This window comes from Polypterus senegalus, chromosome 9, assembly GCF_016835505.1.
Source record: "Polypterus senegalus isolate Bchr_013 chromosome 9, ASM1683550v1, whole genome shotgun sequence".
NCBI classification, from domain to species: Eukaryota; Metazoa; Chordata; class Cladistia; order Polypteriformes; family Polypteridae; genus Polypterus; species Polypterus senegalus.
The window spans coordinates 87,661,401-87,733,489 of NC_053162.1; the positions used below are offsets into that span (position 1 = coordinate 87,661,401).

The 72,089-nt window shown below is 37.9% G+C and overlaps 1 protein-coding gene across 1 annotated transcript; it reads right to left on the reverse strand.

Moving 5' to 3' along the window:
- Positions 1-20,884: 20,884 nt before the first annotated feature.
- LOC120535509 (tubulin beta-3 chain) lies at positions 20,885-44,783 on the reverse strand. The gene is made up of 4 exons (XM_039763406.1): positions 44,542-44,783; positions 26,687-26,795; positions 25,827-25,937; positions 20,885-22,318 (listed from the first exon to the last, which is right to left on the reverse strand). The coding sequence occupies exons 1-4, from the start codon at positions 44,596-44,598 to the stop codon at positions 21,243-21,245; spliced, it is 1,353 nt and encodes a 450-aa protein (XP_039619340.1). The 5' UTR covers positions 44,599-44,783; the 3' UTR covers positions 20,885-21,242.
- Positions 44,784-72,089: the final 27,306 nt, after the last annotated feature.

A 72,089-nucleotide genomic window follows, 5' to 3' on the forward strand; every position in this document is an offset into this window, starting at 1 on the left:
GTTCTATCTATCTATCTATCTATCTATCTATCTATCTATCTATCTATCTATCTATCTATCTTGCAAAATATTGCCACTCTTTGATGCCTGGTAAGTGAGTGAAACTTCCTTACCTTAAGCTAAACCTTATTTTAAAACTGCTCTCTTCCACACTGTACTGTATATGAAAAATTATAAATGTGTTTTTCATCATTTAAGATGTATTAAGCTCAAATCCTTGCCATATTTATGAGATCATTCCTTAACTTTCATAGATGTATAGCCATTTTTCTGCTGAAGAAGTACATACTCAGATCCCAGTTACTATGAACACATTTGAATATTGTTTCTATTTATATTAAAGAAACAGTGTCATATAAAATATGCATACAATATAATATACCCAGCACCAGCCTGAACAGGTAATTCCTGACAGTGTATATCTATGGATGTCTAGTCGCCTGGGACCAGAATTCTTGAGACCTGACATTCAGTGAATTTATCTGCTCGTTATTAACCTTGGTGGATATGCACAGAAACCTGATTTCTAAAATGCTATGTAAACCCTTATTCTGGTTAGAGAAACAGGGTTATTTGTGTCTGAGAAACCAGGTTAACATAAATAACCTGGTTATTTGACCATTTAAACCCATAACCTGGTTACAAGTTATGACTTTTGTAGTCTGCACATGTGTTTGTTTCACACACTTTGAGTTGCCACAGGTGGAAGCAGCCACAAGATAAATTTCCTGAGGCAAATTCTCAGGTGATCACATGATTCCTGCTCTTTGTTGAAATAGTCCATATCCATATATATTTTAGAAGTCGCTAACTTTATGGCAATGAGCTAAAAGTACAGTGCTAAGCTCAGCAGCACTCTATCAGGAGCAGTGTTGGGGGTGACACGTTAAAAGTAATTTGCTTTATGTAGTCTTATTACTTTTTAAAGTAATAAGTAACCTGACACTATACTCGTTTATTGAAGTAAAAATACCGGTATTATTATTATCCAAGCAGCACTGAGTGTAAGTCAAGAAGCATGTATCTATATGCCGCTGCTTTGCAAGTTTCCGTCGCAGAGCCAAGCAGAAAAGAGTGCCGCATGCAATCCAATAGTAGAAACATATTGTACATAAAGTGTCTTCTTTAGTTTTAATCTAGTTATTTGCTTTAGATATGCTGAAATTGTTACAGGTTTCATGTTTGTTTTTAGATTTACAACGGTAGATGATGACATTTAACTCTATCTTCCACAGTTGAATGATGTTGGAGCGTACTTGCACATGTAAACAGAAGTTTTTAAGAAACCAGGTTTCTACTTTAACCAGGTTACTCATCTTCTCCCAGTTTTGTGTGTGCATGTAAATGCATTACATGTTTATTAAATGTTCCAATGAAGATTGACTTTATATCTTGTGGCTGAGAAGTTCATGTCATATTAGTAACTTTACTGTCAAGTTCACCGGTCCATTGAAAATCATTGGACATTAAGCATGAGCAAGATATAAAGCAGGAGATTTGCAATAGTAAAATGATACACTATTCAAAGTTTATGCCATCCCACTTTTGTCATATTTCAGATCATATCTACAACATACAGTTTACCTCCATAAAACCTCTCACTATAACTGGAAAGTGACTGCAATTACTGTATCTGGCAGTCACCTAGAGCCATGTTTCCTGTCTTGTTATATATTTAAGCAGCTCCCAAGCTTCACTTTTGTATTCAGTTTAAGTGCCTATTTCAGTTTTTTAATTCACAATTTTTTATATCTGTGTTGCATTTTCACCTCTGCTTTGCTTAATGACAAAACTGTACATTTTCTCCAGCAATACTTAAAAGACAGGTTATGTTTAAAACAGCCATTTGCTCTTTTAATTTCTCATTGTGTTGTTTTTTATTTTGCTAGAAGCTGGGTTCTCTTTTCAAAAAATATATGACTATATTGAATATGCCTTCTTACAAGGCTGAACAAAAGTAATAGGTTGTTTTTATTCAAACCAGAGACAACACAGCCCCTCCGGATTGGTGTATTGTTGTCCTGGAGCATATCCCCTCAACTGGAAGGAAATGTTCTAATTAAATGTAATAGAATCTGCCTTGACACAGGGATATCAGGACACACTTCTGGAGCTAGGCCTGGTAGAGGCATTCACTAGTGATCACTTGCTGGCAGAATTACCCATATAGCCCAGTCTGGTTCAATCTGAAAAAGTTTTGTAGAGCTGTCATGTGGGATCAGTACCACTCAGGTGACAAATATGGACCGATACAGGCATACTCAACCTTGGCGATGAAAATTGGTACTTGGGACATGGACTATTACTCCTCCCAAGGTGGAAGGAACTGAAATATGTGTTGGAAGTTGAAAAGTACTGGCCCAATACATTTTGACTCATCTCTTAAACACATCACTGACTCTGGAATCAAAGTTCTAAATCAAGGGTGTTCTTTCTCTTACTCTGGTAATTTCCCACATGAGAGGGTCTAGGTGAATATAATAATAATAATACATTTTATTTATATAACGCCTTTCCCATGCTCAAGGCACCTACAGAATATAAGAAAGAATGGCAGGGTATACAGTATATAGCATAGTACAAACCAAATAAATAAAGAAGATTAAGGCAGTAAATTCAGAGAAAGCCTAACATACAACATAATTGATGGTCTAGCACACACATACAGGTTACATGAGCATCTTGACAGAGAGGTAAACTGATAGAAGGGGAATGAAGTCAAGTAGAGCTAAAAGCCTTCCTGAACAGATGAGTTTTGAGTTGTTTTTTAAAAGAATTCATGGAGTCAGCTGATCTGATTAATTTTGGTAGGTCATTCCAGAGTCTGGGCACTATACAGCTGAACAGCTGAAGGCCCTGTCACCATGGAGTGTAGAATATTGTGGGGCCCAACAAGATTGCCAGAATCAGAGGACCTTAGTGGGCGGGCAGGTACATAGTGATGGAGAAGGTCACTGATGTAGTTTGGCACAAGGTTATTTAAGGCTTTGTAGGTAATTAGTTGGATTTTATATTCGATTCTGTAAGACACAGGGAGCCAGTGAAGATGAACCAGGATGAGTGTGATGTGCTCGCTGCTGCTGGTTTGAGTAAGGACTCTTGCAGCTGAGTTTTGAATAAGCTGGAGCTGTGATATAAGATTAGAAGGGGCACCTGCCAGCAGCGAGTTACAATAATCTATGCGGGATGTGATAAAAGCATGGACAAGTTTCTCAGCATTAGAAAAGGAGAGGAAGGAGCGAACACGGGATATGTTACAGAGGTGAAAGTAAGAAAGTTTCTTAATGTGATTTATGTGGGCAGAGTAAGAAAGGGAGGAATCAAAAAAGACACCAAGATTCTTTGCAGTAGAGGCAGGTCTGATGAGATCACCGCCAAGATTGACTGGGAAGGAGCTCATTTTATTAAGTTGCATTTTAGTCCCAATTTGCAGGAGTTCAGTTTTGTTGCAATTTAATTTTAAAGAGTTCTGCTCCATCCAGGTTTTAATTTCACTAAGGCAGGTTGTGAGCTGAGAAAGCTCTGATGAAGTTCCACTTTTAACATTGAAGTAGAGTTGAGTATCATCTGCATAAAAATGATAGTCCAGTCCATAGCTACGAATAATATGGCCAAGGGGAAGCATATAAATACAGAAGAGAAGAGGGCCGAGGACAGAGCCCTGAGGAACTCCTTGTGTGACTGGCGCCGAGCTGGATCTGCTGTTGCCAAAACTAACAAACTCTTGCCTATCAGTCAGATAGGACTTAAACCACTGGAGGGCAGTGCCAGAGATACCCAGCATGTTCTCCAGTCAGCACAGTAGAATGTCATGTCTGACAGTGTCAAATGCTGCGCTGAGGTCTAACAGAATTAATATGCTGGTTTGTCCAGAGTCTGCTGCCATAAGCAAATCATTGGTTACCCATAGCAGAGCAGTTTCAGAGCTGTGCTGCACTCTTAAACAAGACTGAAAGGGTTCCATCAAGTTATTAGTGGTTAAGTAATTGGTGAGCTGAGCTACAACACGTTCAAGAGCTTTTGACAGGAAAGGTAAGTGGGAAATAGGCCGGAAATTGTTAAGATTGTCAGCATCAAGACCAGACTTTTGTAACATTGGGGTTAAAGAAGCGATTTTAAAAGTGTGCAGCACAGAGCCAATATCAAGCGTCCACTGCCAGATGCCATACAGTTGAGGTTTGTTCTGGTGGGCAAGGACATTGTATCTAATGTGACTATGACTTAAAGAGAAGAAAAATTTGGCTGTTATTTGTGTGAATGCACTAAACAGTTACACAGGTTATTAAACCTTTTTAGAGACAGTAGACTCCATCGATCCATCCATCCATCCATCCATTATCAAACCTGTTACATCCTAACTACAGGGTCATGGGGTTCTGCTGGAGCCAATCCCAGCCAACACAGGGCACAAGGCAGGAAACAAACCCCAGGTAGGATTGCCTGCCCACCACAGACAGTAGGCTCTATGCTCGAAACAGTACTATCTACTAATTCTGTAGTCCTACTGAGAGACCTCAGTGCCAATGCCCTATTCTGAATTTGAGCTAATAATGTTTTTTCTGCATTTCTATGCTAAAACTGGATTGTCTATGACAACAACAAGCGTATGTATCATTGGACTTATGGTCAGTGATTCAGTTTGAACCAAAGCTATATGATCTGAACCATGGGGTAAAGCGGAATGCTGAGCATTCAACTGATCACTGTATGGAAAACCCAAACACTTAATGACATTTTGCTGGAATGACTAGTATTTGCTCTGTTCAGAACAGTGACAGCTGTTTTCGTATACTTGATATTAAATCATGATCTTCCAGATTGTAAATGGACTGCACCAAATGTGTGTCTTGTCTCCTCACCAAACACTTAGAGACATTTTGCTGGAATGACTAGTATTTGCTCTATTCATAACAGCGACAGCTGTTTTCGTATACTTGATATTAAATCATGATCTTCCAGTGTTGGAAATGGACTGCACCAAATGTGTGTCTTGTCTCCTCATATGTTCATGATATTAAGGTGCAGCTTTGGAGTTTATCCTGTTTAGAAAGCTAAGGGGTTCATCTCTGCTGTCAGAATCTGATCTCTGCCTTCATCAGATTGTGATTTCCAGTGAGCACTGTTAAAAGTGAGTGTGAAAACTAGTACCTTTGAATCTGTGGTTGTGGTTTTCTCCCTAAAAAAAAAATAAAAGCAGCATGTTCCCTGCAGGTAAAGGTTGAGCAGCTGGTCAACCCAGCTCAGTGTATTTCTACCATGACTCTTAGTTGTCAGTTCAGACATATTGACTATTTGCACTTCATTAATTGTCTGCATTTTAAATGTAATTGTCAGTAAGAAAGCATGAATTTCTTAATTCCTTATTGTGTGTTTGTGTGTAAGTGTTTTCTCCCTACAGTAAACTGGTGCCTGTCCAGGGATTTTTCCTGACTTGCACCTGATAGGTTCAAGCTTTTCCAAAACCCTGCTTAGGATAAGCAGGTTAGAAATGGATAGATGGATATATTGTGAAATTAAAATTACATATGATAGGCTTTGTTTTCAACAAAGATGTAGCTACATCATTACTTGATTTTCTTTTGTCAGTGTGAAATGTACAAGGAGCTCTCAGGCATTCTTTAGCCTTAGGGCCAAGGAGGAGAAAATTAGTTTGTTTTTCTTTAAGGAAAATCAGGGGGAATGTAAAGTGCAATAAAAAAAAAAATAACAAATACCTGGTTGCCACATTATGTACTTGCAAACAACAAATCCCAAGTACTGCGTGGGGTGACGGGTCTGCTTATCCAGTACAAATCTGTCACTCCCTGCTCACCTTCTACCAGTACTTTATCTCCATCTCACCTTGACTTCCTCCACCAATTTGAATCATTATTTAATTTTTACTAGCTATATAGACAGAAGGGGCTTTTATGCCCTAGCACTGAAATACTTCTGAGCGTCTCTTACAAATTACTTACAGGGATCTTGGTTAGAAGGCTGCAGACCTGAAAGACCCTGTAGTGGCCCCTGGTACTCCCGACTTTCATAGATAATTATTGTTAAGTTCAGGGTAGGCCTCGTTAGTGTCCCTGAGAAGCCTAAACATAGAATAATTCTCCATGGTGCCCTCTAGTGAGTAAGAGGTTCTCCATTGCTTTTATTTGAAATAGTTCAAGGTCTCTCTCTATCTTGAACTGTCTCCTTCCTTCCCTCTCTACAACATCCAACAACTCCACATGCATCTTGTAAAAAAAGTAGTTCTGTAGTCTGAAACATAAATGCATTCCATCCATTTTTTGGAGGAGGGCTGAATCTAATTTGTAACTGTGAGGATAATAATATGCTTCTCTGCTCTTGTGATTTTTCATTGTGGTTACACTTACTTCTAGACAGGGAGGACAGAGTTGAATTTATATCATAATTAGTCTCCATATATTTGTGAAATGTTGTTCCTCGAGCTTTTTCATGTTTAGCTCAGTAATGTTTTACGCAGCACATGACTGAAATAAAATCTGAGCACGAAACTGAGATATTTCCTGGGAATGTCAAAGGTTGCAAATGTTGCAAACTACCCTGTAGACTGCGGTTACTCATAATAGTTTTTGGAGAAATCAAAAATATAGCCTGATAGATAATACTGTGTCTAAAAAGTAAATGCAAAATCTGAGACAAAAGGTCAGTCAAAACACAAAGCCAAAGTCTTGACACTACCTTGTACTTCTTGCCCCTAACTTACTCTCAAATTATTTCAGTTTGTTTTCTTTTATTTGATAAGATCCAACACTAAAATAACAGAATATATCAGTCACCGTATTATGTAAGTGTATTGCAATCACCTGCATGTCACATAATCTGTATCAGTCTTTCTGATCCTTTTTGGTGCCCTCTCTAAACGTCTTCCCCATGAAGAAGATGCCGATACCACACATGTCAAAACCCATGTTTAAGAGTTTGACAAAGAAAGTATCTCTCTTGTAAAATTTAAAGAGGAACTGAAATGTGTGATTTGTTCACACTTTTTCAAAAATAACAAAGTCTGTAACATTTTGGAATCCCAGCAATCTAAAGAAATCACTGTCTGAGCATTAATTATGCATCTTCTTCATTCTACATCTGCGTGACAAAAGGCTGCTCAGCAGTTGGTAGTTGATTTTTTTCTTGCTTCAGGCCTCTTCAGTGGGTTTAACTTAAATCTATGAGGTGATGAACTAATGTAGGCAGATCATCTGTGCTAATGTCTCCTCTTCTGCAATTGTTCAAACATCTGCTCTCAATTTAGCCACAAATGACATGTCTGTCTGCCTGCCATCTCATTAAAAATGTGCGCTAAAAATTTATGTATTGTTTATGTATTTTTTATATAAAACACCTGCTTTGCTGCTTCTATAATGCGATGACTGCTGTAAGAAGAGAATTAAAGTTATTTTCAATGAGAATGTCGACTTTAGTTTAATGTAATGTGAAGCCCCATTCTGAGCTATAAATTCAATATTCTAAACTATGAAAGATTATCATTTTAAATAATGGGTTATGTGGGATATTTGTGCTGTAAGAATATGTGTTAACATAAATAGGTAGGAGAGATACTTTAGGTAAAGCAGCAGCTCAATAAAGTGAATATGAATTTTTGTCCTCCTATGAGGTGTTATGATGCATTGTATAGTGCTTACATTCTATGATTGATTCATCTTTAATAACAGAAAAGGGAAAACATTGTGTGAAATCTTGGTGTAAAATGCTGGTCCACCAAAACCTAAGCTACACTTTCTCTCATTTCCCATATCTGGTATTACTTCCTCTTTGCAGGTCTTATATCTACAGAAAGTGTAATCTATAACATTATACTTTCTGTTTTTTGAGGTGTTAATGTGATACTGATGGCATTCTGCACCATCACTGAATCTTTTTTAGCAAATCCATTTAAGTCATCTTGCACAAAAGAAAATCAACTCTACCTACCTCCTAATTATACTAGCAAGAATCCAATGTATACTTCTCCTTAATTTTTTTTCTGTTATACTCAGGAATAAATAGAAACTTTGATTCCTCTAGAGTTTTATCCTCCTCCAGACCTCCTAGTGAGACAGCAGTGAAAACTATACCTACTCCATTTTCTACCCATTTTTATATGTGGTCACATCAGCTTCACAATGGAGTTTTCCTTCACCAATGTGGCCCTTACTCTGGCTTTAATCATTTGGGTGTTAAAGTGTTATGTGTATTGCTAGTAGTGACATCAGAGGTTTATTTTATTTGTATTTTATTATAGAATACAAAGTGTGTATAGGTTGTTATACTTTTCCCCAACTGTGGCTTTTCATGTAAAGCATGCTAATCCCAACCCAATTTATTGTTGTGTAAATTATGTACTATATAATGTTCAGTCAGTTAAAATAATGAAGTTATTGGGTTTTTCTCTAACTCAGATACAGTATCTGTGGACTTCAACTATTCCCTTAATAGGAGGCTGCAGTGCTTTAAACCTTAAACATCCTGTTTTCTTTTCTTCCTTTGCTTTCCTAATTTTCAACAACCTTGAAAATCTTTTTAAATCTGTTTACCTCCATCCTTTATCTTTTTTTATAATCTTTATTTTTCTTTGTTTCTGGTGCATGTATGAGATCTGTGACTTAGAGACTGTTGCTACCATATATAACTTCAATATTCAAAGCATAAGCATGCTGGTTTGGCAATGCAGTTGCTACAGATAATATGGCCATGACAACTGTGGTGTTGGAAACATTTTAAGAAAATGTTAAAATAAATCAGAATACACAAGCAAATTACACAAGCATGTCAGAGCGCTCATACACTGAAAGTGCACCATAAAAGCCACAAAACACGAAAAAAAAGCCAAGCATTGCAACCTAGTAAAATTATCAACATGAATTCTGACAGATTCCCACTTCTAAGCAGAGATCTCCAGACGTGCCCATCAAGTTTGTTGAAATAACACCAGTAAAACTGATGCGAGAGATACAGTAAGGAGCATAGACATCATTAGCTGATACATACGAGTGGTCTGCTCACAATATGAATTAGTATTATAATGTCTGTGAGACAGGGCATGTATCTTCATTTTCTAATGACCATTTTTGTAAGAAAATAGAAAAACAAACTGCTAGAAGATCAATGCACATTTCACCTGACAAAGGATTGGGCAGCCCCTTCACACCAGTGCTGCCATTCCTCTAGTGCTAGCTTAATACTGAGGCGTTTTCTATTTTCAACATCATAATTCTGCTTGGCCATTAGCAGTTTCCTAGTGTCTTTAAGTTTGCCTTTTATATATTCTAAGTTTTATTGATTTTATCTTTGTTTCTTTTTATGTAATATGATTTGATTAATATTTTCTTTCTTGGTAATTTTGTGTTTCTGAATAATTATTATTTTGTAGGAGTGATGTTTTCCATCCATACATACATGAGCTGTAATGTTTTGTGCTGTTGCCAGAGCTTTATATGTTTCTCAGGTTCCAAAATCAGAAAATACATTTGCCAAACATACGATTCATTCACAGAGACTCTCTAAATAGCGGACAATTCCCCCTGGCCATATATTGATCATCACTAAAGAGGGAGCACATGAGCACTTTTAATTGCCTGTCTGAGTTGCCTCCACTTGTCCCTTCCTATCTCTCTGTCAGTTTGCTTACATGGTAGTAATGTTTATGCTTTTCAGCTGGTTTGCATGGCTTCAGCTGTATTTATTTATGGCCTCAATTACCCATTTTAAATAAAACAATGCATATCGAATAAAGCTCATAGATCTCAATGGCACACTTCAAACCTTTGGCTACAGTGGCTTTTGAATCAGGAGTGCTGAACCTTGGAGTATGAAGCTACTTGTACAAAAGCAGGGGCTTGGTAATTTCCTGTTAGGTCATTCATGTGAGAGTGTCTTATAATCAAAGACCTACAACTCTGAGAATCAAGGTCCATCACTGACAATTTGTCTAAGCTGCACCATAAGGTTTATTACAAAATCTGTATCCTTAATAAATAATTAAACATTCAGTATATAGAATTTTCTTTTTGTTTTGGGTCATGTTTTTTAATGGGGTCCCTATTTCAGTTTTTTTGGACATTTTTGGTACCTGAGCCATAAAAGGCTTTATCAATTTTTTGAGATTGTGCAGGTAGTAAGCCTGCTTTTGAGTTTGGTGCCAGGCTACCTGAGGTGGTGAGGCCTACTCTTTTGGAGTTAGCCTTCAGCGAAGTTCAGATCTGGCTTTTGTTTTATGAGGTCTGCATCATTTTTGAGCTTATTAAGTTGCATGCTCACAAACAATCATTTAAAACAAGTAATGGCATCCTACATGTCCAAACAAAACTTTACATTATTCTTTTTGATGAGTTTGGTTATATGGGCAATCTCAGTGCTCCATATACAGTATAGTAATTAAGAAGGATTACACGCTGCCCGGACCTATAGTTGGGTTTCAAAGTTTGTGGACCCTTTAAAATTTTCTATATTTCTGCATAAATGTGACCTAAAACATCATCAGATTTTCACTCAAGTCCTAAAAGTAGATAAAGAGAAACCAGTTAAACAAATGAGACAAAATTATTATACTTTGTCATTTATTTATTAAGGAAAATGATCGAATATTACATATTTGTGAGTGGCAAAAGTATGTAAACCTTTGCTTTCAGTATCTGGTGTGACCCCCCTTTGCCGCAATAACTGCAACTAAATGTTTCCGGTAACTTTGGATCATTCCTGCACACCAGCTTGGAGGAATTTTAGCCCATTCCTCCGTACAGAACAGCTTCAACTCTGGGATGTTGGTGGGTTTCCTCACATTAACTGCTCGCTTCAGGTCCTTCCACAACATTTCGATTGGATTAAGGTCAGGACTTTGACTTGGCCATTCCAAAACATTAACTTTATTCATCTTTAACCATTCTTTGGTAGAACGACTTGTGTGCTTAGGGTCGTTGTCTTGCTGCATGGCCCACCTTCTTTTGAGATTCAGTTCATGGACAGATGTCCTGACATTTTCCTTTAGAATTCTCTGATATAATTCAGAATTCATTGTTCCATCAATGAAGGCAAACCGTCCTGGCCCAGATGCAGCAAAACAGGCCCAAACCATGATACTGCCACCACCATGTTTCATAGATGGGATAAGGTTCTTATGCTGGAATGCAGTGTTTTCCTTTCTCCAAACAAAATGCTTTTCATTTAAATCAAAAAGTGCTATTTTGGTCTCATCCATCCACAAAACATTCTTCCAATAGCCTTCTGGTTTGTCCACGTGATCTTTAACTAACTGCAGACGAGCAGCAATGTTTTTTCTTTTTGGAGAGCGGTGGCTTTCTCCTTGCAACCCTGCCATGCACACCATTGTTGTTCAGTGTTCTCCTGATGGTGGACTCATGAACATGAACATGAGCCAATGTTAGAGAGTCCTTCAGTTACTTAGAAGTTACTTTGTGACCTCGCTGACTATTACATGCCTTGCTCTTGGAGTGATCTTTGTTGGTCGGACACTCCTGGGGAGGGTATCAATGGTCTTGAATTTCCTCCATTTGTACACAATCTATCTGACTGTGGATTGGTGGAGTCCAAACTCTTTATAAATGGTTTTGTAACCTTTTCCAGCCTGATGAGCATCAACAACTCTTTTTCTGAGGTCCTCAGAAATCTCCTTTGTTCGTGCCATGATACACTTCCACAAACATGTGTTGTGAAGAGCAGACTTTGATAGATCCCTGTTCTTTAAATAACACAGGGTGCCCACTCACGCCAGATTGTCATCCCCTTGATTGAAAACACCTGACTCTAATTTCACCTTCAAACTGCTAATCCTAGAGGTTCACATATTTTTGCCACTCACAAATATGTAATATTCGATCATTTTCCTCAATAAATAAATGACCAAGTATAATATTTTTGTCTCATTTGTTTAACTGGTTTCTTTTTATCTACTTTTAGGACTTGAGTGAAAATCTGATGAAGTTTTAGGTCATATTTATGCAGAAATATAGAAAATTCTAAAGGGTTCACAAACTTTCAAGCACAACTGTACTTAATTGAGTGAGGTCCCTAATAATCAGTATCTTTGAATTGTCCATTGATAACCCTGCACTTTATATCTGTTGCCTCACGAAGAGTATCACATCTTTATGTAGTTTTCATTTTTGGTTTTTTGCAAAAAGATAGTTCTTCCAAGGGGTGCAGTGGCACCACTGCTGCCTCATAGTTAGGAGACCTGGGTTCGCTTCCCGGGTCCTCCCTGCATGGAGATTCCATGTTCTCCCCGTGTCTGCGTGGGTTTCCTCCGGGTACTCCGGTTTCCTCCCACAGTCCAAAAACATGCAGGTTAGGTACATTGGCAATTCTGAATTGACCCTAGTGTGTGCTTGGTGTGTATGTGTGCCCTGCGGTGGGCTGGCGCCCTGCCTGGGTTTTGTTTCCTGCCTTGCGCCCTGCGTCGGCTGGGACTAGCTCCAGCAGACCCCCGTGACCCTGTAGTTAGAATATAGCGGGTTGGATAATGGATGGATGGATAGCTCTTCCACAAATGTGACAGTACTTCACGCGTATGTTGTGGATTATTTTTAAATGTTGCCTATTTAGACAAGCACATAAATACCCATAAAAAGACACATACTGTACGAAAAAAAAAAGCCCTGTCATTAACCAGTGTGGTGGACGGCCGGGGCCCTTGCCTGGACGGGACGCCTCTTCTGCATATGGTCCGGGGGAACAGGCATGGGCATACCTCCTCCGGGACACTAGATGGCATCCCCCCTGGATGGCAGTGGTACTTCGGATACCAACAGGGCCCAATGGGAAACTGAGTTCTCTTCAGCCCTGTTGGTGTCTGGGGGTGCCAGAAGGGGGTGCTGCAGTGGCTCCTGGGCCTGTGTTGGCGGTTCTTCCGCCACACCTGAAACTGCAACCAGAAACAAGCAATCAAGCACCTGAAACACTTCTGGGTGGCTTATAAAGGGAGCCAGCAGCCACTAATCCGGACGCCAGAGTTGGGAGGAGGGAGACGAAGCTTGCCAGGAGGAGTGCTGGAGGAGAAAGAAAGAGAAAGAGAGAGAAGAGAAGAGAAAGAATTGTGTTTTGGTGTTGGGATTATGTTGTTGTGCTTGTGGGAATGGGGAAGACGTTTCCACAATGGGGGAAAAAAGAAAATAAAAGCCCTGTGTGCTTTGAACCTGTGTCATACGTCTATCTTTGTCAGGGTTCGCCTTTACACCAGTCACTTCCCATTTTTGTATTTCTGTGGTGGCCTTTTGTTTTTCATGGGTGCCACCATTTTGTGGATTATTTGTTTAAGGTTTCTATCACCTTATATTCCTAGGATAACTGCAAGTCCACATTGAATGATGTTACCCAGTGATATTTAAGTTCTTATATTAATTGCAGTTTTAGTTTTTATTTTATTTTATAAAATTAATTAGAATTTTTATTTTGTTCTAGTTTTCAGTGGAGTCAACAATTTTTATTTTTATTTAGTTCTGTTTTTAAAATTTTAGTTTTTATTTTATTTAGTTCTGGCCTTTTATATAATATTAGTGCCATTATAGTTTTTTTCTGTTGCAAGACCACAAATGCTGGCCTACACATATTTCAATGCAAGTTATGTTTCAGTCAACAACCTCACAGGTCATAATGCCATTAAAAATAGCTTAACTATCAATGATCAAACAGATTGTGTGGCCTAATGAGTATAGTCAGCAAGATCAAATGTGTCAACCCAAGAAACCAGTCTGTGCAAGCACATTGCTGTTAAGCTTTAAACAATCATGCATTTTAAGAGATTTGTTCTTGTTGTAATAACGTGCATTGCACAGATAGCTGTACAGTGAAAATATTCGCTTGACGAACACCTGTGATGCAGGTGCGCAGACAAGGTCCTTGGCCACTGACGCCAGCAGACTGTATGTTGCTTACTGTCTCTCTTTCTGTCTCAGCTTTAATCTTGTTTTCCACATCTAATGCACTTAAAATCTTTCGAGGACGTCGAGCTAAATGAGCCCTTCACATTTGCAGTATTCTTCCTACTAACTAACTACAAACCGCACTTTCTTCTTCTTGCACACTACATTTGCTTTTATTATCACGTGCACTGTAATCAAAGTATTTCCAAACATTACTTCTCGCTTTCTATCTGCAAACATCTGTGCAGAACTCACCATTGTCAACCACATGTGCTTACTGCTTCAACCCAACGAACCAAATGTGCTCAACAAACAAACAACAGTCCTTTACAGAAGTTGCGCCACATGACTATAGTAGGCCCAAGTTACAAGATCATCACATAGTGAACAGTACAACATGAATGAATGCTCAGGGCAACTTACCCCTGTGTACAACTGAACCGGATTAAATGAAAATGCTATTGCTGTTTTTTTTGATTTTACTACATTTTATTCTTATTTTGCTTCGTTCACATGTCGCTAATTTTTATTTTCATTTAGTTTTAGTTTCTCTGTTTGCCTTAATTTCAGTTCTCATGCTTATAAAATGAAAAATAATATTTTTAGTTCTAGTTCTTGTTTTCGTTATGAAAATATCACTGGTTACCACTATGATGTAATATGGTCAGCATCGCATACTTCTGGGATGTGCAAAATTGGAGATACTTTGTAAAACTTTCTTTAGTACTTTTCAAATTTAGTTTACCAGTTTTGAACCTTACCTTTGACCTTTTTGACAACAATCTAGTTTAGTGTTTTGTCTCTGACGTTCTGGTTTATTGATCCCTCTGTTCTGACCGACCCTTCATCTATTTCTTTGACTTTCCCTCCATGAGTGTACTACCAATGTAAGGGAATTTAGCAGCCAAAACAAAAGATGGACTAGGAATTAACTGTATATCCAAAATGTTATTCAAAACCAGAAAGACTCAACATCTGTTGCCAAAACAGAAATACTAACTTATACATTGAAGTCAAAGTAGGAATCACTAACATTTAGGCTTCAAACTACACCAAAATCATTACAGAAATTACCCGCTGAAATCTACAATCCTAAAATTACTGTCAGGAGATGAACAATTCCAAATGAGCAATTCCAATGGGGATGGGATTTTGGGGCCCCTACCCACCATCTGTAGCAAAATTGTATATTTCATTGGATGGAGTTTTATTCTGAATTATTTCATTACGATGGAACTAATGGAAACATTTGACCACTCCAGAGATGACCATGATAGGTAAAAGTGGGAAAAATGTGAATAGAAACCAATAGAGAAAAACTGTCACTATACATAGGTTGAAAGCTACTGTTCACCCTTTGAAACCCAGTACTGCAAGAACTCTTCAGTTAGTCTCTCTGGTGCTTCAGTTAGTCGCTCTGGTGCTGCCTCTAAGCCACAGACCTTCAGTTCAACAGGAGATTTTCCATTCTCCGTAAGAATTTCAGGTGCCTTGGAATCAGAGGGAGCTTTTTGCATTTTCACTGTGGAACTAGATGACTCTTTTCACTTTTCTTCTTAGCCAGGTATTGAGTATTCCCAGATTGAATAGAAAAGTAATCACATTCTCTGTGGTGTCTCAAATGTAATAGTTACACATGTCATTCTTTAAATCTTCTGACAAGCCATTACAAAATTGAAAAACAAGGCAGCATATCTCCCCTTGTGTCAGATGTTTGGGTCTTGATTGTGTGCATGTAGTCACCAATTTATTGAAAACCCTGCCTTAACTTATGGAGCTTATGTGTGGCTACAGACCTTTTCTCCAGGGCATCAAAAATTATCCTGGATTCCTGGAGGAATTGCTCCATGTGCTGAGATGTAACACCACCAGTTAATATGAGCACTCCATTATACGAACATTGCGTGATACAGTAGATATTTGATGCCCACCATGTTCTCAATCCCATTGTTAAAATCACCATTATTTTAAGAAGTAATAATTCAAAAACGATTCATCAGACATCAGCCTTGTAGATATGTTGGTTCTTGTATAAAACATCAGTTCAAAGTAGGATCACCCATTAACATTTGCCCCCAGAATGATTTCTTAAAAAACATATTTTTACATATTAGTGTGTTTTACGTAATCAAATGAAAAACATAAAATATACTGTAGTTTTCTAGGAATGAAAGGCACTGCGGTTTTGGAGTGGCACAATTAAAGCCTGGAGACAAAGGAGCTTGCATTCAAGGTATCTCACCCCTTCTGTCAGCTATTTACAATTCATGTTTGCCAGATAGCACGCAAAACTGTCATTCAAGTGGTACAACTAGTGGGTTGCTTTTTCCATCACAATCACTGTGGAGAAAACAGCAGGAGTTTCATTTAGTGAACTCTTACAAAAAATAAGAAAAGGTTCACATGCATATTAAAACATTATTAGCTGTTAGATGTTGTGTCTCCTGTGTTTGAAGAGTTTGTGGATACATCTCCAACAAAGTTAGAGATGTCCGAATCAAGATATGCCCACCTAATTGCTGCTTTCAACATTCAATACTAGCATATGGATGGGTGCCACTTTTAGACTTTTTCAAGGGATTGTACACATGTTTTTAATTGCATTTCTTTATCAGAGATACAGTTTTCAGACTTATCGATTCACATAATATTTGCCTTTGTACATGCATGTTTTAACCAAGCAATATCACATATCAGCTTTGGAGCAGTTTTACATTATGTACAGTGAAGTATTTTATTTTGCTCACAAGTTTCATTGTTGTTTATAGATATTTGGATAGTACTGCTGTAGTTGCAGTTAGGCTGCTACACATAAGAAACACAACCTTCTTTAATGTACACCAGTAAGGTTGGCACCAGCTCATTAACAAGCAACCAAATAGAAACAAATGATCCACCTTCTGGCTGGAATCTTGCATCCAATTCTAGTGTGTGTAGAGATTTTTATTTTCACGTTGTTTCTGCATGAGTTTTTCTGCCACATCCCTAACGATATGCAGGTTAGGGTGATTGGAAACAGTGTAGGTATGAGAATGTGCAGGGATGGATCCTGTAATGGACAGAGGCCCTGACCAGGGCTGTCTTTTGTTTTGTGCCTGGTGCTGCTGGGATAGTCTTTAGCATCTCCAAAAATGGATTAATTGGATTGAAAAATGTTATGCAAATGGTCGATGCCCTTTTATTCACTTCACACTATTGCTGTCTGTTTACTCCCATCTATTGGTCTACTCATGAGAAATACAAAAGCAGGTTGCCACATCCCTAACAGTGGTTTCCAAGTTTAGTCCTGGGGACCCATGCAGACTGCATGTTTTTCTTCCCATCAGTTTCACAATCAGTGAGACATTTTAACTGTAACTAACCATATTATTTAATTAGCTCACATTTTTCTTCTCTTAATCTGCATTTAGAAAGCAGTAGTAGTGTGAGTTACATTCATAAGAAATTTAGTAATATTTCTATTTGAATCATAGATAGATAGATAGATAGATAGATAGATAGATAGATAGATAGATAGATAGATAGATAGATAGATAGATAGATAGATAGATAGATAGATAGATAGATAGATAGAGGTCTGGTTACTTTTGTCATTCCTTAAAAAATACAAAAACAACCTGAATGAGAAAACAGTCTTAAGTTCTGTTTTTTCAGTTTTTCTATTATTTCACCTTTTTCTTTTACATTTTCTTGCTAAATTGTATTCTTATAATGACAATTAAAAATATTCAGAGTAGGGCTGCGGTGGGCTTGTGCTCTAACTCGGATTTGTTCCTGCCTTGCGCCCTGTTTTGGCTGGGATTGGCTCCAGCAGACCCCCGTGACCCTGTGTTAGGATATAGCGGGTTGGATAATGGATGGATGGATAGACGACAAGGCAAATGAATCTCAACAATAAAACACTGCAGCTACTATACCGTCACACTTGCTATTAAGGACACCACAATTAAAAAAACAACATAAAACACTCTATTAACTCGCAAGAATGCTTGCAATATTCCAGTGGAATTTAGGAAACAAAGATTTGAAACTTCAGGTGTCAAGCCTTTTTATAATTAAAAAAACTGAAATTACATCAGATATGGCGATCTGTACAACACTTCTCATATTACTTCAAAATACTCTAGTATCAGTTTACAGTATAGCCACTGTTTTAAGGCCCTTTAATTTACATTTGGTATTCAAATACAAATGTTTTTCATGCACATTATTTAATTTATTTCTATTTATCATAAAAAGAATGATCCAATAAACATGTAATGGTACTTACTGTAGCTAAGCACAGCGAGAAGAAGGTTCAATTACACATAAATGAACTGCCAGTATAGCTGATGTAGCTGATGACAAATAATTTCAAATCAACTCAAAACAAATTACTCTTTTGGAAAATTTTGTAACACTGAACTTTACAGATTTATGGAATACTCCAAAAACCCACTAGCCATACATTTAACCAAATTCAGAATTGTATGGGAACATTTCAGAAATGAAGCCATCACAAGGCACATTAACTCATGCCTACATTCAAGAACGAATTGATATATTAAGGCCAATCAACCTAATACATATCTCTATAGGATGTGGGTAGAAAACCATAGTATCCAATAAAAATATATAGAAAAAAATATGCAAAGTCACTGGGAGTCTACACAATTAGTGTCCAGGAATTCAGATAGCATAATAAATCATAGCATTCAAGTTAAAGCACAGCATTTAAGTTTAACTTTGGTAGGACAAATTTTGAGCAGATGCGGCAGTGTGTAAGGAGGATAGACTGAGATAAGTGTGGAGACACTCGAGGAGCAGTGGAACAGGTTTAAAAACGTTTTACATGTAATGCAAGACAGGTACACAACCTAAGTTAGCAATTAGTAGGAAGTTTATAAAAACTTAATAAAGACTTAAAAAAGAAGCTGCAAAGTAAAAATGGGATAAATATTGCTCAGAACTAATAGGCTGAAATTAAACAACTCCCCAGGACCAAATAATATTTGCCCTTGATCCTTAAGGGGTTAGCAATTACATATGTAAACCCTTGACGCACATTTTTAGGATGTTACTGTGCAGTGGGGAAATTCCAAAGGCCTGGAGAGTGACAAATATGATCCCATTTTATAAAAAGGGAGACTTGGCAGATCCAAGCAACTATAGGCCAGTAAGCTTAACATGCATCATATGAAAATTAATGGAAGGAATTATTAAGGATAAGATTGTGCAGCACATGGCAAATATAAAAGTTTTTCTGAACAGTCAGCGTGGGTTCAGAAGATGGAGGTCATGTTTTTCTAAACATCTGGAATTCTATGAGGAAGCAACAAAAGCATGTGATCAAAGTGTAGCACGTGATATTATTTATCTTGACTTTCAGAACGCATTTAATAAGGTATCACATGAGAGGTTGGCCATCAAAGTAAAAGAAGTGGGAGTCCAGGGTGACGTTTGTAGATGGGTGCAGAATTGGTTCAGACACAGAAAGCAGAAGGTAATGGTGTGAGGAGCCCTATTAGAATTGGCTGATGTCAAGAGTGGTGTTCCACAGGGGTTAGTATAAGGGCTGCTGCTATTTGTAATATATATATATATATATACAGAGAGAGAGAGAGAGAGAGAGAGAGAGAGAGAGATTGAGAGATTTGCATAGGAATTTAAGTAACAAGCTGGTTAAGTTGGCAGATGATACAACGATAGGTGGATTGGTAGATTATCTACAATCCATTAAATCATTACAGAAGGACCTGGACAGCAGGCTTGGGCGTATTTGTGGCAGATGAAATTTGATTTCAGTAAATGTAAGGTATTACATGTACGAAGTAAAAAAAATAGGTCTGAATACACAATGGGAGGTTTGAAAATTGAGAGTACACCTTTTGTGAGAAGAATTTAGGAGTCATAGTGGACTCCGTGCTATCAAATACCAGATAGTGTTCCGAAGCCATTAAGAAGGCTAAGAGAATGTTAGGTTATACTGCACGATGTGTAGAGTGCAAGTCCAAGAAAGTTATGCTCAAGCTTTATAATGCACTGATGGGGCCTCATCTGGAGTACTGCGAGAAGTTTTGGTCTCCAAGCTGCAAAAAGGATAAAGCAGAACTAGAAAACGTCCAGAGAAAAGCAACTGGGATGATTCCAGTGCTACAGGGTGAGAATTATGATGAACAGCCTTTTCAGTTTTAGCAAGAGAATATTAAGAGGTGACATGATGGAAGTGTTTAAAATTATGAATGGAATTAGTACAGTGGATTGTTTTTTAAAATGAGTTCACCAAGAACACAGGGACACAGTTGGAAGCTTCTTAAGGGCAAATTTCTCATAAACTTTAGGAAGTTTCTCTTTCACACAGAAACTTAGACAAATGGTTGCCAAGTAGTGTGGTAGACAGTAACACTTTAGAGACTTTCAAAACTTGACAATGTTTTTTTAGAAGAATTAAGAGGATATGATGGCTGAATGGCCTGTTCTAATCTAGATTGAACTAATGTTCTAATATTTTATTCTTAAACTAGGGTTGTAACATGCCTGGGCCTATCATGGCCCATTGCATGTATGGTGAGAAGTAGCCCTACTCTATCATTGGTCCTACTCACATATTTTACAAACACAGACTCACAAAGAAGCCAATCTGGAAAAACAAATTTGCTTAACCTGCACTTCTTTGGGGATGTTGAAGGAAAATCCATCATGAAACAAGAAGAAAGTACAAACCCCACACAATTACAGTTCGGGGCACTGAGTTGATAAGACAGTAGTACATCCCACTGTGCCATCATATCTTTTAAGGATGTTATACAAAATTATACAGTAATTTTGGCTTAAGTAACAAACTTCCATAATTCAATCTTATAAACAGAGTTAGTGGCCTGAAAGAAGCATTCAGTTACCTCAGTTAATGAAAGGCTAGACTAAGTGTAATAATAGATGGACAAAGACCCTCCCCTTTTGTAATAATAAATAATACTACAAAACAGTGCTCTTTATAAAATTCACAACAACAAACAACAAAAGAGCTCCTTTGACAGCAATAATTTTATTAAATATTGAAAAAAAATTGCAAACCAGTACAAAATAAAAATGAGGACCTTTACATTATCAAAATAAATGTGCTAAGAAGAGCTGCTAAATTTCTAAATTTGTCTGACCTGTTTGAAAACACTTGGATTTCCTTGGGGGTTATTTCTCTTACCAGCTTATGAAACTATATGAAGCCACATTAGTGCCAGTGATCTAGAACCAGCGCTACCAATTAGCAAATAAAGAGCAGGATAAGAACATAAAGAAGACATGAAAAAGCTTGACACTCATAGGGTTTGAAGAGATCATTAGAATGCTTGACCATTTTTTTTGTTGTGTCTGCTGCTGAAATGCTCACTTTTGCCCCTGGGCTTCAGATTCTTCATCGTCATCTTCATACATTTCCCCTTCTTCTTCAGCTGTGGCATCCTGGTACTGTTGGTATTCTGATACCAGATCATTCATATTGCTCTCCGCTTCAGTGAACTCCATCTCATCCATGCCTTCTCCAGTGTACCAATGAAGGAAAGCCTTGCGTCTGAACATGGCAGTAAACTGCTCTGAGATACGCTTGAATAACTCTTGAATAGCCGTGCTATTGCCAATGAAAGTAGAGGACATCTTAAGACCACGGGGTGGGATATCACAAACTGCCACTTTAACATTATTTGGGATCCATTCAACAAAATAACTGCTGTTCTTACTCTGAATGGCTAGCATCTGTTCATCTACTTCCTTCATTGACATGCGGCCTCTGAAAACAGTGGCCACTGTTAAGTAACGGCCGTGTCGGGGATCACAGGCTGCCATCATGTTCTTGGCATCAAACATCTGCTGAGTGAGCTCTGGAACAGTAAGGGCACGATACTGCTGGCTTCCTCGGGCGGTCAGTGGAGCAAAGCCAGGCATGAAGAAATGAAGGCGAGGGAATGGCACCATATTGACAGCAAGTTTTCGGAGATCAGCATTCAGTTGTCCAGGAAACCTAAGGGAAGTTGTTACCCCACTCATTGTTGCTGATACAAGGTGGTTCAAGTCTCCATATGTGGGTGTTGCCAGTTTAAGGGTTCTAAAGCAGATGTCATACAGAGCTTCATTGTCTATGCAGTAGGTCTCATCGGTGTTCTCCACAAGCTGATGGATAGACAGGGTGGCATTGTATGGCTCAACCACTGTATCAGACACCTTGGGTGAAGGCACTACACTGAAAGTGTTCATAATTCTGTCAGGATACTCTTCACGCACTTTACTAATCAAAAGAGTACCCATTCCTGAGCCAGTGCCCCCTCCCAAAGAGTGAGTCAGTTGGAATCCTTGCAGACAGTCACAGTTCTCACACTCTTTCCTCACCACATCCAAGACAGAGTCCACAAGCTCGGCACCCTCTGTGTAGTGGCCTTTGGCCCAGTTGTTACCAGCTCCACTTTGGCCTGTTAATCATAAACAAATATAAATCTATTAAAATGCATGACAATATTAAATTTTATATCAATTTAAAGTTGAAGGGCATCTCCTCTTACATTTACAGTAATACCTCTGTTAACAAGTCCTAGGAGAATGAAGCTCCTTTATAATGAAGTCATCATAAAATGTGCTATGACATTTGCACTTGTTCAGATTCTAGCCCGCTAGAGTACTGGGGTAGTGGTAGCTTCCTTACACAGAAAAGTCATCTTGTTAATAATGTGTGCACTGTAGAATGTAAAGTTGTCATATTCAAGTGCTTATATTGATTTTTTTTAAAAAGTAATGTCACAAAAATCAAAGCAATATCTTTTGAAATTAAAATGTATATTATAAAGAAGGTTCAAGCTAGATAAAAAGAAATGCCACACAGCAGAATCACTGAGATAAGCTGCTGCAATTCATTGAAAAGGAGTCATGAATAGAGAGTATTTCCTTGAAAGTCAGAGATGCTTCTCTCCTGAGACAAGGCAGATGAGAGCATGTGGAGTTAGCTATAGAAAATCTTTATGGCGGTAGGGCAGCCAAAAAAGGAGACAGCAGATGGCATGAGCTGAGCCCCACAACACCAGTCCAAAACTCATAAAACATGACCAACACATACCCATATTTCTCTAAGTTAAATCTATCACTGATAATTAAATTTCTGATTACAAACTAAAACCCTGAACTGAAGTGTCACTGTACTTGTGTGTGTATACAAATGTTTCTACTTTTACCATACACCATACCCTGCTATCCCCCTTCAAAGATGGTGGCTGCAACCATTTTTAGCATTTGGAAGCATTTGCAAGATGTCAAATATCATCTGAACCAATAAAGATATTTAAATAATTCAAAAATGTTTTTCTCAGCAAAAACTATGAAACCGATCACATTCTATTCTTTTAAGCCTGTTAGAAATTGATGACCAAATATTGTTTTTCACTAACTTTGAGATTTTTTTAAGCAACACACAAAGTTCTTATTTATATTGTAAAGACTCTGTTAGATGAAAAGCATAAAAAATTTAAATCCAGATAATGGTTCCCCCTTCATGGATTCCCATTCCTGAAAAATCAAATTTACCTAATTTTTGAGGTCCCATATCTCTAGTGGAGTAATGGAGCTCATGGAAGATGGCGTCTCACTTTAGAAAAGCAGACCCGTGTGTTGGGACTTCTAGATATACTCGCGTTCAAAAAAACTGAATCGATTGAAAAGCCAAGTAGGCTAAGAAGGCAATTGGTAGGCCTCTTTTCTGTTTCACCACTATCTGATTCTTTTTGTTCAGTTTTTTGGACCTTAACAGTAAATGAAGTGGCTTGGTTGCCACCCTAACATTTCTTTAAAACTCCATTGCCTCCTCTTTCTTTTATAATGTGTATATATATATATATATATATATATATATATATATATATATATATATATATATATATATATATATATATATATATATATATATATACACTGCTTACAAAAATTAAAGGAACACTTTAAAGAAACACATTAGATACATCAGATCTCAATATGAAGTTGGATATCTATACAAATAACGACAGGGCAATGTCTTAGGAACAAAAGGATGCCAAGTCTTTTAATGGAAATAAAAGTTTTCTGCCTACAGAGGGCTCAATTGTGTAGACACCCTAAAATCAGAGTGAAATGAAGATGTGGCAGGCTAGTCCATTTTTCAAAAACTTAATTTCTGCTACTCAAAATGCTTTTCAGTATCTTGTGTGGCCCCACGAGCTTGTATGCATGCTTGACAACGTCGGGCATGCTCCTAATGAGACGACGGATGGTGTCTTGTGGCATTTCCTCCCAGATCTGTATGAGGGCATCCCTGAGCTGTTGTACAGTCTGAGGAGCAACCTGGCGGCGCCTAATGGACCGAAACATAATGTCCCACAGATGTTCTATTGGGTTTAAGTCAGGGGATCGTGAAGGCCATTCAATTGTTTCAATTCCTTCATCCTCCAGGTACTGCCTGCATACTCTTGCCACATGAGGCCGGGCATTGTCGTGCATTGAGGAAACCAGGACCTACTGCACCAGCGTAGGGTCTGACAATGGGTCCAAGGATTTCATCCTGATACCTAATGGCAGTCAAGATGCCGTTGTCTAGCCTGTAGAGGTCTGTGAGTCGCTCCATGGATATGCCTCCAAGATCATCACTGACCCACCACCAAACCAGTCATGCTAAACGATGTTACAGGCAGCATAATATTCTCCACGGCTTCTCCTGACCCTTTCACGTCTTTCACATATACTCAGGGTGAACCTGCTCTCATCTGTGAAAAGCACAGGACGCCAGTGGTGGACCTGCCAATTCTGGTATTCTATGGCAAATACCAATTGAGCTCCCCGGTGCTGTGCAGTGAGCACAGGGCGCAGTAGACATTTGGGCCCTCAGGCAACCCTCATGAAGTCTGTTTCTGATTGTTTGGTCAGAGACATTCACACCAGTGGCCTGCTGGAGGTCATTTTGTAGGGCTCTGGCAGTGCTCATCCTGTTCCTCCTTGCCCAAAGGAGCAGATACTGGTCCTGCTGATGGGTTATGGACCTTCTATGGCCCTCTCCAGCTCTCCTAGAGTAACTGCTTGTCTCCTAGAATCTCCTCCATGCCCTTGAGACTGTGCAGGGAGACACAGCAAACCTTCTGGCAATGACACATTTTGATGTGCCATCCTGGAGAAGTTGGACTACTTGTGCAACCTCTGTAGGGTCCAGGTATCACCTCGTGCTACCAGTAGTGACACTGACTGTAGCCAAATGCAAAACTAGTGAAGAAACAGTCAGAAAAGATGAGGAGGGAAAAATGTCAGTGGCCTCCACCTGTTAAACCATTCCTGTTTTGGGGGTCATCTCATTGTTGCCCCTCTAGTGCATCTGTTGTTAATTTCATTAACACCACAGCAGCTGAAACTGATTAACAACCCCCTCTGCTACTTAACTGACCAGATCAATAGCCCAGAAGTTTCATTGACTTGATGCTATACTCGGATTAAAAAGTGTTCTTTTAATTCTTTTGAGCAGTATATATATATATACTTACATTCAAAAGTTTGGAATCAGCAACACATTTTATTATTTTTGATAGAAATTAATACTTTTTGTGTGTTGAAATGTTGCAAATGGCTATTACTTTTTTAATTGACAGTTTTATAATTTATTATTCACTTATGTAAGTAGTAATCACTTAATATGCTCAATTGGATCTCAAAGGATTTGACATATTAGAAAGCTTAAGATGTTTAGGTTGAAAGTAGCACAGCCAATGAAAAATGAATGAGAAAAGAATATGTAGAGACTTTAAAGCATTTGATGCATTTAATTATTAAAGGGTTTCACATAACACAGTTCAAGTATAGGGTCAGCTTTTACTCAGAATGAAAGACATTTTTAGAAATTCTCATAGGACACATTGACCCAAATGGATTTTGAAAAGAATGAAGAACAAAAAGATGATACATAAAAATTGTCTTTACCAAAGATGAAGTTATCAGGTCTGAAGAGGTGTCCGAAAGCTCCTGAGCGAACACTGTCCATGGTTCCAGGTTCAAGATCCACGAGGATAGCTCTAGGCACATATTTGTGTGCTGTAAAGAGATATACATGTAGATATTTATTTTTAACACCAAAAATCTGTTCTTTGTTAGAAATACAACTGTAATTTTTACTGGTTAAATTAACTATCATCAGATCATTTCTTGTAAAAGGTAAATCTTTTTTTTTTTTACTTTCAAAAAATGTGTGTTCCTTGCTTTAGGGTATGTGTGGGTATCACAAACAAAACCGTCATGACTGACTATTTCCACTGCTAAAAAAAGATTAGAGTCATACATACTTTATAGCTGCTCATTTAAATATCCCTTACCAGCTACTGTATGCATTTTGATATTGCTGAATTAAAAATAGTTACTTACTATACTGCATGGTAACTAATTTGTGTTTCTATTAACAACAAAATATTTATACTGATGTTCATCAGCAAAATTTAAGCAGGGAAAGGGATGAACAGGGCTGGTGTAGTGGGTAAGGAGTCCCCCACTAACTTGGTGTTTGACCATAAGCAACTCTTCCATGACTGTGCACTGCATTTGACATTACACTTTATGTAACAGATAACATGGACCATATATGATACTACAGAAAATAAAATTACTCAAATAAAGGTAGAATCTTTAGACATTTTATTTCTTTTTTCACTAAATGGCTCAAGATGGTTTAAATAAGGGGAACCTTCAGTGAGTTTTATCAAAAAGTCTTCAAAATCTACATAAATAAAATGATACAATAAAAAATTAAAAGAGAATAAAGAAGGTATGCACAAAAACACCCAACATACATGATGCTTCATTATAATAGACACTGATTCTCTCCAACTGGAGGTCTGAGTCACCCACGTAGTTTCCGCTGGGGTCAATTCCATGTTCATCACTGATCACCTCCCAGAACTGTAATGACAAGAATTTCAACCAATTCACTTCCTTACAGGTAAAACACAACTTTATTGACAGGATAGAGAGATTATCTTTCTAAAAATGTAATGGGGGCATAAAAAAAATGTACTGCGGCTAATAAATTGAATTTTCTTGCATTTTTGTTACCTTTAAAAATGACAAAGACTATAGAGTGAATGCTTTAAAAGCAGGTATTTCAAAGTAAACACCTACAAAGTGAAGTGTATGCTGGAGTCTTTAGTAGCAAATCTTATGCTTTAATGTTGATTCATTGATGCATTTGATTCATTGATGTTGATTCATTTTTAGAATCCACTTACCCAGTACAGGGAAACAGAGGGCTCCCTTGTGAAGATAGAAACCACTAGTGGTAAGGATGGTAGTTCACTGTGGATTTCATGTAGAACCCACTTTTAGAATTTTTCATCCACCCATTTTCATACCTGCTTAATCAAATCTAATGGTGGTGCTGCTTCAGATGGTTGAGGGGGTGCTGAAGCTTATCCAAACAGCACTGCACACAAGTCAAAAATAAACAATGGACAGCCCCACACATTGGTATAGAAAAGTCCTTTTTGTTAACCTAATCTGCACGTCTTAACCACACTACCCATAGAGAAACTCAAATGTACACCCCATACGTACACAGCAAACAGGCAAGAATTAAAAAAAAGTTGTAAGGCAGCTTTACTAACTTAAGAATGCCGTGATACTGCTCTTTAATCTTGTCAATCAACTCAATTTAATGTCTTTGGACAGCAGGAAAACATGTCCACTTCATAGAGATCATATACAAGGAGGGTACACGGGCTTCTGTACCACATATAAAAATGAACCGATAAGTTACAATGAAAATAATTGATCACTTTATTTACAGCATAGTGAGAAAGTACTAAATTTCACCAAACACACTTTCTGCAATATTAAACTGCATCTTAACACTTCTGAATAGCTAAAGCCCCGCTTGTCAATCAGTAACACTAGACTGCTGTGTTCTTTCAATCTGACTGCCTTTTACACGTCCACCACTAGATGCATGGAAAAAGAAATCCATATAGTAGAATACTGCCTGAATGTATCAATGATATACATACAGTCTATTAGGATGTTTTGTTTGCATTTTTGCATTTTTGTGGCATCCTGTATATGTCTAAGAAACAATGTGGCATTGGTAATGTTTGTGAAAGCTGGCATTAAAAACCACTGCATTTTATTAGTACATGATTAGCAAGCTCTAATCCAACAAATCTCATACTATAAATGTTTGCACTGCTGCAGAGATTCCTACACCAAATGCTTTGTCAACATTCAGTCAAGCATTAGGGTTTCAATGTTAAAGTGAAGAAAAAATTTAATATGAAATGTGAGTTTTATAAACATTGCCATGTTAATATTAAATACTTCAGTTTACGACCATCTCTCCAGCTATAGCTGTTTGCAGCATTTGAAGCCTCATTTAAACTGAATTTAAAATTCACAAACAAGCAAGATATCTCAGCTGAAACCAGGGCCGGCTCTACCATATAGGCAAACTAGGCAATTGGTTAGGGTGGCAAAGTTTTTTGGGGGGTGGCATTTAGTTAACTGTAATCAGGGTAGATCTGCCATAAGGGTGTTTTGGGTATGTGCCCAGGGGCTCGTGATGTCAACCCCTACACCCCCTAGTAGATAAAAGTAGTAGACCAAAACTACCAATGGCACCCATTCACTGAATCTTTTCGTGTTCGCATGGTGAAATCACCCTTTTGGACCTGTCCCCACTGATTTTCCATCTGACATCCATGCACAACTTGTGCAAAAACTCAAAGCGATCTACAACTATGTGTATAGCAATTGCTTTCAAGAGCTCTGTGGTTTGGGTGCAACATTTCCACTTTTACTTAGAACAGCAAAGCAAGAACTGGTCCTGGCTGAAAGTCCTCACATGCTCCTCCTGATGCTTTGTTTGCTCCTACCCTCATTGACATTTCTGGCAATAGGGATATAATTTTTGATTTGATTTGATAGTGCTTTCAGCTAAATAAGAATGAAAATAAATAGCATTATACTTCAGAATCAATCCTTACTATATTGCAAAACATAAAAAAATCACAATATTATCATACTGGGATAATGCCATATTGTAAGATCCCTGTCTACTCCCACCCCTTCCTGCCACTGAGAATTAGTCTTGCCAAGTGAATTCACACTTTGTCTCGCTCCTAAACAAAGGCCCTTTTATGTGCTGGTCCTGCCTGGCAGTAACAGAGTAGGATTTGTTGAACACACCAGTTCACAAAGGCTGCATGCTCCTGTTCCAGAAAGGGAATTTAATTCTAAAACTGGGTGATCCAATTCACATATTTCCAATTTTAAATGAAAATAAGGCCAATGCTAAGAATTATCATTGCATGTGCTTCCAATACTATTCTCTTCCTAAATCTCTTTTGGATTTGTCCCCTTTTTAAAATAAAAATGACTGGTGCTGATTTTATAAGGATTAGTTTTGAGATTATCACAATAATTGCTCCTATATCATTATTTTTAATTTAATATTGCTTTGTGGCAAATAACATTAAGATAGTACTTGTTGATATTAAAGTACAGAAAATAAAATGTACTTTATTTCAGTGCTTGGCATAACAGGTTATTTATCTGTTAGTGAGCAGCTATCTCCATTATTAAAACCACAAAACCCAGTTCATGGTTACAGGGAAAATTAAAGTTACATTTAAATGCATAAATTGTTTTCTAAAATAATTATAAAAATCTTAGTGTATGGCTCCATGTAACATTAAATTTTATTCCTAATTAATTCAAATCAACTTATTAATATAAAGGCAACAGCCCTTTAAAGCTCAACATGCTATATGCTATCTAAAGGAGAATGCAGATGGACAGGCATTCCAACCCCAAGATACAAGTGGTACCTTTCCTGGCTGGGAAGCCGTCATAGTTTAAGTACAGTGGGGGACTGCCTCCTGGGACCTTGTGTTCCCCAAGTACCCTGGGAGGGCAACATCCCTCTGGTATGGCTCCCATTTGGACTTCCCCAGAGCTGCATGGGAGTTGTAGTTATGAAAAGCAGCTCTGTTGGGGTCCTTGGATGCATGCTACTAGTTTCTAACGGGGGTTAAATTTACCCTAGGGAATAAATTTTGCCTACTCAGGGGGTAAATTTACTTAAAAAGCTGAAGTTGTGAAGATCTTGATTAGTTTACAAAGATGGCATGGGACTTGCTCTTTCAACAACGGTTCCAAGAATATCCAAAATCATAGGTGAAAAGCAAGAACAAGCATCTGTAACACAGGTTACAGCTGGTCCAAAATGCTGACGCTCGCTTTCTGGTTTGGGCAAGAAAGTATAACTCTGTTTCTCCTATTTTAGCTTCTTTACACTGGCTGCCTGTCAGTTTTCGAATTGATTTTAAAATCTTGCTGATAGTTTTTAAATGTTTACATGGGCTTGCTCCTGCCTATTTATCTGAATTGTGTGTTTTACACCAGCCATCCAGAGTGCTTAGATCTTCTGGTCAGTTGTCTCTTGTTGTCCCTCGTACCAAGTGTAAAACTAAGGGGGACAGGGCCTTTGCAGCTGCTGCTCCTTGCCTGTGGAACTCTTTACCTCATTACATAAAGGAGTCGTATACAATTGAACTGTTCAAAACAAGAGACTCATTTCTATTTCACTTGCTTTCCGTGACCTTCAGTAATACTGATGGTTTCCTCTTTGTGATTATATAACATTATTTCTATTTATTATGTATCTTATTTTATGTTCATATATTTTATTTCTAGTTATGTTTTATTGGTTTTGTTTTTCTTTTATTCTATTACTGTTAAGCACTTTGTGTTAAATGTGCTATATAAATAAACTGACATTGACATTGACAAGCATCTCACTGATTAATGTGTTCTTATTGACACAGTGTGTTTCATTTTGGTATACCGGTATATGCTCATCATTAATTTTTAAATAAGTGAAACAGCACTATTATGTGCTATTATTATTGTTATTGTTATTTGAACTTAAAATAAAAATGTTAAAGCAGTATCTTAAAAATTCCCCTTTGTCGATTGCTTTATTATGGCAGAAGATTTACTTTTGAAACATTACCACAGAGCTAGAGGGAGCTAATGGGGTCAGAAGTTCCACCTGACCCGGAAGCACTTCCTGGTTATAGTGCTGATATGCTGAAAGTACTCCCGGATCCAGGTTAAAAAGGAGCACTTTACCTTCCCCAGGGCAGTCAGAGTTGGGTGTGGGGTTGGGCAAAGCTCATCTGGGAGAATTAGAGGAGAAAGAGGAAGAAGAGGAATACAAAGACAACATAGAATTAACAAGGAAGGAAAATTGCTGTGAAGTGCCCGTGAATATGTATTTTGTGAAAATGAAAATACTTTATTTGAACTCGGGACTGGTATAGTTGTGACTGAGGAATGGGACTCTGTGTCGCAGTCCAGAGCAATTATGATCTAAGATATAAAATAAAACAAAATAAAGGATAAGCAAAAATATAGAACATATTAATGTTTTAATGAGAAATCTGTTTTTAATTAAACTACATTCTTAAGCAAAAAATGCAGTATCTGCTTTCAGTTTTTCATCAGACAGTTGGACAAGTCCTGCACATACCAGAGTGGCTACACATGGATTTCCAGGAATTGGTATGCCTTATATGCGTATGATCCATGCTGAGCAGGAGCAACAGGAATGGGTACCAGAACGACAGTGAGATAGTTGTGTCCAGACTGGTACATGCAATATTCTTCCCAGACATTAAAGGGTAATTAAATCATCCATTCTGAAACACTGTGAATCACAAAAAGCAAACAAATCACAGCCCAAACAACTCTCCAACACCAATTCCACCTAAACTAATTGCTTAGTATACTGTCTATCTATCCATCCATTACCAAATCCACTTAATCCAGCTCATTGTTGTAGGGTGCTTAGCCTATCCCAGTGGAATTGGGCACAAGGCAGGAACCACATGTATAAGCACTTATTGTAGTATTTACACATTTGTATATGTGTATTTATGAGTTATTTTGGGTTTAATTCTGCCATTTGTTTAGTGTTTTGAGCTAATTTTTATTACTGTCCTTATTTTTGTTATTAGCACAACAAATCTCATGGATCATGTGACTGTTATCAGTCATTCCTCTCTTGTATCGGTTGAAATTATGTGCATTTTATGTTTTATTGTTTTTTGTTAATTTAAAATGATTACTTCTCACATCTATATTCTTTTTTTATTTACAGTAATATGTGATGTAATAACAGTGTACTGTATCTTCAAAAGGGAGTTCTGTTCCATGTTCTTTGTGGGTAGAGCACCAAGAAGTGGGACCACCCTGATGTCACCACTTCTTTGGCTATATAAGTAAGTTAAGAAGGCCTACAAGTGGGAATCATTTGTTTTTGATGGAGTTATAGTAAGTAATCTGCTTTTTCTGATTTTCATTTGCTCTGTTTAAAGGATTTTGATTTTTCACTAATATACTGGCACTTTTTTTTGCTTAGTACTGACTTTTATGCTTCTTTTTGGCTCTTTTGAGCTTTTCTTTATATTTTGATATAACTACGTTATAAGCATTCTTCATTTGCCCAGTTAATATAAGCCTAGCATGTAGGGTTATCCTTCCACTTGTGGGGATTTGTGCTGTATTCCCTGACATTTGAATTGTTTAATTCACTTGAGGTCCTAAATCTAAATAAGATGTTTCATTACAGAATCACAAGTGAATGAGAATTGTTCAACTCACTATGATTTGTTTACAAATGAAATGATCGAGAGTCATTAGACTGGTTCTCGAGTAGTGACTTGTTCATGAATCAAATGAGTGAGAATCGTTAGACTGATTCTCGGGTAGTGATTTGTTCGCGTATCAAATGAGTGAGAAATGGTGCATTAATTCTGAGGTAGTGATTCATTCATGAATCAAATGAATCGAGACTCATGATTTAGGCAGTTCTTGCACATGCGCTTTAAACATTTATCATAAAGTGAAACACACTGACGACATCACACAGGATGGACACGCATGCAATTTAACTCTCTCATTTAGCTCCACTGAAACAATTTATTCATGTTCACTAATGAGTTCATATGATTCACTAAAAAGAGTTGTTTAAAAAGAATAAATTGTTCATGAACCTCTCATTACTATTGTTAAATAAGAATTATCATTGGTAATTATTACAACTTTTTTGAGTTACTGACTATGACTAATAAGCCCCTAAAGCCCCTTATTATAACGAGACAGATGCAAAAATTATAGCACTGGACTGTAGTTAGTTCAACTTAAAGCTTGTCTTTCCCTCTCTCTTTCTCTCTGTAAGCAAAGAAATGACTTTCAAATAAATGGCATTAACATTAACAATGGCTAGTGGGATAATTCACAAACAAAGCAGGTCTGTTTGAAGAAAATCAAAGTCATACTTATTAAAATGAATAGTGAACACCTAGCAGAAAATGCTGCACAAGAGGCAAGCCTCCCTGGCTGTTTGTGCAGCTTCCTTGTGTTTAATCAACTAATGGATATCTAATTGCTGAACCTGCTTAACCTAATTATATCTTGACATCACCCTCAGCTCTGCATGGTCCTGAAGATCATCACATACTGTACAAACTTCTACAGTGGGTTATTTCAGAGCCACTTATTAAGCTAAAACACATTTTTCAGATATGGGATAAACAACAGTACCCAGAAAAAAGCTCACACAGATACTGGGAAAAAATGGTTTACCTCTGCACAGACTGAGGCTGGGCTGAGCTTTGAACCCACTTCCATGTACCTGTAAGTTAGCTGCCTTAATAAGTGACCACTCTCTTCTGTTTTGAATTAAAAAACTAACAGTATCATAGTTAATTATTAAATCTTGCATCCTTAAACTACGATATTCCCATTTTCATCTATTCAGTGTCCCTTTCAATATATTGTCTTCTATGGCTTTACTGTTACTTGCCTTTTTAACTCCATTTCTTTGTATATTTACTGCTTTATTTTAATAATTTTGTTCAATAGGATTAATGACTTTGTTTCATTATTTGAGGAAGTGATAAAATCAGACTTTATTTACGCTTTGCAAACTTATATAGCTCATTAAAGAAATTATTTGACTACATTTAAACTGCATTATTCAATGATTAAGTCATTTCAATTTAATTAATTTCATCCAGGTCCACTTGATAGTAAATACTATTTGATAAAAAATTCTATTTTTCAGCATGCCTAATTCAGTTTAGTATCAGTAATTAGATCATGGTAAGAGTTAACCCCCTAAAAGCAAGGCCATATTAAGACTCCCACAGGCCCCTGGGTGTCTTAGCTCTCTGATCATACTTTTAACATTGCATCATGCAGACAATGGGTCATTAATGCAGTGCAGCATTTCTCACTCTTGATTTTGGTGCATGGATACTCCATGTTCATTGAGCCAGTTGAGACATTGTTACAAAGGCCCCTTGTAGTCACAGGCCCCTGGATGTGCACCCAGAATGCCCTTCCAGTCTGTGTGGTATAGTAGGCAGGATGTTGGCCTTTAAAATACAAGATTTATAGTCCTGGTCCTTCTGACTGTCATGATTTCTGCCACTTTCATAATGGGATGCACACCTCAAACAACAAAAGCCAGACCTGCCTTATGTATTAATATGCGTTTACATTTTATTGTTATTTTTGTTGCTTCTGAATTATTATTTTTTATATTTATATGTATTTTGTGTGATATTTGCAATAATGGAAAATTTATTTAAATGATGTGATATACCCTGTGTATGGCTGGAGCACCAGGAGATGCCACCCTCACGTCACCACTACTGAGCCCCCTCTCTGGGTTTTTAACCAGACCAGAAAAGGCTCAAGAGTAAAAGAACAATATTTTTGAAGGAGTTGTGAGTATTGCAACTTTTTTTGGGTTTTCTGGTTTTCTTGATTCATTTTGTTTCTGTCTCTGTTTTTTATTTCTGGAATGTGAATCTGGATCTTTTTGCTTAGGAGTACCTTTTAGGCACCTGTTTTTTTGTTTTGCCTATTTGTACTGCTTTGAGTGTTTTGCTTGTATTTTTCTATTGTGTTCTAATAAATACTTCATTTATAAAGATTCTTTAGTTGTCATTTTGTACACAAGTTGTGAGTTTATGGTCACACTTCTGCTTGTGGGGCTTTTGCTATATTTTGTGGCATTCCTATTATTTTGCCAGCACAACTTGTTTGGGGTCTGCTAGGGTAGCTAAATTTGGGGTGAGTCTCCTTGGGCAGGCTGGTTAGGTTATGTCCATGCCTTTATAGTATTTTCAGAGGCCTCACACTTACTTTGATATGTTTAATCAGAATCCTGTCCAGTTTACTAGACCTTAACTCAAATGTCAGGGATTAAGCCTGCACAGGCCCAAAACTGGAGCAAAGGATTTTAAAATTCAAAGTTCTCAAAAGAAGAGGAAGAGCATTGGAAACTTCTGTTTCAGGACAAACAGTATTATGTTTGTTTATTCTTAAAGAATTTAATGAAAAATTCCAAAGTAAAGTAATGTAGGGAAAAAGGAGCAAAAAAGGACTTGTCTTTTAAGCAAACCAATCTAACAAATCATAAACCAAAAAGAGTACCTTGAAAGAATGCAGGGGTCAAAAGGCAAAAAAAAAATAAAAATAAAAATAAATCAAGAATTACAATAAAGAAATAAGGCAATCAAAAAACAAAGCAAACTCAATGCTGCCATGTCAGCTTCAGCTTCCCGGTTTATACTGCTGGGAGCAGTTGCCCAACATATCATCAAGTGGCCATGCCTCCTTAGGGTCTACATAAAAGAACAGGGCAGAAAACAAAGGATACTAATGCATATAATATTAGCATCAAATTAAAATGCTAAATGATTTATAAACAACACAGTATTAAATAAATCACATATAAAATGAACACAACCTAAACCAAAATTAACAGCATAGCATACAAAATAATATTTGAAAACCAACACTGAATAAACAAAAAACATACTTGCACCAGGGATGTAACATAGCAGTAACTTAGTGGCTCTGAGTGAGATACTTTGTCTGCCAGAACTCTAATTTTAATAAATATGTGGAAACATCTGTAAGCTACCGAAGATGAAGATGACTGTCAACTGTCAGGACAACAATGGGGTTCCATTCTTAACTTGTCTTGTTCCTTTCTTCTTTTTTGCTATTTTATGTTTGTATTTAAAGTAACTTTTAACATTTTATTTTTTTTCTTTTCCTTAATTACTTTATAATAGTTTTCTCCATATGTTATATTTGTTGTTTCATATTTGAATCACCTGATTGGGAGCTCAAAGGACATTAACCCTTAATCATGCAGTCTGCCTTATTTAAAGCCTCTTTGAATCCGAGTTTAATGGCTGGGGCATTAACTTCTGTTTTCATTGTCTTTAGCTGTCCACAGATTCAGTTTGTCTTACTAGCAGTGTGTGTGAAAGTTATAATTAGTTATATCTTAGTTTTCTCTATTTAATACACTTTAAGGTTTTTGAGGAGTTTGGATTTTGCTTCTCATGATGGGCTATCTGGTCTCTTTTGTAAGAATTTTAAGCAGAATTTGTTAAAGATTTATTGCTTAGTTTAAGGTCTTGGATTTTGTGTTTTGGGGGTCTTCCCCCTAAGTTTGAAACAGTATTTTGACCTTTAGAATTTTCTGAAGTTGCTTTAACTTTGGATTTCAACCCTTTGTGCAATTAGTTTTTATTGCTAACCCTATCACTGACCCAGGCAAGAATTCAGATTTGACGCAGCAACAGCTACAGTACAACACCATGAATGGCAAAACCCATTAGTCTAAAGTTGGAAAAAGTCTACGCTATAATTGGCTGTTGGTTGTTGTTCTTTAATACTGCATTCCCTTCATCAAGATTGATCTGCCTGTGTCACAATTAGCATTAATAAACTAAAGGGTTATTTACGTGTTCCATGTTCTTAAAAAACACATTATATATAAAGCATTGTAGTAATATTTCTCATGATATATATAAAAAGGTGTACACAAAGTGGTACATATCTCACAATACAGTGTAATCCTGTAACATTACAGGTCATCACTCACAAGCTCTGTTGCCAAACAGGTCATAGTTGTTCTGGAACTGGCATGTTCTTCTTGTGCCCATGTCAGTTTTCTTTGGGTATCACAGTCTTCTCCCTTAATTGTCTTGCATAATTGTACCTTGTGATGGAGTGGTATCCCACCCCCCTTTCCCTTCTGCTTTGCTGTTAGTAATTCTGTAATGGAAAGACGGCTTTAACAAGTGTGGGTGCCCAGGAAGATGGACAGGCATCCTTGCCGAGATAATGGAAGGTTTCATACCTATCCAGGAGGCCATAATGGAAGGACTGGGAGAATGGACTTGCCAGGAGCAGGTCATTCCCACACACAGCAGGTGGCAGTGTTCCTCGGGGCTAAACCCAATTAGGACACCCACCATATTTAATGGGAAATGGAGTGCGGAAATGCAACCCTGTTGGTGTCTTTGGGGTCAGCCAGAAGGTACTATTGTGGGGGACTGCCTTGATTTCCACACAACCCGGAAGAGCTCCAGATGACTGGGACAAGAGACAGGAAGAAATACCTAAGTCAGGCTTAAAAGAAAGCCTGCTGCTTCCTTTGAATAGAGTCAGAGTTCTATTTGAATTGAAAGTGTTTCTGCGGCATTATTGTGTCTGTCTGGCACCCCCTTGTGATTAGACAAGTTAACACTTCAGTTAACAGGTCTGTATGTGGCTTTGTACTAGGAGCAATGTGTCTTATGAGAGTACAAACTGTGTATTAACATACATGGGCAAAGTTATCCATCATTAAATTGCCAATAACAAACCTCTGTACATTAAAGTAGACTCAGTAGACACTGATAATGTCTGTTCAACAGAATAACAACAAAACTAAATAGTGGTAGTGGTGACCAGTTGACTTTTCTTTTAAAAAAAAAGCATATGCAAGTAAAAGGGTAAAGTTTAAATGAAGATAATGGCACACTTTCATCCATCATGCTATGTCTCCTTTCCAACTGTAAAGATCGGGTAACCATTAGAAATGTTTTATAGACATCAAGTCAGATAACAAATTACAACCCTCATTCTAAAAAGGAAGAAAATAAATAATATGGCAGAATTTACCTCAAAAAGCAAAAAAAAGAACAAAATTAAAATGATTCTATATGGCCACAAATTAACAGAATATTGCAAAGAAATTACTGTACAGCACATTTTTCACTGTAATCATTATTTTATATTGTTTAGTAGTGTTTTGTCTGAAATACTGAGGCCTTCATGTCTTAACAAGGTAAGAGCTTAGCAATGTGTCAACCTGCTTATCCACAAGAAACAAAGACAGCACATCACCAGCCCAGTCTATGTACTGATCAGCATGTCGCAAGCAGTAAAGAAAATGACGTGAAACTGTATGAAAAATAAGACAAAATGAATAAACTGAGTGTTTCTAAGGCGCCTTGCTCCTAAGTGGCACAGTCCTGATGATTAGTGTTGAACACTTCACTTTTCATTGTAATTTGCAATTATTAATATATTGTGGGCTTTTATTGTCATTTTTTCTTGAGGTGGTACAGCGCTGCCTTACAGCTCCATGCTCTGAGGTTCAAATTCCTAGCCCAGTCACGCGCTATACATGATTTGCATGTTTTCCCATCATCTGCATGTTTTCTTCTTTGGGTACAGAAATTTAACTCCTACCTTCAAAAACATATGCATGTTCGTTCATTTGATGACTACAAACTGAGAGAAATAAGAAATGTAATGATTTAGAAGTGCATCAGAAGTATTTAGAAGGTAGAAGTACATAATAAATAATAACAGTTGTAAAATATTTGAAATATTAAAAGGTATGCTTCAGTTTAAATATTTCAAGTCCAAATATTCTTGATTATATTAGATGTTTGTCATTTTTCACCCTCTGATAGAGGATCATCGAGAACTAGATCCCTAGTAAAGGATCAGAAATCAATAACAACATCAAATTAATAATCACTGAGCTTGAAATAGTCTAAAATTTTTTAACCTTCTGGCAGTGGCTCTTATGGGGTAAGGACCACGGGTAAAGAATCATTTAACAAAAAAAAAGATCAAATTCATGATCAGCAACCATAAAATAGCATAAATCAATACTCCCCATTTTTTGAAAATTTTGTAAAAAGAAAGTAAATTTGACCCTTGTATCTCATTACAGATTGAACTGCTGGGGTCGTTTGATATGGCATATATAACTTTAAGTCCTTCTGATCATTTTTGTAGAAGACACTTATTGGTTTACTCTTTATCATAAGGGTGTAATTTCCTGTATACAATATGGTCCAAAAGGCCAAAAATTGAGGGGTTTTCAGGTCAAGGGGGGCAAAAGGAGGTGTAACCCTAAAAAGCTCGAGATCCTGTATAACTTAACATCAAGACAAGTCAAATGGTATATCATACTTGGGGGTTTTCTCATACCGGTGAGTCAGGAAAAACAAGTGGTTTCAAATTATTCATAAGTAATTTAAAGGAAGTTCAAAATTCTTGCTTCTGCTATGCTTTGTGTACGTGTGTGTGTGTGTGTGTGTGTAAAGGCCTCAAGACTTTGTAATCTTCTTTTCAGACTTTATGTTCAGAAAATATAAAATCCATTTTAACCTGGCAAGGACTGATAAGCTACAACATCACTTTCAGCCATGAGCTGAGCAGTCCTGTGTCTGAGTAGTAGGTAAACTACTATTGTCATATGTACGGAGTACAGTAAAATTCTTATTTGCAAGTATGACCAAAATGCAATACGTCATCATTGGTGGAACCCCAAAACACTCAATATCTTGTATAACCAAGCATCAAGAGGAGTCAAATAGAATATAATATGTTGTGGTTTTCTTGTACTGGTGAGTCGGGGAGGCACGGGACAATAAAACTGAAGTGTTCATAAGTAGTTCCTCTGAACACAATACCTCTGTCATCTGAACTAAATTCTGATTTTAATAAGACTCACATATTGTCAATGTCTACTCCAAATCACCACCTTTCTAGTAATATTTTCAAGTACAGTATATAGTATGTGACACTACTACTACCACCACCTAAGCTCAAAACGTAAACATGTTAAAAAGAATGTTACAACTAAGGCTAAATTAAATGAGCATATGATAGTTGTCTATGAGTCTACTCAGATCATATGCAAGAAAAACATCAGAATGCAGCATAGAATGCAAGTGTGACCACTTTCTACAGTCCAAAGTTTTGACATAGTCTTCATAAAGCTTAAGATACCAGCTACATTATATAATTCGGCCAAGTTGTAGAACTAACAGTATATTCTGGACCAACTTATTTCAAGCAGTAGTGGGAGTCACGTAGTAATCTGCACTAGATGGGATAACAGTCCATCATGGGGTAACTCAAAACACCCACACACACTCATTGAAAGCCATTTTGAGGTGGCCTAACATGCACTTCTTTGAGAAGTAGAATATAAACAGAGAGAACATTCAAACGTCCAGACCAAAAAGTGAACTCAAGTGCCTGAAGCTACAAACAATAAACGTTGTTCACCATGATGTCCAATCAAATACATGTGTGAAACCTAATTACACATTACCATTACAACAGCATTAACACAGAAGGATCAAAAGGAAGAAAACCAAAACTAATCAAGACACTTGTGTTAATTTAAACCTGCCAACCAAGGTAAGATGCTTGTCATCGGGACAACAGAGAAAACTCATGTGGGCTTGGGCAAACGGCGCACAAAAGAGGAGGCAAGCTGGAGTACAACCCTGATCTGTAGAGATAAGAGGCAGAAGCGCTAACTGATAGGCCACAATGCCATCCATCTGGAAATATAATGCTGCAGGTTAATGAAATGAGTAGCATGGTGGTTGCCCCAGAGCTTCCGAAGACTGGGTCTGAATCCTGGCCTAGATGTTGTCTTTGTTGATTTTGCACAATTTTGTTATTTCTGTGCAGACTTTTACTCTGTAAGCTGCACGAGTCAATGTGGTTGTGCATGAGGGTGATTGCTGCCTTGTCCATTGTTAATCCCTGAGTTTGTTCGTGATGCTGCTGCCTTGTGAGTACAGTAGATACAAGAAATAGATGGATGTGGGTGTTACTCTCCTTGTTCAGTTCAGCTAAACTACATGTTTCACCAAGGCAGAGAACAAAATAAAAATAAAAGTATACAAGTTCCTACTGCAAAACAGGTGTCTTAAGCATTTTAAGCATATTTATAGCAGGAATCAAGCTTAAATTACAGTGAGGCAGTGAAGATGTGCTACCCCCATATAATTATAACCAGTCATTTTCACTTATCCAATTAAAGTGGGTTGTCATTTAAGAGCAAAATGAAAAATTGAAAAGGGAATAAGACGAGGCCCTGCCTGCCTATCCCTGGGCTCAGCTGTGGTCCCTTTGCTCTCGCCTCGCTCTCATTGGCTGCTGACTGAACGCAGCTGCCTCTTCACCACTCCCTCCTTCCCCCACCTCCATGTCCTTTTTCTGCATGTAACCCCTGAATGCTAATGGCTTGCTTTTTTTTTTTTTGCTTCCTCCCCTGCACATATGCCTGCCAGACATCGACATTCCTAATTAGCTGCTTTCTCCTAAATCCCGTCTTTTAACTGGAGCAGGTGCCATCTCTTTAAAGCTAGTGATTTGCAGTGGGGGATGGGCAGGCTCCATGCAAAACCCATCAGCTTTACAGAGGGTGTTGTTCATTTAAAATGCCAATTTCTAGCTGAGATTTATTGTTAAAGGAAAATAAAGGCCTTCAATCATTTTTTTTTTTCTTTTCCACAGAGAGAAGAAATCAGGTGGTAAATTACTGATAGGACAGATGCATTATATTACAAATACTTTTAAGGACTGTCAGACAGAATGACTTCATTGCATTACTGAGTCCGTGGGGAGAATAAGGTCATTTCAGGTGCTTGCTTATCGTTTTACAGCTGCTCTGCTTTTATCCACTGTTTTTTAAAATAATAATAATGTCACAGCACTCTGCATAGACGGATGGATATACAAGAATGTACTGTACATCGAATGAGCTATGAGACTAAACACAAGTCAATATCTTAGTACTGGAAAGAAATTAATCTGAGACATTCTGTTTTTATTTGAAATGTTACTATACCAGACCAGCTGGTGGACCTCTTTTGAAAACTAATTTGTGCACACTTCCAATGTCACTAAGCAGAATGTTTACATATTGATGACAGGTCTAAAATGGAGTCCATTCTTTAAGTCAAAAGATGAAACACGTGTGCATACATCATAAACTAACACAACTTTCATATATCCGATTAATTGAATTTAAGGTCATAGGTGGCTTCAGCAAATTTGGGCGGCATTAAGCACAAGGCAGGAACCAACCCGAGAAATGTTGCAAGTCCATCATAGAACCACCAATTCATACTGATATGGCTAATTAATGATATTACAAATATATATATATACACACACATAAACATATATACATAATATATATAAATATATATATATAAAATAAAGTCTGTAGTTTTAATAATTAATATTTGAAAATGCTGTTGTCATTCTATTATCTACTAAGTGCACATAACTACCCACAGAGAGTCATACAAGTCTGAGTGATCATTTAACCCAACCTGTAACTCTTTTAAGATGTGGGAAGCAAACCAGAGGATCCAAAAATAAAAACCAATGGAGACATGGGGAAAAACTCCCCACAGGCACTGACCCAGGCAAGAATTCAGATTTGACGCAGCAACAGCTACAGTACAACACCATGAATGGCAAAACCCATTAGTCTAAAGTTGGAAAAAGTCTACGCTATAATTGGCTGTTGGTTGTTGTTCTTTAATACTGCATTCCCTTCATCAAGATTGATCTGCCTGTGTCACAATGATTGAACAAAGGAAACAAAGCAACAAATACACAGTATGGCTAAAAACAGACTTCTTTTTCCTGCAGATGAACATGCAGCTTATAAAGAATGGTGTGCTCCATCACCACCACCCAGGAGACATTATGATCTACTTAGGGATGGCTCATTGTTCTCAGTCATTTTTTTGAAACAGCTGTTTTATTTTTTGATCAAAGGTTCTAACTTAGGAACATCCATACTTTTGTGGTAATAGACATCAACACAGTTTTTGCAATGTTTGGTTTATATTGCTTTTTAGGATTGATGGCTCTAGTCTAAATTTAATAAAAATTTCATAACAAATAAAAGAATGCTTTAGAATTTGCAACTACGTCACATATTCTTTGGGATCATTCTGTCACACAGTAATGTAATAAAATCACACTTCTAGCACACTATTTTTAGTATACAGTAGAGATATTTTAGACTGGCATCTTCCTATTATCCATTAATGTAATGCAATACTGGCTTACTATTTTTAAAATATAAATTTGAGGAAATATAGTTTTAGTGTTGACAGTTCATCTGGCACTGCACATTATTTGCTTGTTGTTTCTTCACTATAAGTGACAGGAAGATGGGACAAGATTGTCAAATAATCTGCCTCTGGCATGCTGATACATTTGGCTTTCTGACAGACTGCAGGAAGAAGAGATTAGGACGTGCCAGGCAGCAATGGAAAGGAAATGTCTTTTAACCACGTCCATAAATGAAATGTTTAAAAATGAGCTTATTAACCCTTTGTGAATTTTCATTGTAATCCTGTAAAGTGAAAATAAAACTGTGTGCAAAAGTGCATATGGCTCACCAAACAGGATTATTCCGGATTCTTCAGTTTACCTCTCACACTCCCAGATGTCCGTGAAACTAAAATTACATCTTTACATTTAGTTTGGGGGTGTGCCTGAGTGGGCCCTGTGATGGACTGTCACCCTGCCTTTTATCCCATAGACTCTGAACTGGATTAGTATTTGGAAATAGTATGGTATGTTATATTTAAGGCTATTGAGGCTATCCCGTAAAATGAAAAAAAGCAATCGGGCCCAAAATGCTTAATTAGTGTCTAAAATTGGTATAGATGTGCCCATGAAAGTCCAGGGTTTAAATCTGCACCCGATTTTGCGTGAATAAAGTAATGTATGGAATATATTAAATCTAAACACACAGCGTAACTTGCAACACCTCCCGTCCTTGTGAAGGAGCTTTATCTGACACAGGGTGTACAAATCATTCTGTATGACTTGGCACCCCAAATGTCATATGCCGTGAGTGACCTCAAATTAAGAATATCGTGCATTTTGACTCTCATGCTGCAGAATCGATGCTCCACTTCTTTGAATTCTACGCTTGGAGGGTGTGGCAGTTTGAAAGCCACCACTGCAGCAGTGGGGTGTTTGGTTTAAATTCATATCATTGCGTTTTTTGATCATCTGACGTACTGAACAAATGAGTTGCATTCGCCTATTGTGATAATGATAGCATTTGTTCACAATTCACGTTAACGTTTTGCTCTATGCGACACTGTGAATAAGGCCAACGCCGTTATTCTGCTACCAATAAATGAATTCATAAAGCACCGTGGTGTGGTCTGATCATTTCAGTCAAGGGGACTTCGCATTGTAGGCAGCGAAGACCTGTAAAGACAGTTAGTTACATTTGTTGCAGTCACGCCCAGTCAATGTTACAAGTTTTTTTTTTTGTTTTTTTTTCATCTTTTTTAAAATTCAAAATATATATGCTACTTTCATGCATTTTACAAAGGTGTGAAACTACACGAGATTATGCCAAAATCAATAAATTGCACAATGAATTCGCAGCAATAATCAACGCGCAATAATCCTTTTTTTTCGATATTACCTTGGCTCCAATCTGATTGCCACATTGGCCAGCCTGAATGTGAACAATCTCTCTCATTCTTCCCCCTGTTGTGTGACTGAGTCCTGCAAGAACGCGGAGAGTGGGGTGCGGCGCTCTGATCCAAGCAGGCAGGAGAAGGCTGTCCAGCTGCCGTCTCGGGGTTTTTATATTGCTCCTTATGCAGCACTGCCTCACAAAAGAGAGATGCTAATTTTCAACCAGCCGCTGACGTCATTTCCCCGGGAGAGAGACTGGGCGCTGCCCAATGAGAAATGATAGAGAACAAAAAAAAAAAAAAGAACGAAACGCCGCAGCATCCCTGCGGCTGAGCGCCGCGTCGGACCAGCCAGAGAGCAGCATCAGCACCGAAACACCGACAAGATGCAGACATCAAATGATAACATCGCAAATGCAAACATGTCGTGCTCTAAGACGAAGCAACATATAGGCTTTTTATTACTGTAAAGCCTGCTGACTCCGAGCCGTTAAAGTCAGCCGATCAATTCTAACTAATTTACACTGGAATGGCGTTGAGGATCCAGACGGGTGTGTTGCAGCACTAGCGGATCGCAAACTCATTTCATTTACTTTTTCTGGTCACAATGCTCCGTCTACACCCCTGCGCATCATCATACCAGCGGTAGTGACTTTTATACTGCTAACGCAGTACGCGTCTGTACTCTTTATTATTAAACACATGGTATTATCTAACAATAAATAAATAAATATTGCATACCATACTATTCTAAACAATGATAAATAGGAAGGAGGGGAGTGACCTGTCTCTTGTTCAGGGGAGGCTGATTCAGCAGAAATCAGTTGACACCTGATCCGGCATCTACAGCATTTTTACAAATTATTTGCCATCAGATGGTGAATGTTTTCCACTTATCACAGAAATATTATTTTGTGTCTTTGAAATAAAAGAGTTGTCATCTCAAGTCGATTTGAGAGTACTCATGTGGGATTTTGAGCTATAGAGCACTGTCATGTCTCTGGTGGACAGAACAAAAGAGGCTGTTAGTGTTCTTAGTTTGGCTGGGGAGGGGTGAGAGTGTCTTTAAGTCAGACAATCATCACATCATATTGCATTGTAATCCAAGTTAAGGAATCAACTTACCTTATTTTCTTGTAATTTATTGCAGTTATGGTCCTTCTCTAGTTTAGTGAGGCCCCCTTTAACATATGGGCCGTGGTGGTTGCCTGATAAACTCCACATTTCCATTTCTTTATTCTTCCACTTTCTGTTCCCATATAACAGACAAAATAATTGTTCATTTTTGATTCTTCATCAAGAGATGTAAGAAGAAAAAGTGTTTATATGATAAATTACTCTGCACAGTAAAAAAAAATTTAAATTAACATTTGTAAAACTGAGTGGTGCTTTGCTCCTTGCAGGACATGTCAGTCCCACCTTCATTTTCCAATGTTCCCTCACTCCTAGAATGATTGAGTTGTTTTTTAGGGGTGTTATATGTGTGCATCAGTTTGTATCAGAGAGTAAGTCAGACTCTAATTCAATGGCTTCTACCTCAGTCCTCAAGCTTGATTACTCACACCCAGTAATGTCACCCCTGGCCACCCCCCCTGACCTGCCAGATGCGTCAACAGCAATTATTCAGCTGCTCTCTGAATCCCATGTTAATGGTGATTATCCTTGTATTTAAACAGGCTGCTTTCAAACAGCCAACACTCAATTGTGAGGCAGCCCCATAGTTTCTAAATTTATTAGACATTGCCCATTTTTTCCACTTTCAGAAACATTTTTTTGTGAATTTCCAGACCACATTTTTTGACACGCCTTCTTGCATGTATTTTTTGTCAGTTTGTGCTCTAAAACATTGAAATTTTGGGTATCCTTTGGTTCATGTATGTGCCCGATTGAATTATTGACTCTTGTGTCCTCCTGCCTCCCATTTCATTTATTCAAATTTGCATTTAAGCTAATGCCAGTGTGTTTATACATCCTGACACCTCATTCCCAATTAATACGTTTATCATGCAGTGCTTACCACACAAGGGGGTCTTACTGGGGGATGTAGAAACATTTGCACTTATCTGTCACCCTTTGATTTACTATGCTTGAGTAAAGTAGGAACACTGCTCAGAAGTTTACCATCCTTTTTAATTATTCTGAACAAGACTGTATAAAAAATTAGATGTTAACTACTAGAACAAAGCAAGTGCCATTTTCAACAAATGACAATAGTGTTTCTTTTAGAATAATAACAGTACATGAAAGCCAGGGACAGAAAATGCCTTTCTAGCGAATAAAGCAGTATGTTTGCTCATAAATATAGAACAGGAGACCTGCAGCAAAACTAAAAATCTAGCCATTTCAAAGTGAAGGAATAAAGATTACATGATGAACATGCAGTTAAGCTATGAAATTTCCAAGTTAGTGAGAGCACAGAATGCCTAAACTAATGCCATCAAATGAACTGTTTGATTTAGTGAGGTCATAGCATTTCTATACTGAAAAAACTGATTTTCTGTATTATCAATACACAGTTAGGAGAGCTGCAGTCCTTTTCACACTATCTGTGAAATTCCAGACATGTTTATGTTTCTTGGCCTTACGTGCAGGCTTTCACCATTAAGTGTTAGCAAATAATGACCACACTTAAAATCTGAATCACAAATGTAATGTAAAGTATGTTGAAACATCATATAGTTGCCTTTACTTGGTGTTATTGATCATACCCGGAAGAGTACATTGTCAGGTACGAGTGACAGGCAATGTCTAAAGAAAAGTTGGACAGCCAACCCAGTCACCCTGTTTAATAACAAAGCAATAAAAAAAACAACTTTTGGCAGTAAAATCAACAGGAGCTCAATGGCACAGGCACAGAAAATAAAGCATGCAATTTGCAGGCTCTGATGGCTCTCTGCTAAGGGTCTGAGTATGGAGTTCTGTCCTGCAGTAAGCTCAAGTAAAGAGTGAGATGCTTCCTTCCAGAAATGGCTGCCTTTATATGTTTCGGACCGGAAGGGATGTAACGTTCAGGAGCGATGAGGGTGGGGTTACTCGCTCTTCTTAGAGCTGCAGAGGGAAAGAGACAAGACTGTTAGCAACAGCACCCCCTCGCATTCCGGAGTGGTATTGCACATCTGATCAGCGCCGATAAGGTGATCCATAGATGTGCACCATATAACTTGTCCATTTTTCTTTGATTCACTGTAGAATACTGCAGAGGTAAGAGTCACGTGCTATTGCAGTTAGCAGTAGAACTCATGCAATTCCCATTGCACATCTGTGTCCTTCATCTTTTACCTTAATTAAATTTACTTTAAAATCCACTTTGCTTTGCTAGTCTACTGTGTTTCAGTACACTGAGCCAAATCCAATCAGAGACTGAAATCATCAACTTAGAATGGCACATCACTCATGCAGACATTTTGTGCTATGTATAACTGGTGTAAAGAACACACAAAGGATTGAAAAGGAAGTCTCAAGAGGGAGAGACTGGTATACTACAGGGTCAGAACGGGCAGTCAAAAAGGGCAGAACAGATAAGAAAATTAAAGCTAAAGGTTAAACGAACTAAGGGTCGATACCAAATCGACAAATAAATATATGCATAAGCCACAACAAGTTAAAAAAAAAAAGTCAACAATTCAAATCTAAGAGTTTGTTACTGGAAAATCAAACAAAGTGCTAACGAAAGGTTTTTGAGAGCATGCATAAATTTAGACAAAGAAGGATTTATGACGCTAGTTTAAAAGTCATTGTGATGATGACATCACATGGCATGACTTCTGGAAATGCAGAATAATGAGCAAAAATAAAAAAACAACAACAACTACGACCTAATCCACTACGACCCGTGGATTTTTTTTTTTTCCTTTTTTATACCCAGGATCAACCACCTATGCAAATGTTTAAGAGCAAAGTGTTACTGGGTGTCGAGCAATGTATTATTATAACTGATATTTTGCTAAATCTTACTATCCATGTTTCTTTGTTGATGAGCCCCGTTGAAGAATTTTTTGGTAACAGAACAGTAAACGCCAAAACGACTGAAAATACAACTGACGACTGGATTTTTTTTATATCATTTTAACAAAGTTTACTGTCCGCCCTCAATCACAGAGCACCCTGGTAAAACATCGCGTTTAATACAGTATACCTGCAGCCTTAGAACGCAGACATCAGGACATTGCTGCGCGTGCATGTTTATATAGATATGACAGCATTTTGCAAGGAGCATGAGATAAAGCAAAAGACAAGCGGCGCGCAAAGGTACGCGAACAAGAGGATTTCCACAGCAATCACAACTCAATACACATAACAGAATGGACACTGAATTCTACGAGGCACAGATATTTTAGAGCATCTGTTCAAATATTTATTGATTGATTAAGATCAGCGATTTTCAACGGTTCACAGGTGTGCTGTAGGATTTTTTTTCAAGCAAACTAATTAAAGACTTCTTTGAAGAAATATGACACAAAATAAGTCAACCCTTTTTTTTTGTTCATTATTACCCTAACAGCATAAGCCATGTCACTTTATTTTATTTTACTTTGGCATTAAGTCACTTTAGTATCTGTCACTTTGACTTTGATATTATGTGCCACCTGTCACTTTGGTAGTAGTATTATCTGCACAATTCTCACTTCACTAGCATCATTGCATGTATTATCTAGTATAGATTGTATTATTTGTACAGTATTTGTTATTTGTGGAGTATGTGTACTTAAATGTTTGTATTTAACTTGGTATAATTAATTCTTGGGTAGTGGTACTTGAATTTCCCTTGGGATTAATAAATTATCTATCTATCTATCTATCTATCTATCTATCTATCTATCTATCTATCTATCTATCTATCTATCTTGTATACTGTAGTACCTTCATTATCTATATATCTATCTGTCTATCTATGTCATCGCTCTCGTGACTTCACACAATGACATGCTTAAATAAAGCAGTGATTGTGTGTTCAGGTTATTTCTCAGTGGATGCAGTTAACACTCTCGTTATTAGTGGTAGGTAGCTTTAGAACACGTAGGTCCTAGTGTCAGCTTTTATCTTCTGGTTTTGAACTCTTTACTCCTCAACTTTCAAACTTTGTTTTGCCCCAGATTCTTTGGTTGCTAGGTGTCATTTACCTCTATGATATTTTTTGACCCTCACCTGCCATTTTTGACTACAATTCTTGTGTTCATGTCCCAATCTGGTGATTTTGTCCACAATAATTCTCGAAACCCTTGCGTCTCATAACATCATCACAGACAGCTGTTGAATGTGATGGTCATTCTTTTAAAGGTTTCAGAGGTGGAATTGATGGTGTCATCACAGATGATCTTCTTCTGCCTTGTCAGCTGCAAAGAAAGCAGGCATGTGCACCATCTAATCTCTTCTAAAACCGTTCCCTACAGTATACTTGGAAAAGTCTTCGTAAACTCATGTGGATAATCCCTCTCATCGACACCATACATTGACAGAAATACATTTAACATTAGCTCCATACTGTGCAGTTTTACTTTGTGTAAAGCTATTGGAAGCTACAAAATCCCAATTAATACTCTGTTGAATAATATGATTGTGCACAAGCACACTGACACTGGTGACACCTAAACAGTGGTGCTGAAAGAATGATATGGCTTCTATCCTGGTCTAGAGACATCTGTGCTGTTGGAACGTTAAGCTCTTTCCCTGGCTACTCCCCTCTATTCACCATGGGATTTTCTGCATTTTCTCCAGTTTCCTGCAATACTTTTCCTGCATATTTAGTTAATGGGTATTTCCAGATTCACACATTGCAGATGTATAAATGAACTGGAATCCCCATCCAAGGATGATTCCTGTTTTACAGCCCATGATGCCCCAATAAGCTCAACAATCATGTATTAGTCTAAAAATGTTACAAAAATTGACGGATGGATTGATATTCTAAAGTGTTAGTTTGCATTTAGGATAACATGGTTGCATCAGGAGTGGGCAGAAGGAGGAGTATAGGAACCTAATCAAGGACTTTGTTAAATGGTGCGACTCAAACCACCTACAACTGAACACCAGCAAAACCAAGGAGCTGGTGGTGGATTTTAGGAGGCCCAGGCCCCTCGTGCACCCCGTGGATTTCAGAGGTCACTGTGTGCAGAGAGTGCAGACCTATACATACCTGAGAGTGCAGCTGGATGATAAATTGGACTGGACTGCCAATACTGATGCTTGGTACAAGAGAGGACAGAGCCAACTATACTTCCTTAGAAGGCTGGCGTCCTTCAACATCTGCAATAAGATGCTGCAGATGTTCTATCAGACGGTTGTGGCGAGCACCCTCTTCAACGTGGTGGTGTGCTGGGGAGGCAGCATAAAGAAGGCTGTATTGTAGGCACGGAGCTGGACAGTTTGACATCTGTGGCAGAGTGACGGGCGCTGAGCAGGCTTCTGTCAATAATTGAAAATCCACTGCATCCACTGAACAGGATCATCTCCAGACAGAGGAGCAACTTCAGCGACAGACTGCTGTCACGGTCCTGCTCCACTGACAGACTGAGGAGATCATTCCTCCGCCACACTATGCGACTCTTCAATTCCACCCGGAGGGTAAACGTTAACATTATACAAGATTATAGTCTGTTATACCTGCCTCGCACTGTCCACCTTGCATTTTTTAACTTACACTGTTTTTTTTATTGCTCTTTAATTTAATATTGTTTTTATCAGTATGCTGTTGCTGGAGTATGTGGATTTCCCCTTGGGGATTAATAAAGTATCTATCTATCTATCTATCTATCTATCTATCTATCTATCTATCTATCTATCTATCTATCTATCTATCTAACGTTGTATTCAGTTGTATTCTCTGAATCAGAAGGATAACATGGGTCATAGGGGTCTGCTGGAGCAAATCCCAGCCAACACAGGGTGCAAGGCAGGAAACAAACCCTGGGCAGGGCGCCAGCCCACCGCAGATGAGGTAAGCATAGTAAATAAAATCAGTGTTGATGCTTTATGATTCATTTTAAATTGTATACAGTATATCTGAGTGAGTTTTGTTCCGGACGAACCAATTTCACCCAAAAGAAGTGAATGTTACATTGAATGATGACACTGAATTGATCAAATATGAGCAAGCAGGGGTGTTCCAGTTTGCACCCAGTGCTGTCTGCAATGCTGCAATAGTATAAGCGGAGTCCAAAAAATAAGTAAATGGATGACAGGCTGAAAGGATATTTTAAGCTATAAAAGCTATGACAAGAAATTGATCTAATATGAGGGAGTAAGGGACTTAGGGGTTCCTGCTTTGCACTTTGCAATCCTACAGTAGTATAAGCGGATTCCAAAAAATATGTAAATGGACAGAAGACTGAATGGCTATTTTAATTTATTTCAGACTGCATTCTATATCAACCCCCTATTAGAATATGCAGTTGATCAATTTATGTGTAAAGACTTGCTTCCATCCCCAGAAAACAGTTATATCTTATAGTTTTTTAAGCTATTATATCATTGATTTTTACAATTGTTTTATGCTTGCAGTTCCAGAGACACCAGCACCCAGAAGGATAAAGTGATTAGGACCACACCCTAATGGCATTGTCCCAGAAGCAGCAGCATGGCTGACACATCCATCTTAGAAGGGGGAGGGTGGGAACAATAACTAAAAGAAGTGACTCGCACCTCCTCAGCCTGATCACTGTATTGGTTTATACTGCCACTGCCTCACAGAGCTGTTTTTGGCTATTTGAATGTGAACCAGTTCTGTTGTCTGGCAGTATTATACAGCAATCTTTGTTGTCAGTTATAGGATGATGAAAGGCAGCATTACACGCAGGCTTCTGCCAGTAAAATCTAATCAGCTAACTCCTCGGGGGGCCCTCCAGTCCTTCAGACGTGAAGAATGGTATAGCTGAAGCAAGTTTCTATTGTCTAGCTTTTGTCTTCCAATATTCCATATCAAGAATAAACCCAAATATGAAAGATGAAAATACTCAAGATTTTTTTCTTATTAAAAATCATCCATACGCTTAAATGATATGATTTTCACCAAGGTGGACAATAATTTGGCAGTAATTAAGGAAAAACTGCCATAGAAACAATGAGCACTTCGTGAGAAAGAAACATTACATGTGCACAGCATGAGTTAAAGTACAAAGCAGTAGGAGGATTATTTGTACAATATACTTCAACATTAAATGGCTAAGTTAAAATCATAAGTCTTATTGAAAGCCTGCATCTAAAACAACGTTGTAGTGCTTTACAAGTATAGTGTTAGGCAAATATAGTATCACTATAAAGAAGAATTTAAAGTAAATCACACAACCAGAGCAGCTAACTGGACGCACAGCATTTTTATTTTTATAATTATCATTGCTGTTAAAACAGGCAGGAGTGGTTGCTGCTGGGTTTAAATTCTATGACTGGGTCAATTATGTAAAGGCTCCCCATCCGTGTCGAATCTACATTTTTGTGGCCCTGTATCTTAACCTGTTATTGGGTCCCCTTCACAACAAACATTGAAGTCTGGGTAGCCACTGTTATGTTCTTCAATGTGGTTGTTCCATGACAATTTAACCACTATATCTCAGTTTTAGATTAAAAATGCTGTACTGGATTATCTCACATGTTATCTCACAAGTTATGATGGGATGCAAATTAAAGTCACTTCTGAGGCCCCTGTGGGATTTGGGACCTTGTAGCTTAAGCTTCAATGGTTTCATAGTAAACTCGTCCCTGCTTCCCATATCTGCATAGGATCATCTCCCACATCTCAAAGACATTCACTCCAAACTAGCCAAGTGTGAGTGGAGGCGCTAGTGGGATCTGTGACGGACTGGTGCCATCTCCAGGGTTGTCTGTTTCCCAGACATGCTGTTAGGATGGGTCCTGGAGGTTCGAGAATGTGGCAGTTATATTAATTACTGTCAGATGTACAGAGTGCAATGAAATTGTTCCTTGTATGTCTGACCAACATGCAACAAATCACCACTCTCCAATAAACAAGACAGTATTGAAAAACATACAGTAACTTCATTTTAATTAATAGAAAACACAAATCAGCCTACCTGATGTACTTCATATTTTAGGCTCTTGTTACCTAAAGTCTTGTAGATAAAAGCGATAAGCTCCTCAGGATGAAGAGCTTGCATAGAGAATGAGGGGGAAATATTTATAATTACACCCTGTTCTAATACGTCACATAATATAAAGGAGCGTCTAGTTTTGAAGGATACTCAGAGACATTTAGTTTGTATTTTTTCTTTCCCAGGTGAATAAAAGACTTTAACTGAACCACTTGCAAGTCTAAATAGCTACCTTTGAATTTTAATAAATACATTATAGAAGGCTTTCTGACAAATGTTAACATGTAGTAGAAGAGACATAACCACAAATGGCAGAATGACCGTTCCCTGGGGTACACATGCACTCAGCAAATCATAGACATGTTCTTAAAGTCAACTGCAGCAGACTAAATTAAAGAACTCACAAAGATAGATAGATAGATAGATAGATAGATAGATAGATAGATAGATAGATAGATAGATAGATAGATAGATATAACTTTATTTGTGCCCAGGGGGAAAGTTGGCTTTTTACAGAAGCTCTTTAAATAAATAAATACATTCATAAATCGGGAAATAAATAGATATACACATGTAGTAATGTTATTGTTGAAAAACCTATTTGATTTCTTTAATTCGTTTTTTAAAGACACAAAATAAGTGGATCCAGAAGGTATTTAGAGATTTCAGTTTTTGATTTTTTATTTCCAACATTATTGAGTGTAAACTAAAACTGAAATAAATCTACAACTCAAACAAGTGTGTAGAAAGTGAAGGAGTCTAAATTCTTTCTGAATCATCTGCATATTTCATGGAGCATTAAGAATTAGCAGCCTGGTCATAACTAACTTCACTTTGTTCATAGCCTATTTTACATTTTTCATATAAACTGTCAGTATTCAATAGGGCAGTTGGAAGGACTGTCAACACTGTGTGGAGGATGAGGAGGCTGCAAATGACATCCTCATCTGACAGATGGTATCCCAGAAACATTTTCAGTACTTACAAGTCAACTCCCTGGTGCATAGGATCAATTTCCAAGTCTAGTTTTGAATTATACTAAGAGACATTATTTTGTGTTTTTTCTTTCTGCTTTTTTTTAACTGAACCACTTACAATACATCTAAGTAGCTACCTTTGAAATTAGCATAAATGAGATTATAAAAGGCTGCTGTTTCATCTACAGAAGCAAAGAATGCAAGAAAAGAAGTTTTTACTGACAGAAAATGGAAGCGGAAAGTTTCACAGAATATTTCAATTCCATATCTGCTGTCATTAGTGCACCAAAACAGGTCACATAAGAAATAAAGCAGACATCTCATATCAGATAAAGGCAGAAACTCCTGCACTGCACATGGACTGAGGTGCACTATAGAGGGAAGCAGAACTACAGTATAATGAAAAGGGAGCTTAAAACTGCTTCACACAAGGCCTTAAATGGTACTTCAGGAAGAGGAGATGGAGATATTATTGAAATGGTAAATAGGAAATGGCTTATTCAGGATGCAGTGACAGCTGGGGCACAACTATTACAACCTAATTCATGACATTTATGGTAACTCTTCAACCTAGACATTTGACCCCAGGGATGTGCATTAAAATCCACCTATGCATTAAGAGTTGTGAGGCAGCAGCAATAGCACCCTGGCAGGTTCAGGAATAGCCCAAGGAGAAGACAAAATGAAATTGCTAAATATTTAATTTCATCACAGTTGTTTTAAAATAGATTCATGCTTTTGCAATGTTTTCCGTGTTTATTGACATGGCCATGAAATATTACTAGACACAATTAACCAATTATAATTACTATTTATGTATCTGAAAGCAGAATTTATACAGTTTTGCACATGTTTTGTATTTTTAGATCATATAAAACAGTGCTGAGTATCATCAGTAACACAGAGCCACAGTGGCTAAATGTTATCATTTTAACCATTTTCTTAATTAGCAACCAGTTTTTGCTGGTAATTAGCTTCATTTAATTAATTTAGTTTTTTAAGTCTCAGACTCTTTAAATCAGACGTGAGCGGTCCTGCAGGGCCGCAGGTTTTTTACTTATATGGCTGATGCCTTTATCTAAGTCGACTATATTTATGACATAATTGGTTACATTTCTTTTGGTTTTGTAATTGGAGCACAGGCAGGTCAAGTGACTTCTCCATGGTCACACAGTGTTAGTGGCAGAATCTGAACCCACAACTTTGTTCTAACTCAATTGCTTCAGGAGAAGTCATGTATTGCTGATGAAGCACTTATTGCTCAAGTGACATTTTTCTGCTTCATTATACTGTAGTGGGGGCGGCACAGCGGTGCAGTGAGTAGCGCTGCTGCCTCACAGTTAGGAGACCTAGGTTCACTTCCCGGGTCCACCCTGCGTGGAGTTTGCATGTTCTCCCTGTGTCTGCATGGGTTTCCTCCAGGTCCTCCGGTTTCCTCCCACAGTTCAAAGACATGCAGGTTAGGTGCATTGTCTCTAGTGTGTACTTGGTGTGTGTGTGCCCCCTACGGTAAGCTGGCGCCCTGCCTGGGGTTCGTTTCCTGCCTTACGCCCTGTGTTGGCTGAGATTGGCTCCAACAGACCCCCTTGACCCTGTAGTTAGGATATAGCAGGTTGGATAATGGATGGATGGATTATACTGTAGTTGTTAAAATTCTGAAACCTTAATTTCTTATTTTAGTCTTAAACAGCTACATTCATGGTTTTGAATTGCTCCTCATTGGCAATAAGATGCAAATAACAAAGGAACAAGCAGATCTCCATCTAGCTTGTTTCCATTTATACCTGTGTGTAGTCATCGTGCAGCAGCTGGTTTAGTAAAATACAAGGAAGAAAAGTGAAAGACTGTTTCAGGCTTCAAATCATTTGGATGATATTCTTAGAATGGAAAAAACTCTATGAGAATGACCTGACATTACAAAGTTAAAACCCTAACAAGCCATGAAATTAAAGTATTGGCAAGGAGTGTTTTTTGATTTAACTGGGTTGGAGCAAAAACCTACAGCCACTGTTGCCTCAGTTCAGGATGGTGGGGAGCAGCAGCAGCCGCAAGCCTGAATTAACTCTGATGAGCAGAAGTCCATTGCAGAGCCCAGAGACACACATGGAGACACTTTTTCAGTTATCAGTTAGCTTAACATCATGTCTCTGGGTTGCGGAAAACTCAGAGAAAGCTCCATTTAGAACATGCAGTCTCCACACAAACCAGGCATAGGATTCCAGCCCCGGGACACTGGATCTGTGAGGCAGCAGCACTAACCACTGCGTCAGTCTTTCATTTTCAAAAAGAAATTTTTTGGGCATTCATGATATTTACAACAGTGAAGTAACTTTTTAAGAACAAGTCTTCAAAAGTACTGAGTCATAAAAAAAAAAGCTTGTCCACTACTACCATGGGTTTGGCAGAAGCAGGATACATTTGATTCCTGTCTGGAGGGTCATGTAACCAACTCCACAATTTTTATGGTTCAGTTAATCCTTAATTTGTATGAAGAATTGGTGCTGAGCAGATGACACATTCACTAGGCCATGATCATGGTCACTAATTGATTTCAGCTCTTGTCATCATGTAAATGAGAAGCTTGCACTTGAAGCTTTATTGTTTGTTGCACCATTTTAAAAAATCACTTTAATTTAATGTGCTTTGCTTTTTATGGAAAACAGAATAATGTGTAGTGAACCACAGACAAAGTGCAAACATTTATGAAAAGTGTTTGGCATGACCTAAAATTTTCAATATATAACAAAGAGCTGAAATGGGAATGCTGCACTGTGTAAAACAGAATAAATGAAGCCTCAAACAAGACGATAAAAGCCATCAAGAAGAGCAATGTGGACAAGTATGCAAATACTCATCTTTTATATTTGCTGTAATTAAGATCCAAATGACACCTTCTTCAGAATTCTTGCATTTAAAAACAAATGATAAAACAATGAGAAGCTTGCAAAACATATAATGCATGGTCACTTTATTCATAACCAAGGATTTATTATGGACCATTGGTAGAAATCTGGGGATTTCAAAAAGCAAATTCAATAAGGCTGGATGCATATTTTAATAATTTTCCCATAAATACTTCTAGTAATGTGTTTATGATGTGGATTATGCATTGTTCTTGTTCCAAAGAAGGCAGGCACCACTTCATCTAAGGACTACAGACCAGTGAGAGACTGGTCCTGGATTATATGAGTCCTCTTGTAGTAGGCCACCTGGACCCACTGAAGTCTACCTATCGGACAAAGTCTGGCGAGAAGGATGCAGCTATTTATCTGCTCCACAATGCTTATTATAACCAGGACAAAGCTGGCAGCATTGGGAGAATTCCGTTTCTTGATTTCTCCATTGCCTTTAGTACCATCAGGCCATCCATGTTAAATGGTAGGCTCAGATACATATGGGAGATATGACACTATGGTGTACTGGATAATGAACTGTCTGTAGGTCAGACCACAGTTTGTGAGGCTCAAGGACTGTGTCTTTGATATGGATGTGAGCAACACTAAAGCTCCACAAGTAACAGTCCTATCTCCTTAGCTGCTCACTGTGTACACTTCAGACTATAGATATAACATCAGATCATGTCACTTAAAGAAATTCTCAGATGACTCTGTACTTATGGGGTGTTTCAATAAGGGGGGATGAGACAGAGTATAGGAGTCAGATGGAAAACTTTGTTTTTTGGTGTAGAAAGAATTGTCTGTATCTTAACATCAGCAAAACCAAGGATGTGGTTATTGACTTTCACCACACCAAAGAGCCTCAATATCCAGTCACTATTTAAGGAGCGAATGTAGAGGTGGTCCACTCCTACAAGTACTCGGGGGTCCACATCAATTACAAGTTGGACTGGTCTCGTAACACAGTGGACTGCACAGCAGCCCCTTTTTTCTTTCTCATAGGCATAGTATAGAGAAAGTAAAGGATTCGTGAAAAAATTCAACCTCGAGATTTTGTTGAATCTTGACGTTTTAGACCTTCATGAGTACAAAAATACAATTTTTAAAGTTATGTCTGTCTGTGTGTAAACATGATAACTCGAGAACGCTTTGACGTAGGTCAATGAGATTTTGTACACCTGCTTTATGTCAAAAATAACGAACACAATGGTGATGTAGCAGCTTATTGTTTCCATTACATCTTTATATTTACATGGCATGTTCAATGTTTACATGTTATTGTTAAACTGATGATGTATAAATAAAAATAAAATTAATAATAGTTATTGAAAAAATATGTGTTATATTGAATACAGTTTTTAATATTGTGTACACATTTATATTTCCATGATACAAAAAATTCAGATGGTTGTTTAAATAAAATACTACTTCCGGCTGAGTAATTTTTCTCAAATTTCATATCTGTTTGTTTTTTTATCATTATATATATCTATACAAAATTTGAATCACATATCTTTATTTATAGCCATAGTTTACTTCATAAAATCTGAAATGTGTTCATGTAAAGTACCACTTCTGGTCGCTGGAAGTGGCCCAGAAGTATGCTTGATACTTTTGACATGTGGCACAACTGGATACTTTTTCCATCACATCATCATTAATTCTGGGCCAATACTGTACATCATATGCTCTCTTTTTCTTTCATTTCCCAATACCTAGATATCCTTCATGAATCTTTTTCAACATTTCTTTTCTCAAGCTCTATATTTTACTTCCTTTGAAGACTATAACATCAGCTAGAGTTAATTCAGCTCTGTAGCTCCAATTCTCTGTTATGTCTGGTGAACAGTTTTGTTTCTCATATCGCCATCCATTCAGTATTATTTATTTCAATTTGTTTAAAGTTACATCTCTATCCATCTCAGCGGTTTAATGTCCATCTTTGCATCTGAAACTGGTAATGATTCTGTTATCATATTTCTATATGCTTTAACATCTTGTTTTGTTTTAGAGTTCGCAGGTACCTTTGGATCACCTGCTCTGTTGTGTACATCATTTTTCTGGTGTATATGTCACCTTCAGAGTATAATGTTGTAGCTTAATCATCATTCTTTGTATTCCTAGAGGGCAGTCATTGAGTGGCTGTTGGAATAATACAATTAAAGGTTTATGGTCTGCCTCTACAGCAATTTTCTGTCCTGACACAACCTGATGAAATCTGTCACAAGCATAGTATATGGTGAGCAACTCTTTTTTCAATTTTGTGCATAATGCCTTTCAGGGTCATGGATCTAGATGCTGTGACGATGCGGGTTCTGCTCCACGCTCCCATTGCTGTTCAGAAGTCCTTGAACCCAACACCGTCGATGGATATAACCGAGGTGAGCTAGACAGTGAGACAACATTTGAGCAAGGGGATGGTTCAAAAAGTGCAAAGTGCTTTTATTTAAAAGACAATCAAATCAAAAACAGTGTTCAAATGAATAGTGCAGTTCATTCAAAAAAGTTCTATAAATAATCCGATAAAACGTGGAGGTTAAAACAATAGAAAAAACAATCATTTAAAATCAGAGGTTAAAATGTTCAACAGGAAGCAGTCTTTAAAAACAACAACAACAAGCCCGGTGCTTCTTCTATGCTAGCATCTCACCTGCTTCTCCCAGTTGGGCCTTGCATCAAGCGAGATGCTCTCTGCAGCTGCCCCTTTTTCTATCACGTCCACACGAGACTGGAGACCTCCCGATCCCTGGCTTTGGTCTGGCACTCATCCCAGTCCCAAGACTTGGTTCCCACCAATGGCCAGGTCGCTCACGTTGGGGACTCCACCACCAAGCCTCCCGACTCCCACTGCCTTTCCGGCCTTCCGCGGCCAGTCGCCTTTCCCTGGTCACTCCCGCTACCTGTTCGCTCAGCGGGAGCGACGTCAACTACGACTCCTGGGCGTCGGCCTAACACCCAGCTTCCTCGCAGCTGCCCACGAGCACTCGTTCGCTCAACCACACGTTTCTTGTGTGTCTCTCTCTCTCACCGACTTGCTTCCTTGCTCCCTGTAACCTCCGTCCTTTTCTTTCTATCTTTTATATTGCGAGGGGCCATAGCAGCTGCAGCACATTAGCCACGGGAACAATCATGGATGTGGGCAGTCCCTCACCTGTGCACTAGGTGAGAAACGCCCACACCGCAGATCGCCCCGTGGCTTGCTATGGCCCAACGCCCCTTCACTAAGCCACGAGCGCGGTGATTATTTATTTAAAAACGGCCTTTGCTCAGCGAGCTGTGGACCCATAATTCCACAGAAGCATATACTACAAGTTGTCAGTCATTGCCTTGTTTTTGCAAAAGAACTGCCCCAAGTCCACTCTGTGATGCATCTGACGAGATCTTAATCTGACTTGAGGGATCATAAAACTAAAAGTACTGGTTCTTCTCTTGGCTGCTTTTTCAGTTGATTCCGTGCATTCTCATGTTCATGGTTCGATTCACATTCTGTGTTCCTTTCTGTTAACCTTTGGTTTGGGATTATCTTCACTGACAGGTCAGGTATGAACTTGCTCATGTAATTTACCATTCCATTAAACCTCTGAACATCTTTCTTACTCTGTGGCAAGGGCCTGGCCCTGAAATCTTTCTTGGGTCAGGTTTAAAGCCTTCGCTACTAATGATTTCTCAAACAAATGTAAATTCTCTTTGTTTATTTTCAATTTCTTTTTGATTCTAATACCTTTCTCAGTCTGCAGTCATGTTCTTCCTCAGATTATACCCATACAGTTATATCATCCATGAATGTGTCTGTACCATCCAGGTGCTCATAAATCATGTGTATTGCATTATTCTACACTTCAGGTGCTGAGGCGACGCCAAATGGTAATCTGAGGAATCTGTATTTGTCCTAGGGGGTGTTAAATGTACACTGTTTTGAACTTGGTTCAGCCAATTTGAACTGCCAGAATGCAGAGGATGCATCCAGCTCTCTGAAATATTTAGCATTTGTGAACTGTGATAATTATTTCTTCTTATGTTGGTAACTTGAAGTGCTCTCTCTTTACTTCATGATTCAAGTCTCTCGGGTCTAAGCACATCCTCAGGTTTCCATTCTTTTTGTCCACAATAACTAAAGATTTCACCCACTCAGTTGGTTCATCTATCTCCTTTATTACATTCAGTTTTTCGATTCTTTCCAACTCTGCTTTTAGTTGATTCTGGAGTGCAAATGGCACTTTTCTACATGGCTGAACAACTTATAGTATGCTTTTATCAGTCTGTATTGTGTGTTCTCCTGGCAAACAACATAGTCCTTGGAACAAGTCACTATATTCTTGCATCAGCTCTTTTATAGTCTATTACTTCCTGGTCTTCTATGGTAAGGACACACTTTACTAGGTTTAGTCATTCACATGCTGACAAGCCTAAAACGGTCTTCAAATCTTTTTGCACCACCATAAAGGATAGAGTGTGTTCCCTGTTTTTGTATGACACTTTAGCATTGCACTTTCCTTTCACTGGTCTGTCTGTAACTCTATATACTGTCACTTTCACTTTTGTTAGAAGCCGCTTTGGTCTGGGTTGCAAACTTTTGAAATCAGACTCAGAAATAATATTTATCTATGTACCTGTACAGTATCTCATTTAAATTTAACATATTTCTCATTGACTTTCAGTGGGAGCATCCATTCATTTTCATGTTCTTATTTCTGTGATAGTGCATCTACAGTACACACAATTCTTTCTCTTTGTTTTCTTGGACAGCATCTACTTTTCTGTGTGAATTACATGGATTCTTACAGCATCTTCCAAAATGATTGCTTTAGTTGCATTTATTGCAAGTTTTTTCCAAATACTGTGCATTTTTCTGGAAGATGCTACATACAACATTGTCTGCATAATTGCTTCTGATCACTTTCTGATTCATTTTTATTCTTAATTGCCTTCTTGCCTTTTTCACGTTATGTGGTCTTTTTCTTTGACTTTTTTAATACATCCACGGAGCACGTACCATCATATTTAATTCTTTAGCTTGTGTTTTAACCGTCTCCACAACCCTAAACAATATGGGAGATATTTTCTGCAAATAAGGAAATGAAAATGAAAATCATAAAATAAACTGCAATCTCTCTTTTGCAATTTATTTTTAAAGTCTACATGCAAGTATGCTGCAAAAATAAAAAATAAAAATGAATTAAGAGCATTTGCAATTTCATTTTCAGCCTGAACAGCAATGAAGCCTCAAAAATGCGAAGTAAAACACAAATTAGCACTGGTGCCACCTGCTGCTCATTGAATTTTCATTTTCCACTTTGCATTTTCATTTTCACGTTCTCAACATGCAAAAAGTCACCCAGGTCAATGGGTGGGGCTTTGCATCTCGATTTCCCCCAATTCATTGTCCTTTGTAACTGTAGCCATCAATTGATCGAATACTTCTTAATTCAACCATGTTTAAGTCACGTTTATCTTTTCACCTCTGTATTGCGTGCTTCACAATGAAACCATCTCATAAAATCTGAAGACTATGCATAATTGTAGTTATAAAATAATAAATATGCTATTTAATCACAATATTAACATGACAAACAATTAGCATTTATGTCATAATTTATATTTATTTACACCTGTGAACACTAGAGGGCACTGTTGCTCCTCAAATCCAACAACCAGACACTGAAGACACATGTTGAAAGCACCAAGAATTTCTTTTTATTTCTTTTTTTTCTTTCTCTGCTCTCTTCACAGCTTTCCACCACCACAGCCACAAACAAATGCACAAATAGATTTTCTTTCTTTCTTTCTTTCTTTCTTTCTTTCTTTCTTTCTTTCTTTCTTTCTTTCTTTCTTCTCCTCACCTCCCAGCAAGCATTGTCCCCTTCCACCCAACTCTGGCTCCTCAAGTAGTACACTGCTGGCTCCTTTTATAAGGCACCCGGAAGTGCTCCAGGTGCTTGATGACCTAGTTTCCGGCAGAACTTCCAGGTATAGCAGAAGAACACCCCCTGGCTGTGCCTGTGGACTCCAATAGGGCTGCACCAAACTACAACTCCCATGAAGCCCTGTGGCAGTCCGAGGCACTGCTGCAACCCAATAACGCTCTGGCCACGCTTGCTCCCCCGGTCCTTCCAGTGTGGAGGCATCCCGGCTGGGCAAGGACCCTGGCCACATGCTACAGACCAAAGTGGAAGTGAGACATTTTTGATTTTTGATTTTTGTAGTAACTAGGGGGCTCCGCACCCTGCTCACTTCGCTCAACAAACAATATACATTTTAAAGAGATTCTTTTTTTCTTGGCAATTGTTACATATGCATTATGTTCACTTTTACTTTAAAACTTCAGTAAAAGCAATATTTGGAATTAACTTTTCTTCAAGATCACATTGAATTTTGATTTCTTCTTTGGTCTTACATCGTGATAATGCCATGTATAAATGGTCGTAAGAGAATATCGTTTCTTTCTCTCTTATAAATAAACCAACTTTTTTCGAATGTTTATCCTTGTGATTTGTTAATTGTCATTGCAAAAGCTATTCTCACAGGAAACTGTAAATGTTTTAATACGAATGGCATATCAAGATCTCCTTTTGTGTCTAATGTAATTTGCAGAATATGTACTACATTACCTTTCTTGTTGAGTTTTTCTAATCCACTTGTTCCTGGCTGATTATTACTTTCCTTATTTTCTGAATTTGCACATAGATTCTTATTGTTCTTTTTTGCATTTTGTTTCTCTCCAACGCTTTTGTGTCTCTTTTGCCCCACAGCTCTTTCTTCTTTGCTTAGTCATTTATGAAGTTGTAAGTTTTCTATTACTCTTTGTCTTTTATTTCTGACCCCGTTTGCTCTTTCTTTTTCGCTTATTCGTTTTTCTAGTTCTACTTTGTCTTTTTCTGTCTTTTATTTCTGACCCGGACTCCTCTTTCGTCTTTGCTTAGTCGTTTATGAAGTTCAACTTTCTCTTTTAATAATTGTCTTTTATTTGTGATCCCGTTTGGACCTACTTTTTCAAATTTACCTGGTCCAGACTGATCATTACTTTCCTTATTTTCTGAATTTGCACATAGATTATTAATTTTCTTTATTGCCTTTTTTTGTGCATTTTTGTTCTCTCCATTGCTTTTTGGTGTCTTTTTGACGCTCACATCTTTCTTCTTTGCTAAGTCTTTGCTTACATTCTTTTTCTTCAGAATTTGCATTCTTTTCTCTCCATCGCTTTGGTGTTTCTTTTCGTCTCACCACTCTTTCTGCTTCACTTAGTCGTGGAAGTTAGTCTTTAACTTATCATTTTTTTTAAAGCTGCTCTTTGTTCTACGCTTATTCGTGTCACGAGACGTAAAAGTGTCTCACTTCAAATTTCTCTCTGTCTCTCTTCAATGTCTCTTCAAATCTGTCTGACTTGGGTGTCAGTATGACGTGACTTGACAGTGTTGCGGAATGTGAAAGTGTCTCTCTGGTTTGTCTCTCTGTCTCTCTTCAAAAGATCACATCTCATCGCCTAAAAGTCTTGTCTAATCCCAAGTTTTTTTATAATAGAGAGATATGATAAATGTACCGCTCTATAGTTTTCATCTCCTCCTCCGTCCCATTCCCTGGTAGCTGATCAGCAACTCGATCGGACACTTTATTGTTACATTTTTTTAAATAAGGTGATACAGTAGTATTTTTTTTACTGGAGCTTTACTTTAAACTTTAATTTTAAAGACATTCCACACTCTTCATTCTTGTCTCACTCTTCTAAACAATCAAGTCACGAAAACAACTGAAGATTCCATCAAGAAACATGACTGTAATAATTTAATCATTTTGACACATAAAAGAAGTCAAATGACTGTAATCATTATACACAAAAAGTAGGACTTCTAAAACAATTCTGCTATAACTGCTATACTGTGTACTGTGTATCATATTATTAATAACAATAATAATAATTAAAAATGATGAGCTGTTAACATTAAAGGGGATTCCAGTCATGAGGAAGATAATTTCATAGAAACAAATATCTGATCACATGCACATACAAATATAAAGATATATTATTGTAGCATTATTAAGCCTGGGGGGAGAGTGACTGTTAGGTCAATGGAGGGAGGAAGGAGAATGGCGTGGAGGACTAACATATGTAGGTATATGATTGATGGTAAAGGGAGGAAAAGGGGTGGCACCCTGAAAGGAGGGGGACAGAGGCAGGATTTTTTTTCAGGATGGTTCAAGAGAGAGGGCTGGAGGACATGAAGGGAGTGATGCAGCAGAAATCAGCGGTTTTGTTTTTTATGGTTGATTAACAGCATCTCCCAGAGCCATAACAATGAGAGTTTTATAGACAGTTGTAAATAGTTCAAGTCCAAAGTCATTCATTTTCCTTTTACAATCATATAATTTTTATTTGATTCCTCCAGTAAACTGTTCTGCCATCCCTTTTTTGTCCTGTCTGTGTTTGTTCCTTTTTCAAACCTAACACGTTGTGGTCGCTCCAGTATGAAACAATCAGGTCAGGTCTTATTGGGGACCATGCACGGGGACAGCATGTTGCTGCACCCACCACATGACAAAACAGCTTGGGATCCTGGTTGGTAACCCCCAACCTGCAGAAATGACCATCTCTCTGCCGGAGCCAGGTGTTACATAGGTGTCCCCTTGGCCTGGTCCAGCCACTCTGGTGCTCAACAATGAGGATCCTGTGAATCGGATCACCCTCGGGTAACCACGCCACATGGCTGTAGTGTTGTAACTGATGCTCTCTCACAATGCAGGTAATGTGCCTCCATCGGGAGTCCATGAGCATCCACTCATTTGACACAAAGTTAAACCAACAGTACCCAAGGATTCTCCAAAGAGACACAGTACTGAAGGAGTCCAGTCTTGGTCTCAGGTCACTGGAAAGCGTCCATGTCTCGCAACCATATAGCAAGACAGGAAGTACCAGGACTATAAAGACTTGGATATCAGGAGCGCCACACATCCCTTTCCAGCGACTTCATGACCCCCCATACTCTCCCAATCTGTCTACTGAATTCATAGGAAGAGTCACCAGAGACACAAAAGCATCGTGAGCAAAGTCAAGATCAGTGCATCGCCAACAGATGCCCCACAGCCGCTGGACCCCACGACCTTGCCCAACACCCAGTCAAAACAAGCATTGAATAGAGTAGGAGCAAGAACATGCCCCTGACAAACACCAGAATCAGGATGTCTCACACCGAGACCTTACTTTACAAAAATCGACAAATGCTGCAAAGGAACTCTGCTGATATTCGTGTTTGCGCTGTATGAGAAACCTCAGTGCCAGGATGCGGTCAATGGTAGACTTCTTAGGCATAAAACCGAACTGCTCCAGTCGCTGGTAGGTGAGCAGGTAATCACAGATCCTATTGAGGACAACCCTAGCAAGGACCTTACAATGATGCAATGAAACAATGATATAAAAATAATGCAATTCAAATGCAATTCAAACATATTTTTGCACCTATTCAAGCATATTTTAGAATTATATTTTTAGAATGACTTATTCAATACTGTCTAGAATGGTTAGAAAATTGATTCCGGTTTGTTAAAATTTCATTCTTTTTCTTTATAGATATGAATTTAATTAATAGATAATACAGTTCATATTTGTTTATATTTCTTAATGAATTAGATTTAAAAAATGATAAATGATGGAAAAAGAAGCATGAATTAAACAAAAATATCAGATCGTGGAAGGCCTTCATAGTGAATAAAATAATCACTATCTTATTTTGAAAGTTATAACAGTAAAGAATCTGATAGAGTTGTCGATCAACTACAGGGGTATGGGATGGAGGAGGAGGTGTAGAGGGGTAAATTTATTATTATACTACAAAAAACAAAAAAATTCCATTGCATATTGGTCTATTGTCTTAATGCTTTTCTGGAAGCATGTAAAAAACTTGTGCATCCCAAACGTCTCATTGCACATTGGATTGCAACACACTTCAAAATTTTCTGTTATTTTGTTCAATTCCATATTGTCTCCATCCTCCTCAAACTGAAAATAGTTATACACATCTAGCACTTCTTCACCGATTACATGTAGAAGAACAGACATTCATTTTATCACTTTTCCTATGCACTTCAATCGCAGCAAGATACAATTTGACTCTGTTTAAATCTTTTCCTATTTTCAACTACATTTCCCATTAGCTGAAATTTTGGTGGAGGCTGTATCCCCCCTATTTATGTGCTCTACACTATTTTAGCGAGTACTCTGCGGGTTACTCACAGACTTGAGACTTGTTCAACAGCTGATTCTTTTCCTCACATTCCTCTTCCAATCCGCCACTTCTGCCACCATGTGGTGATATTATTAAGTTCGTAGTTGAGTTATTGCACATCATTAAAAGAGATTATAACATTTTTATTGACAGTGCTTGGAGGCATTACCTTTAATACAAGCTCTTTACTCAAACGCTACTACCTAGACATTACTGATCATACTGTAAGTGTTTGTTAAAATACGTTACTAATAAACTATTATTACAATGGTCAGTGAGATTTTCTATGCTATAGTCTGCTGAACTGATAACATTACTTCAAGAAAGGCACACCAAATCAACACGCTCAAACTCAGTTATGGTACACACTCTGGACCCCCGGAGGTCGTAGCAAAGAAGAAAATTAAAACAAAAATGAGTTCTATTATGAAAAATGCTCCACATCCTCTCTCTGACACACTACCATTGAGGACTTTCAGCCAATGAATTATTCAGCAGAAGTGCGTCAAGAAACACTACTGGGCTCCTTTATACCAACAGTAATATGTCTGCATAAAGGCCTCACTGTGAATGTGACAGCCAAGTCAGAAGTTTTCTTTCTCTTGAATTTTCTTCCTTTTTGGTCATTCTAAAGTGTGCATGTGTATTTATTTACTTAAACATCTTCTGTAAAAAGCCAAATTTGTCCCTAAGGACAAATAAAAAGAAGTGATAATTGGCCTGTTGTATCTTTGATTTCAGGAAATTGTCCCTCCTTCAGAAGCACTTTAAATACTCCTGACTTCTGTAAAACAGTTCCTTTAATGGCATCAACATATTATTTATTGTTCATTTTTGAATTTAAAAAGGAACCCAAATCTGTACACTGCTAGATTTGTATTTTTTTCTCTTATTTTATCGAAATGTTTATCTGTTGGAGAATTAAAGGTTGCTGGAATTTTTCTCAAAGTTATTTCCTCCCAATGTTTTCGGTAATGGGAGCATAGAAAGAGAAGTAAGGAGTATATTAGATAAGTTGATTTTCTACTAATTAAAAAGAAGTTATGTATTTAAAAAAAATATTGTTTATTTTGGAACTAGAGGGTGGTGATGTGTTGCAATGTAGACTGGAAATTCAGGTAAGACTTTTACTGCACTTTATGCCTGTGACAATAACACTATAAATCCTTTAATAAAAAAGGTAAAAAATGCCATTTGAGTTAATTTTAAATAATTAAATAATTATTTCATTCTTCTATATATTGATATAATAGGCTGTAGAAATGGTGTTTTTAAAGAACATTTTCAGAGAGACCCATGCCAAAAAGTATCATCTTCTTTGTGCCTTCTTCAACCTGACGGTTTGCAACCACAGCTTTCCACTTTCTCTGATATTCTGCCTTTCTTTTTGCTGCTCCACATTCTTTCAGTGCTGACCATTGTTTTATATCATCACCCCACATTCTTCTTTGTCTTCCGTTGTCTTTTGTTCTGTCTCTTCTTCCTTCTGTAACCAATTGATCCCTTCAACATATGTCCCACAAATCTCATCTTTCTTCTCATCATTTCCTTCACCATTCTCTTCTCTATATCCATCCTCTTCATCACGTCTTCATTTGTCACATTCTGTGTCCAGCTAATTTTCATTATTCTTCTGTGGCCACAAATCAGTTAATAAACAAGAATTTTATGAGTTCTCTCACTTGATTTAAGTAGACAAACAGCATAAGATGAAAATACTGAATGTCAGAAGGAAAATAATAAAGTTAAAGTTTGCTGGATGAAAATGTAAGAGTGAAATAGGGAACTCTAAAGCAGTGTAAACAAAAAACGATTGCACACAAAACATTGAAGTGTTGGAGTACAGTTTGTCTTAAATTTAAATCTAGGATAAAGTCATTGTGAAACATGCACCCATATCTCATGTGGACCACATTTTCTTGGCTGGGATGCCATTTTTGAAGAGTAGGGGCCTTAAATACTTACCATAGTGCATCTATTAGTCACTTACTGCCTAGTATATAGCACAAGTGAAGCCTTTGTAAGATTTTGTTACATTGTGACTGATAGATATGCTACAGGTATCCCATCCTTCTTGATGGATTAGTTTGGTACTTTTCAAGTCAAAGTTATTTCTTCACAGTCATGGCTTATAATAGCTTGTTTAAAGGCGATGTAGGAATAAGCATTGCTGAGCTACAGTGGGGGGCAGCACGGTGGTGCAGTGGTAGTGCTGCTGCCTCGCAGTTAGGAGACCCGGGTTCGCTTCCCGGGTCCTCCCTGCGTGGAGCTTGCATGTTCTCCCCGTGTCTGCGTGGGTTTCCTCCCACAATCCAAAGACATGCCGGTTAGGTGGATTGGCGATTCTAAATTGGCCCTAGTTTATGTGTGTCCTGCGGTGGGTTGGCACCCTGCCCGGGATTGGTTCCTGCCTTGTGCCCTGTGTTGGCTGGGATTAGCTCCAGCAGACCCCCATGACCCTGTGTTCGGATTCAGCGGGTTGGAAAATGGATGGATGGATAGTTAACCTAACACTCACATCATAGAGAATATGAAACGAAAAGCAGAGTACTTGGATTGAAACCCACATAGACATCCACAGATCCTAAAAACTCCAATTTGAAAACAACCATGAACAGGATTTAAACCAAGAATGCCAAAGCATTTTTTCACTTAAGAAACATAGCTAAAGTTAGACCTCTTATATCATTGAAAGATGCGGAGAAATTAATTCACGCTTTTGTTTTCAGTAGACTAGATTACTGTAACGCACTCCTCTCAGGACTACCCAAAAAAGACATAAATCACTTGCAACGAGTGCAGAATGCAGCTGCTAGAATCCTAACTAGGAAAAGAAAATCCGAACACATTTCTCCAGTTTTGATGTCACTACACTGGTTGCCTGTGTCATTCAGGATTGACTTTAAAATTCTGCTTATGGTTTATAAAGCCTTAAATAATCTCACTCCATCTTATATATCGGAATGCCTGACACGTTATATTCCAAATCGTAACCTTAGATCTTCAAATGAGTGTCTCCTTATAATTCCAAAAGCTAAACTTAAAAGAAGTGGTGAGGCGGCCTTCTGCTGTTATGCACCCAAAATCTGGAATAGCCTGCCAATAGGAATTCGCCAGGCAAATACAGTAGAGCACTTTAAAACACTGCTGAAAACACATTACTTTAACATGGCCTTTTTATAACTTCACTTTAACTTAATCCTGATACTCTGTATGTTCAATTCTTCATAATAACTATTCATGGTGGCTCTAAAATCCGTACTGACCCCAACTCTCTCTTCTGTTTCTTTTTCCGGTTTCTTTGTGGGATTGGCTCCAGCAGACCCCTATGTTCAGAAAATGGATGGAGCTACAGTGGGAGCAGTTGTTTTTGTTTCTTGATGGTTTTGCAAATATTTTTTTGTACATATTTATACCTGTGTGATAATTTTGGTGGAGGTGTATGTACATATTTGTTTTGGGATAATTTTCTTTTAGGGTTGATGCAATTGCTTTTCCTTTTCTATATACTGTATACACAGGGTCATCTTAACATATGGGCACAATGGGCACTGACCTAGGGCCCCAGGAATATAGGAGTCCATGATGTTTCTAATGCCTATGTCTGTTTCTATTTTGCCCTCAAAACTGGGACCACAGCACATTACTTTGCCCATGGGCCTATGATGCTGTTAAAATGACCCGGCGTACACTTGATTTTTATTGTAAATATATTTCTTTATTTTTCCCATTGAAGAAATTCCCAAGCCAGTTTCAACAAAGGAAGCCTAACTTTATTTTTAAGTGTGTGTGTAGTGTTTGTATGGAGGACTATTGCACTGCATCGTACCTACTGTAAATACACCCTAATCTTTTTTCTTTTGTCCTTTTTCTTATTTTTTACTTTTCTCGGTGTGTCAGTGCTGAAGGACTGTCAATCAAAGTCCACCTGACACTACTTGTTTTTGTTGGACAGTGCTCTTGTAATAAATTTGCACCTTTAATCCTTCAGCTTTGGTCTGTGTCCCTTCTTTGCTCTGATACTGTTCAGTTTGTGATCTATCAGATGTCCAGAGTGCAGGTTGGGGACACGTTCTCACTACATAGGATATAACATGGCCCAGATGTAAATTGCTGTCTCTGTTCTGTAGACAACTAGATAATAATAACTGAAAAAAGCCACACAATCGCTTATATTCTTTTACTATATGGAAGCTTTATTACATATATTTAATGCACACATGTTCTTTAGTGAGATAAAATGCTAAGTTTGTGCCCAGGAAGCAATAAAGTGAGAAGAACTGAACAGATGTTACAGGCACCCATCCATCCATCCATCCATCCACCTTCTTAATCCTCTTCTCCAGAGGAAGGTCGAAGGACAGATAGAGAAAATCCCAGGACAGGGTGCCAGTCCATCGCAGAGCAAATACACACACACATCC

Bases quoted from the DNA above. Each gene is read 5' to 3' on its own strand.
- LOC120535509 (XM_039763406.1), bottom strand. From the start codon at position 44,598: ATGAGAGAGATTGTTCACATTCAGGCTGGCCAATGTGGCAATCAGATT. The intron at 26,796-44,541 runs GTAATATCGAAA...TTGTCATTACAG, and splicing joins GCAATCAGATTGGAGCCAAG to TTCTGGGAGGTGATCAGTGA. The intron at 22,319-25,826 runs GTAAAGACAATT...TATGATTAACAG, and splicing joins ACCTGATAACTTCATCTTTG to GCCAAAGTGGAGCTGGTAAC.